Raw genomic sequence first — 70320 nt, forward strand, 5'->3', positions numbered from 1 at the left:
GCAGCGTCTCGTTTGGTCCGAGACATTTGACGTCCCTCGACCTTTTCTTTCAGCCTCGTTGACGTCGGACTAGTTTTTGCCGTCAAATAAAACGGAAAGAAAAGCCGAGCGAAGCGGTTCAGGAAAACGTCTTGTTTGGAGCAGGACCAAATCAAAAGTCCAAATTTTGGACGGAGGAGCTGATGTTTTTTTATGGACCAAACGTTGACCTTTAGCCTTTCATGAAAGGTTTTTGCGGCAACCTGCTTATTTTTATGTGGAGAAGGTTCGTGTTTGATCAGTTTTAATGCCACTGTAGGAATGCCTTACAAAATAATGCATCGCTTGAATTAAATTATTATTATTTTTTCCTGGCATTACTCTTTTTGACAAAAGTAATAGTATTATAATTATGAGTCAAAAGTATCATTTTGTAAATAATAATTTTTTAAATATTTATTCATAAAATATAATTTTCACATAGTAATAAATAAATTTAATGTAATATTTATATAAAAAAAGGGGAAAAAATAAGATTGCAGTTTTATGATATCTATCGGCGCAATTCCAGGTCACGTTATTATTATTTTTTTTCAATTTTTGCATCACTTTCTATTGAGGCAGAAATTTTTCCAGGTATTTAAAATAATGAAAAAATAAAAAATAAGACGACTCTAGAAAATGTTTGCCTCGCAGATGTTCGTAAATAACGATAAGACTGAGAAAACAAAACGCCAAACTGGAGAGCAAAGAGCCGCTGCACCCGTCCGTGCGCGCCGCCATCTTGGCTCTGGATCACCCAGCTGTTCCCCAAAAACCACAGTAGTCGGAATTTCTAGTCATATTTTATTGGTTTCCACCGCACATGTCAATAAAGATTTGTTACATGAATATCTATTGCACCAGATATATATAAACTTTTGAAAAAAAAACAATGGCATCATTAATATCGAATGAATCATTTGATTACCGTATTAAGTGATGGACATCAAAAACAAGACACAATGTTGGTGGGCAAACATCGTGTACATCACTCAAGACCTCAGAGCGACACAACAGCGAGCGACCGGTCCCGAAAGTCCACGTGACAAAGATGGCGGCGGTCGATACCATTTCTCGTTAAAGCGGACGTCAAATATCGGGATTTTTAATATGGCCGATTTAATGCAGGAGGGTCAAAATGGCGTCTTCAATGGCAGTCGATGAGTTAATAAGGAACCCCAAAAGCAACAGGAAGTCACGTTAAAATGGCCCAAAAGCAACAGGAATTTACCAGAAATACTCAAAAATCATCAGGAAGCGACAAACGAACAAGAAAGTCCCTCAAAAACAATCGGAAATGATCGAAAAATGTACAGGAAGTGACACGTAAGTACCCTAAAATGAGAAGGAAGTGATGCAAGATGAACTCATTGCCTCCCATTGACAATGATAGATGTCCAATTGACTCAATTGGATTGGACGTCTAGCGCGGTCAATGGCAGCAAGTAACTTTGACACCCCTGATTTTATGCGTCCGTCGAGCGGATGTTTATCTCGAAACGCGACCGCTCGTTGCGATAGGCTGAGTAACTATAAAGGAGCTCGTATAAAAAAGCTTGATTATCGTATATGAAGTTAGTCGACAGGCAGAAAGACCATAAAGGCGTTGACGAGGTGGGGGCGGGGCATTAGATATGACGTCAGAGGTGGGAGGAGTCACGGAAAAAATGTCTTCAGTGCGTTTAAAAAAATTCAAGTCAAACCTTGACTAGATTTCGTAGCTTAACCTGGTTGACGGCGTCTCCCACCTCCAAGCGCCGTCGCAATACTCATGCAGTAAAAAGCGGAAAAGATCAAATTGGCTCAACGCAGCTTTTGTTTTTAGACCTTTTTTTTTTTTCGCGCTGCCCGTAAAATGAAATGAACGTCGAGCGCGGCGAGCCGGCTCTTAATTTTGTCGCCGCTCGGCAGAACATTCTAACCTGACGGCGAGCATCACAGCTTTGAGAATCGCTATTAAAAACAAACGCTTACACATCACGTTCCAACAAACCCAAACATAAAACCGTGGAGACAAATGTTGAGGTGAAGAGGCAGCGATGGCGGAAATCAGCACTGGCAGCGACAACGTACGCAACATCACAAATCGAAATACCATATTAAAATAAATGAAGCCTTTTTCTTAGATTCTCTCGGTAAAAATGTTTGCCCTTATGACGAGGTCTGCGAAAAACGACCGCCGCGACATCTTGCTCACAGGTTTACCGTCTTTTGCATTGAAGTAAGACTGAAAAAGTCGTCTTCTTACATTCGGGGTCTAGACATTATGGCCATTCGCAATGCTAGAGGGCGCCAGATATCTTTAAAGCTGATGCTGAACGCTTTGATGGTTAGTGCAGTTTTTTCTTGATTTGAATAAGGCAAAATAACATGTTTTTTTCTCAACATCGTTATCGTCATTTGTTTCTGATGTACTGGCATTATTTTCTGTATAAAAATTGAATTTGGTGTTCAAAAAGTCATTTTTCAAACTTGAAAAAGAGGCGGTCGTCTTATATTCGGGCTAATACGCTACTCTCCTTTGGATGTTATGCTAGCATGACAGCAGAATTTTGACTTGGTTTCAGGTAGAAAATTGAAAGCGGAGTTTGAAAATTTTATGGCCCTTGCGGGGCGCTATTGACGGCGGTTTTAAATTATTTTCAATGATATAAATAAAATAAATAAAAAGGGACATTTATAAAGAAATGTTTAAATCCAGATTTTTAAAAAATATTTAAATCCAGATTTTTAAAAAATGTTTAAATCCAGATTTTTTTTTAAAAATGTTTAAATCCAGATTTTAAAAAAAAAATGTTTAAATCCAGATTTTAAAAAAAAAATAATTTAAATCCAGATAAAAAAAAAACAATTAAATCCAGATTAAAAAAAAAATTAAATCCAGATTTTTAAAAAATGTTTAAATCCAGATTTTTAACGCCGACTTTCCAAAATATCGGCGTTCGATGAATTTGACCTTTTTAAGCGCCAACGTGAGGCGGCAAAGCTGTGAACGAGACATCGCGGCGTCGCGTTAAAAAGATGCGAGAAAAAACGCCCTGGCTCGAGGGGGTGGGGGGTGCCGAGTCAGACACAGTGACGGTCGGTCGGTCGGTTGGCAAGGCGACTTCCTGCCGGAAGGTCGATCGACCACTTCCTCCCGGCCGTCCGGCCGGCGGGCGATTTTTGCCCAAGTCCCAGTCAGCACGCGCTATTCTGCATCAACTGCAAAATTGTGCTTAGGAGTTGATGTCCCAAAAGTATTAAGGCCTTGAAAATCTGCTTTTTTTTTCTTCAAAACTACCAACAATATAAGAATTGATGAAAGATGTCTGATGTAAAACTTTCACATATCCACAAAGAAGCGCAGTCTAAGTCAAAATATCCAAAGAAATTGTCCAAAAATACCGGCCTGGTTTTTTGATGTTTGTTTTCAACTGATTGGATATGTTGTTAGCTTTGATGCTACGTTGAGAGCCGCCGCGTTCGGTTGCGCCACGACCAAATGCTGCTGTTTGGCGTTCGCGTGGACAGGAAGTGAAGTCCGCGCAACCCTGACAACTTCCTGTTCACGTAACGTTAAAAAAAAATTCAATTTTCGGACATTTTTTTTCAATCAAGGTCTCTCAACGTGTAAAACTAAAAAAACGTCACCCAACGTAATAATAAGAAGCAAGGCAACTTTAATCTTGCAAATTATGATTATGTTCTCCTCATTAAGACTAATAAATGTAGTTTTATGTTTTTACAAAAGTCTTGAGAACTAAACGACTCCTAATTCACCTCATTTAAAAATAAGCAAGAAAACAACAACAAACTTTAAACGACGCTTTTCCCCTCGTAATATGATAATATTATTATTACAAATATTACGCTAAAGGTAGTTTTGATACAGACCTTACGTCGCCAAAGTCAAAGTAAACTGCAGCAAAAGTACTATCATCTAAGATTAGATTAGACTAAACTTTATTCTTGTAATCTTGATTTAATTCTGTAATATTACAATGTATGACTGTCTAAATATTAATCTCGTATTTTTCTGACTTTATTTTTTCGTCTAATATGACGCCTAAAGTAGTTTCGATGGTAGTAGTAGTTTTGAATCTCATCACTTTTGTATGCATGTCTTGATTTTGGTAATATTCCCAATTGAACCATCTCATAGGTTGACTATTCTCCCAGTCCAATTTTTGCTTGGACAACTCAAAAATTAATCGCACGAAAATTGGATTGCCCGCTTTCTCGTCGCCCCAAATCAAAATCTGTCACGCTAAAATCAACTCAGCGGCTAGTTCGTTATATCGCAACAACGCGTTTTGACTGCCGCTCTTATTTGTGTCGATTTTGTACGGGAAGTCGTGGCGCACCCTAAAAAACGCGGCTGGTCCGAACGCAGCATTACGCCGCGAGAGGATTGGTTCACTGGGAATCGGTGATTGGAATGTACGGTCCAGCCCTGATTTTCACCCACGTTGGGGACCAAAAACGACGGAAAAAAACAGCGCCAATTTTTATTGTTTCAAAATGAACCTGACTGAGAACTAGAAAATTCAATTTCTGGAGAAATTGGCATGGTATTAGGTCACTTCCTGTTGATTTTGGGGCATTTCGGGGTCTGTTCCTGTTGTTATCCAGTGACTTCCCGTTGATTTAGGTTCTTTCCGGGGTCATTTCATGGTGATTTGCGGGGATTTCCGGGTCACTTCCTGTTGATCTGGGTTCCTATCAGGGTCACTTCCTATTGGTTGTGGGGCATTTTTATATCAGCTCACTTCCTGTTGATATCGGAGGATAAGTGGGGGCATTTCGCGGTCACTTCATGTCGATTAGGTGGGAATTTGGGCTCATTTCCTGTTGATATCCAGTTACTTCCTATTTATTTGGGGGCATTTTTGGGGTCACTTCCTTTAAAAACAATCTCTTTCTCATAGAATAATCTATTTAATTGCTAGCTTTCGTTTTAGCAAAAATAATACTAAGGTATTTTTCTTGTATCCTGTGCAAGATTTAAAGTTGAATTGGTAAAATTGATTCTCATCATCCTATCAAATATAAATAAATCCACATATGTCATATACATTTAAAAATTGACCCAAATCATCATTTGAGCGTGAATCCAAAACATTTAATTAAAAAGAAAGATTTAAATCTATTTTGTAATTAAACTCATTGTTGGCGCTGTTTTTTTCCGGCACTTTTCCGGGTTCCCGTCCCAACCTTTTTGACCGCTTTCAATCGGCTTCCACAATAAAAGCGCCCGTTTAAAGCCAGGCAATGAATGAACGATGATAGCTTATCGTTTTTGTTGATTTAATTTGAGACGCTACCTCACACGGTGAACCAAACCTCCCGCGGACTTCCCGTGAAGCGGGAGCCGTTAAGGATACGCGGTTAACGCCGACCGCGCTAACGGCTAACGGAGCCAGAACGCGGCGGCGGCGGTGGTGGCGACGGCCAACAGCAGCGAGGGCCCGGCGCCGAGGACCGGCCGCCGGGCGCCGTTGGCCAGCTTGAAGGAGACCACCTCCACCTTGAAGCCGTCCTCGGTGGCCATGCAGCGGAAGACGCCCTCCTTGAGGGGCGTGTCCAACGCCGGCCCCAGCACGCAGAAGTCGCCGGAGAAGAGGCACGGGTAATTCTTGATGCAGTTGTCCTTCTCCCAGCGGTAGCTGGCGTGGAAGGAGCGCACTCGGCAGGGCAGGAAGACCGAGGTGTTGAACGGCACCACCACTTCCTTGGGGGAGGTCCGGCGCAGCTTGAGGGCTGCCACAGATCCACAACAGACCAATCACACTCGTCCCTGGGCACAGTCTAGCGTCAATTAGCCTAGCTTGCATGTTTTTGGGACGCGGGAGGAAAGCGGAGTACCTGGAGAAAACCCACGCAAGAACATGCAAATGCCACACAGTGAAAGCCCCCCCGCTGGGATGGAACCCACAACCCCAAACCTGCGAGCCCGACGCACTAACCACTCACCCACAGTGCCAAATTGATTTCAAGAAACCTTGTGACTACAGTAATCCCGGACAATGGACCGAAGACAAAGGACTTGGACTAAAACTTTAATGAACCTGTTTTTTGGGGTTTATATCAGGCAGAGAAGAATTATTTTCACTGAGTACAGTGGTACTCGGACGATTCGCCGAAAGACGTTTGGCCGACGGACAGTTCGCCGAAACGGGATTCGCGCGTTCGCCCCGCCCCCGGATCGTGTGTGCACGTTTTCCAACCTCGGCCCGCGGGCCATATACGGCCCGTTACAGATAACATTCATTTAGGAATAACAAGGGCATGTACTGCCCCCGCTGGACATATTTCTAAATACAAGTACGTACTACAATGTGCTGCCAATTTTTTATATTTTATCCTTGCGTTTAAAGTAGTAGCCATTTGGACATGCAATGTAATTTATAAAAACTGGGGATTGATGTCTGACACTGAGAAAAAACAACACTAGAAGACTTATGTGAAATTCTAAGTGCCTTGGACAGACTGGAGGGTAGGCTTAGAGAACAATACCTGAAAATGCCATGGAACACACTTTTACTTTTAGTTTAATTTAAAAAAAAAAATCCCATTATTTTAGGAAATATATATATTCGAAATGATTTGCTGAGAACCTTAATTCAAAGATTAATCTCAACGTTTTCTATGCTGGTGTTTTCTGGAGTAGGATTTCTGGATTTACAATTTCATTACAGTAGTATTTTCTCAATTTCTTCTGTCACGTACTGTTCTGCGTGATCTCCAAATGGCTACTACCTTAAACGCAAGGATAAAATAAAAAATAGAAAAAATTGGCAGCACATTGTAGTACGTACTTGTATTTAGAAATATCTCCAGCGGGGGGCAGTACATGCCCTTGTTATTCCTAAATGAATGTTATCTGTAACGGGCTGTATATGGCCCGCGGGCCGAGGTTGAAAAACATGTACACACACGATCCGGGGGCGGGGCGAGCGCGTGAATCCCGTTTCGGCGAAACGTCCGTTCGGCGAACTGTCCGTCGGCCAAATGTCCGTCGGTGAAACGTCTTTCGCCGAATCGTCCGGTCATGGAGTGCAGTATTTACATTTTTATATTTATATACACATTATACTATATATATAAATACATTAATTTGATATGCCTATAGCTGTAATATTGAATAAATATACACTTTTTGATCATTGTACTTGTATTTCTGTATAGGCGCGAAAACATGTATTGTGGTAGTAATAACCCTACTTTGCAGTTTTTGGTTTATGGTGGCCTTGTCTGGTCTACATTAACCGCAATATTCGCAATATTTGAAGGATTGCTGTCACGGCTACGTTTTCCGCTGCTTTAAGTGAAGGCATTCTTCCTCCTTTTTATGACTTATCGCCTTTAAACAGAGGCCATATTTTCCCTTGAGCTCCAACAATGCTTGACAATGGCTCATTAATTACTTTTCCTGGCTTCACAGACAGAATGCAGTGGGCGAGTTGCAACAAAAAAAAGAAGCAATAAAGCCTTTAAAGCACCGTCATTGTTTAAAGTACATCCACTTTAGCCATTATGTCAACGTGCAACGGGAAGACTGAATGCCGTCAATTAACTCGTATTTGTTTTATTTATTGCTAAATCAACGATATAATAATAATGACGATTTTTTTTTAAATCTGCAATATCAGTCCCCCCCAAAAAGACAATTAATTTAATCTTGAATTAGTTTTACGTTGCTCGATTAATCGTGGCTGCCTGCCTGAATAAAAAAAAACTCTGATTTTTCCAGATTGCGTCATTCCAATTCTCCACTTCAAAGTCGTCTTCCCGGCAACAAAAAAAAGCAAAATAAAATCCCGCCCTCTGCATTTTCCGCCCGAGCTCCATTAAGTGATCGTCATCTCCCGACCGGCACCGGCGCTTTAATTAAGATGCATAGATGAGATATAGGGCTCACCGGCAGCCTCCCCGCAAACGGACGAATTGGATTGGTCCAAATTCTGGATCAGCGTCCTGTTCAACCAAAAGACACAGAGGACAAACTTAGATTGCTCTTTAAACGCTCTCGAAGAGCAATTAGTCACCCAAAATGTGCCAATGAAACAAAAAATATTGCCTTAATGGTGTCCCATATTGCGGTAAAAATGCTCCTCAAGTACGTTGAGTATGTGCATATATATACAGTAAGTACTCCGTACTTGTACTATTCGTAGTAGTAGTAGTAGTAGTAGTAGTACACTCATTTGATAATGACACTTGTTCAGTTTTAATACCGTTTCACATTCTTGATGGCCTAAACATATTATTCATTTTTTGCATAGGGATGATCCTCAAAGGTCGTGGGGGCGCTGGAGCAAACTATTGGCGACCAGACAGGGGCCAGGGAATTGCAGGGTACAATGAGACAGACAACCAATCACTTTTAGATAGGGGGAATTTAGCCTACAGTTAGCCTAGCTTGCATGTTTTTGGGATATTGAAGGAAAATGGAGTACCCGGATAAAACCCACGCATGAAGCTGCTTTTTAGTAACCCTAAAGACATTAGTTTTTCTTTTCTTTTTTACAATGATTCGGTTCCTTCTAGGGAAGTTGGTTAGCATGTCGCCCTCACTGTTCTGGGGTCGATGATTCAATCCCAGGTGGGGCCTCACTGTGTGGACTTTGCATGTTCTCCCCTGGCTTGTTTGGGTATTCTCCGGGTTCCCCAGTTTCTTCCCACATCCTCCAAAGCTGCATGCTAGGCTAATTGTATGTTAAATTCTCCCTTGCTATTAGGGATTGTTTTTTGTCTCATTTTGCCCTGTGATTGGCTGGCCAATCCCCCGTAGTTTGCTGGGATAGGCTCCAGCACCCCCTGCGACCCTTGCCCAGTACAGAAAATTAATGAGTTCTTGAATGACTGATCCTTTATACATTTCCTAGATATCATATCGGCATATTTTCAAAAATACCACATGCGAAAAGTACCGTAGTGATACAAATATAAGGAGCTGTTTTTTTTTGCATTGAAATAAGACTGAAAAAGTGTCGATTGTCTTAAAATCGGGGTCGAGACTTTGCTGTTTAAATTTTTTTTTTTTTTCAAACTTGAAAAAGAGGGGTTCGTCTTATATTCGGGCCAATGTGGTATTTGATGGGCATATTTTTCATTGAGTTCTCTTGAAAAGCACCTTGGCTTCTTTAATTGTTCACAAAATACGCAAGATAGGCCGTCTGACTTGACCTGTATTTTGTGGACTTTTCAGAAATGAAGGGCGACTTACCCGGTGGTGACGTTATATCCCGGCGGGATGGCCATGCACCTCCTCCTGGCCTTGTCCCAAGCGCAGTACGGATCCCGCGAGAGGACGCAGTCGCGACACGTGTCGCCGTAGCGACCGCAGTCGGCCAGCGGCAGCCGCTGGACCTCCGTCGCCGTGGCGACATACAGGTGACCCTACGCCGTAAAGAAAGTGCCTTTATTTTTCAGATTTTGGGGGATTATTTTGTGTGTCTTGAATACGAAACGGCTTTAAAATGGGTGCTTTTGTGAGAGTTAACCCTTAACGGGGGCAAGTGACTGACTATTTTGGTCATTTAAAAATATATATTTAAAAAGCGTAACCCCATGGGCGGCGGCCGACATGGCCCAAATTGGGTCATCTGCAAATGTAGTTATAAATATAGTTTGTGTGTATAAGAAAATCAATTTGGAGATTGTTTTTAATTGGAAAAAATATATATAAATGGACAAAATGTTAATCAAACACATTGGATTAAAAAAAAAAAGGATAAGTTAGGCAAAATTAAGTCAAAAAGCCTTTTTTGTCATTGTACACCTGCGTATAACGGATTTTGTGGTGCTACTCCACCAGTGCGTGTTTCCCTATAAAAACATAAATAAAAACAATAATAATTTAAGAGTCACGTCTGGGCAAGATAATAGAAAAAAAACTAAACTTTTTTCCTTCCATAAAAAGGCTTATAGACTAGCTAGTAGCATCCAATTAGCTTAACCAGTGCCCTATAAAGGTTAATAGACTAGCTAGTAGCATCCAATTGGCTAAACCAGTCCTACAAAGGGTAATAGACTAGTAGCATCTAATTAGCTAAATCAGTGCCCTATAAAGGTTAATAGACTAGCTAATAGCATCCAATTAGCTTAACCAGTGCCCTATAAAGGTTAATAAACTAGCTAGTACCATCCAATTGGCTAAACCAGTGTCCTACAAAGGGTAATAGACTAGCTAGTAGCATCTAATTAGCTAAATCAGTGCCCTATAAAGGTTAATAGACTAGCTTATAGCATCCAATTAGCTTAACCAATGCCATATAAAGGTTAATAGACTAGCTAGTAGCATCCAATTGGCTAAACCAGTGTCCTACAAAGGGTAATAGACTAGCTGTTAGCATCCAATTAGCTAAATCAGTGCCCTGTAAAGTTTAATAGACTAGCTAATAGCATCCAATTAGCTTAACCAGTGCCCTATAAAGGTTAATAGACTAGCTATTAGCATCCAATTAGCTAAATCAGTGCCCTATAAAGGTTAATAGACTAGCTAATCTCATCCAATAAGCTAAACCACAGCCCTACAACGGGTAATAGACTGGCTAGTAGCTTAAAAGTAAAAAATAAGTGAATAAAATGTGTTTTGGGGTACCTTTTGGGGGTTGATAGCCATGTTAAGGACGGGCCCCTCGTTGCGGAACATGGAGTACTGGGAGATGATGAAGACCCCTTCGCTGCTGTGCAGAACTTTTAGGACTTTTCCTTGTTCTGTCAGGACAAAGCAGACAAGAAAGAAAAACGCAAATTCTTTTAAATGATGTATTTTACATAAATAAGCGATAAATTGCGCTATTTTAGTTGTCATTTGCTTACGACAAGGTTTGCTTCAATAGTGTCAAGACAGTCTTTTTATCTCTCGATTCTCGCATTGTATTTCTGGATAGCGAGAATAAAAAGGAGTTGATTTGCATAGCAGGCGGCCGGCCAAATAATCCCCAAAGGAATTATTGCCTTGGCATTCTTCGTGCTTTTGCTGCCCACAACTTCTACATTTCCAACAACGGCACGCCGTCTTTTGTTTTGCAACGCCACTGCGGGCTGGAAAAATGGGTGACGGTGCAGAACCTCGGTCGGCTGCTGAGTGGGCAGCTTGCTTTTTCTCTGGGTCGTTACTTGAAAGCGTACCCTCTTGGAGAAAAGAGCTTGCTCGCTCAAAGTTTGCGGAAGAAGAAAAAAATATTGGAAGAATTGGACTCGAGAGAAGAGGAGTTGGCCGAGATTCAGGGGGTGCTGGAGCCAATCCCAGCCGAGGAGGACACCCTAAACTGAAGGCCAGCCAATCGCAGGGTACAAGGAGACAAACGACTCATACCTTGAGCTAATTTAGAGTGTTAGCCAGTTAGCCTAGCATGCATGTTTTGGCGATGTGGGAGGAAACCGGAGTACCCGGATAAAACCCAAGCGAGCCCGGGGAGAATATGCAAACTCCTAAGTCCGGACCGACCTGTGATCGAACCCTCGACCCCAGAATGTGAGGCCGAGGCGCTAACCACCGCCTGAGATCTTGACTAGAATCTCACAATTCTGATTCTGATCTCAGGCTCAAACCCTCGATCTCGTAGTTGTGAGGCGGATGTACTGTCCACTTCTCCAACGTATCGCCGGAGACAAGCGACCAAACGCCAATTTAGAGTGTTAGCCAGTTAGCCTAGCATGCATGTTTTGTCGATGTGGGAGGAAACCGGAGTACCCGGATAAAACCCAAGCGAGCCCGGGGAGAATATGCAAACTCCACTAAGTCCGGACCGACCCGTGATCGAACCCTCGACCCCAGAATGCGAGGCCGACGCGCTAACCACAGTCTGAGATCTTGACTAGAATCTCAGATTTCTGATTCTGATCTCAGGCTCGAACCCTCGATCTCGGAATTCCGAGGCGGACCTGCTGTCCACTTCTCCAATGTATCGCCAGAATACACTGACTTTAATGTCGTAATTCTACAAAAGAGGATTAGGGCCACTGAAAAGAACAATGGCAAAAAAATGCATATTTTCTTTGATTTATGTTTTGAGTTGGAGTTGCCCGATTTGCAGAATTTGCCGATAGCCGGGAAATGTATGAAGTTGGGGGGAAAAAAGTACCATAAGAAAATGTCCTTCCTTTCATGTGACATCTGTGATCACGAGAGAGAAAGCCAAAGAGAAGGCGAAAGAGAGTCGTGCGCGCAAATGACTTGCGAGGGTTGCCATGGCAATCTCCCTCCGGCGCTAGGCAATTTTTCGGAGGCGGCTCGGCGTGCATATTTGATCACAAAATGTCGACGTGTGGACGGACTGGTAATGATGTCACATGAAACATCAATTATTCACCAAAAGAACGAAAGAGTTCTTCTGTGCTGGTGGAAACGCCAACGTTAATGGGATTTTTCTGGGTGAGGAATTGTCAATCGTTTTCAATTTTTTTCTTGGAAATGACAAACTCACCCGTTCCCAGGTAGAGAACGCTGTAGTGCTCGTCGTTGACGGCCAGGACGATGTCCGCCACCGTGCGAGTGATCTGGTCGTCCGTGGGCAGGTCCAAGGGGGCCACGCCCACCGGCCGGATCACGTCCTCGATTTCCGGGTGGTATCGGATCACGCCCAGGTTTTTGATGTCGTTGTGACCCGCCGCCGAGGAATTCTTTCGGACGCACTGCGGGGCGAAAGGGACGATTGGGAAGCCGTTAGCCGAAAGGCATCAGGTTGGAACTGGAACCGAAACTGGTTTGGAATCCTTTCGGCCTCCCCGTCAGCTAAAGTGGCTTAACCGGACTTAAGGATGTCCAGGGGCTAATTTAGCAAAGATGTCGTTTGTCAATGTCCATACCCGGATTTTTTAGGCCAAGAAAATGTCGACCGGTATAAAAACAAGTGATGAGTATAATTTAATGTGAGGCACATCGGATTTTAAGATGCAGTGGTGGTGGTTGTGGGTGGTAGTAGTAGTAGAAAGAGTAGGAGTAATAGTAGTTGAAAGAGTAGGAGTAGTAGTAGTTGAAAGAGTAGGAGTAGTAGTAGAAAGAGTCGGAGTAGTAGTCGTGGTAGTAGTAACAGTAGTAGTAGTAGTAGAAACAGTAGGAGTAGTAGAAACAGTAGAAGTAGTAGTCGTGGTAGTAGTAGAAGTAATAATTGTTGTAGTAGTAACAGTAGTAGTAGTAGTAGTAGTAGTAGTAGTAGAAACGGTAGGCGTAGTAGTCGTGGTAGTAGAAGTAATAATAGTTGTAGTAGTAACAATAGTAGTAGTAGTAGAAACAGTAGGCGTAGTAGTCGTGGTAGTAGTAGTAGTAACAGTTGTGGTAGTAACAGTTGTGGTAGTAGCAGTTGTGGTAGTAACAGTTGTGGTAGTAACAGTTGTGGTAGTAGCAGTTGTGGTAGTAACAGTTGTGGTAGTAACAGTTGTGGTAGTAACAGTTGTGGTAGTAACAGTTGTGGTAGTAACAGTTGTGGTAGTAACAGTAGTAGTAGGAGTAGTAGTGGTGGTGGGTTGCGTTATACATCCACTAGATGGAGCTGTAGTAGTAGTAAGTGATGATGTTATACATACAACTAATTGGAGTAGTAGTAAAGGGAATTTCACATCGATCCATATACAAGGTGCACCGGATTATAAGGCGCACAGAAAATTGAAGTCTTTTAGTTGCGCTTTCTAGTGGATAAAATAGGGACAATTGTTCCATTCAAAGCTACCCGGCCAGCCGGACACCCGTCCTTACCGTTCCCGGTCGATTTCCCACAAAGGAGCTGCTGTAGCCTTTGAGCTTGGACGTGGAGAAGGCCTGGTCGATATCCTCGATGGAGTAGGCGCAGATGACGGTCCTCCCCCTGGAAAAAGGTCCGGCGGACCCGTGAAAAAGCCACCCGGGACGCCGGACCGCATCACGTCGGCTCTTGGGCTCACCAGGCGTTGGAAAAAAGGCCGTACAAGACGCCGGCCCGCTTGTCTTGCGCCGTCAGAACCACCGCCTGCTTCATGTTGTTGTACTGCTGCTGCGTATTTCCCGAGCCGCACATCACCCGGGCCTTCATGAAGGTGGTCCACGAGTCGGCCAACAGGGCCTTGATCCCTCCCTCGTCCACCTGGGGGCGACAACGAAAAGTCGAGGGTGCGCGGCGGGTGAGCGATGGGCGTGGCCGTCCGTGGCTACCGTGCAGATGCGACCGATCCGGGCCCGGTACGGCTCCTCGTCCACGCGGGCCGTCTTGTTGATCTCGCTGAAGAAGAAGTAGATCTCCTCCTTGTACTTGAGGGAAGACGGGATGATGGCGGCTCCGGCGAACTGAGGGTCTGAGTTGCCACATCTTAGTTAGCATACCAGGCTAATCCGTCCATCCCCAACCAATGTTCCCTCTAAGCTGCGCGCTACTCTCGTCTTCTCTGCGCACAGCAAATCATATGGAGCGCACAAAATAAAATCCCTTTTTTTTTTTTTTTTGCTGTGAGGCCGACACGCGAACCACTCATCCGCCGGGCCGCCCATTCATAGATATTAATCATTACATTTTATTATTACTAAATCATTTATGTGTAGTAGACATACACCTGCTACTGGTGTGTGCCCATAGCGAGATAGATTTTTACATGTCTATTGTCATCGCACCGTTGTTGCAAAAACAACTGTTAGGTTTATCATTATTATAAATGTGTATCAATATTAATCATTATATATGTGCGTGCAACGAAGAACGCTTTGCTTTAATTTTAGAGTTATTGACATTAATACAAAGGGCATTTTAATACATCTCTTGCAAAAGTAATGACTGGTTTGCATCAAGAGAACTGTGGATTGTTTTGGGAAGCATCGGCTTCTCAAGATGCTTCACAACAAGCGCTCTTGGGAACTGTGGATTACTTTGGGAAGCATCCGCTTATCAGAATGGTTCACATCAAAAATGTTTAGACTTCTGTTGGGCATGGTGTTAAAATCTGATGAATAAATTAGCGAGAGAGACATCGAGTTGTTTGAATGATCTTGACCGGAGACGCGGGTGGATCGATTCTCTTCTTGCAGGAAATAAAGGATATCAGTTCAGATGCCTCTTTTATTGAAAGGTCAATTTGGGAATACCTTTGGTGAACCTATCAACATTTTTTTTGTAATTTGTTTTCTTAAATAAAAAGTGCCACTAAAGAGATCCAAGTTTTTTTTTTTTAATTAGATGAGATTTTCAAAATCTCCGATTGTACGTCCTCATGCAGAAATTATTGATGTTCTACTAAACAGATCAAAAGTCTGGTTATTGTCAGTGTTTCAACTAAATCTATAGGTATATATATGTATGAGCCTTTTCAAGTACAACATTAATAAATAAATAATGTTCCAATCCAATCGTATAAATCTAACCACAAGATTTCCCTATCCTCACTTGCATTACCTGATGGGAGTAATGCATGCATGAAAAATGAAAATAATACCCCATTAACACGTAGATTCATGAAAATATTCATAATATTATGCTAACTTGAAGTACAGCACTGCTAAAAGTCACTTAGCTTACAGCGCTACTTGAAACACGTAACATTTTTTGCAGCGTAGTTTAATGTTAATTCAAAAATAAAGTGAGTAGAGGCAAAAATGTCCTATAAATTTCCACTTGAGTCATTTTCTATCTAGCACAGCACTTTGATATCCACGTATGTTTGTCTTGAGCGCTAACTCGAAACCAAATTGTCTTTGCGGGTGACTCCGCCTACTTACTAAGCAGCCAAATGTTCTCCGTCTTCAGGAGCTTTTGGGAGCCGAACGTCCGACGGATGGAGCCGGCGTGACCGCTCACCGCCGACATGGCCGAGTACAAACTCCCGTCTGGAGAGAAAAACACAGCATTGGGTAAGAAGAGCTCCAAAATTGGAGCCCGACCAATCATTTGTCTACGATTTAGCTAGAGAACATTACGCGCAGTACCGAGGCAAAGACCCCTGAGGGGGGGTTTAAACTCAATAATGGTGAGGAAGAGGAGAAGCAGGGGCAGGACGAAGGCACCAGACTTAACATATCAGCCTCCTTTTCTCTGGCGTTGCCATGGCGATGGTCATTAATCTCCAAGTCATCAACTCGGGCACAATTACGAGATGAGGATGTCATGAATCACATTAAAAAAGGGGAAAAAAAGGAAAATAAGGAAAGCTGACGTGATGAAAAGAGTCGATTGCGACGTCGTTATTGAAACGTATGAAAAATAGAAGACATTTCTATTAAGTAAAAATATGGTACGTGATTTTTAAGGGTTTTTTCTAAGATTTTGCCTTCAAAGTAACACATTTGTACTCCTTTTTAAAATGGATGAATATGGAGGTGGAAATTGTGAATCGGAGGGAGGCTTATATGCGAGAAATTGTAAAAAGCAACGGTTTAAGGCCGTTTTAAGGGTGCGGCTAATACGCCAGAAAAAGGGTAAGTAAACACTCAAACCGTTTAGCAAAAGTGCCTCTCAGTTATTCCGTCCTCTTAATCAGCCAATCGTTACGCCAGGTCCCGAAACTCGGCATCACTCTCGCCTCAGTCCATCCTTCGGCAATTTATCGAGCGTCTCACGGGGCCGACTAACTTAAGCTCGCCTTAAATCCGAGCGAGAAAAAGTCTCTCTGAGGTTGAACAAACGCTGTGAACGGTTGCCTCTGATTGGCCGCCAACGAGTCGAGACCGTTTCAAAATGGGGAATGCGTGGAAAATAAAGATGGTTTACCTGTGGGCAAACTGATGGACTTCTGCGAGGGGTACGGCGGGGAGATGTCGGAGGCCGAACCGATCTGCCCCACGCCTTGGATGTCGCTCAGGACCGTGTCGTTTACCTGCGGGGAGAAATTGGACAGCAAACTAGAAATCGGCGTTCCGGGTTATGCTACGAGTCTAATGCGAAGATCCAGTATCTCGGCCCAAGGTTTTTCGGTGTCTGGGTCCAGTGTAAAATGTGTAAGAGTACAGAACGCTAACTGTATTTTTTCGCCTCTGCGTATAAGCCGTTTACGCTTAAAATGGCCTTAAAATGGTTGAATTTGACAATTTCCCTCGTATAAGCCGCCCCCTGATTCCCAATTTTCACCTCCATATTCATGGTTTTAACAGTGTTACTTTGAAAAATCTGAAGTGGAAAAAGGGCGTTTCAAAGAAACACCCGAGTTGGAAAACATTAGCGACAATGGCGTCCGGCGGCTGGCTCTTACCAACATCCAACAACGAGGACTGCCGGCGTTGGTGCCGCACACGACGAAGGTGTCGTTGACCTTTTCGATGACGGTGATGAAGTTGTCGCACTCCAGCTGCGAGACAAAGAGGCCCAGAAAATAAAGGACAAAACCGTGCTTGTCGATAAGCCCGTCTTTGGGTCCAAAATCTGACCGCTAGCTTTGCTTCGTCGTCGTTTTTCGTCTAAACGGACTTTGCACAGGCACTGATTGTGATGATGATGATGATGATGATGATGATGATGAGGATGAAGATGCAATTTTATGGCCAGAAGACGCTCGTACCTCGAGAGGCGCCACCTTGGCCTTGCAGGTGTCGATGGCGGTCTGATCCGACGGTGCCGGAATCTGCGAGAAGAGCAAAGAGTTAGCAAAATGCTAATAGGCGTTAGGCGTTAGCCGTTAGCGCCGGAAATCCCATTTTTTTTATAACAATCCCATTTGATCGAATGTGAGGTGTGCGACCTGGCAACCAAGTGGTCGGCGTGTCGGCCTCGCAGTTCTGGGGTCGAGGGTTCGAGCCCGGGTGAGTCCTCATCACTGTAGTGTGGAGATTGCATGTTGTCCCTGTCTTAGCTTGTTTGGGTTTTTCTACGGGTACTCTGGTTTCCTCTGCATCCCAAAAACTGCATGCTAGGCTAATTGTAGGCTAAATTGTCATTAGTTAAAAGGGATTGTTTTTTGTCTCCTCGTGCACCGCAATTGGCTCGCCACCAATTCAGGGCGCCCCTAGTTAGCTGGGTTAGGCTCCGGCACCCCCACCCCGAGCGAGCATTGTGTCCGAAATGCGGGTTTCCTACCTGTACGTCGCGTACGCCTCGGTTGTTGAAGGTGAGCACGTAGATGACGGCCCGCCCGCCCACGTAGAGCGTGTCGCCGCCTTCCTGCTGGTACATGCTGATGTAGTTCTCGGGTTTGTCAAAGTGGAAGCGAGACGGTTCTGGGGAGGTCGGCACAACAGACAGTGTCCGGGTGGGATGGTTTTTTTGTTTTGTTTTGAGGGTGTTCAAAATAGTACAAGGCATGGAATTTGATTGAATCGTGCATTTGGCCCTCCATTTAAGACAATAAAATGTATTTTAGTGCCATTGATGTCCAATCCTGTTGGACGGGGAGGGGCGAATGCTATATCAAAGAATGTACTGTATTTTCACAACTATAAGGCGCACTTAAAAGTCTTAAATTTTCTCCAAAATAGACAGGGCGCCTTATAATCCAGTGTGTTTTATATATGGAAGAAAAAAAAGTCATTCATTGAGGGTGCGCCTTATAATGCGGTGCGCCTTATAGTCGTGAAAATACGGTAATCACAATTGGTTCAATCCTTTATAGAGAAACTGCATTTTTGGTGGATTTTGAAAATAACTGATGCTATCAATTATTATTCTCACCCTAAAATGAACGGGAAGTGATGCAAGAATTCACTATTAAAAAAGACCCAAAAATGTAAGACGACCCCCACTTTTTTCAGTGCAAAAAAAAACATTGTCTTATATTCGGGCCAATACGCTAATCTTACATATTTTCACATATACATCCATGAATCCGTGTGGTCCATTTTCTGAATCAAACTCAAACGTGGCTGACAGCCAATGAGGTGACACCTCAAAGGGAAAAAAAATGCTAATCTCCCCATCTTTTTCGACCGGATTTCTGTCATATTTTTATCCTCTTTTTATTCCTTAGCGTGCAACGTCTGGTGACCTCCGCCTCAACCGTTGTGGGGGGGCGGAGACCCCCCTCCACCTTCCGAGAACCCCCTCCCGCCCGAAGACTTCCTTCCTTTCACCTTGTCTGCTGAAAAGCGAGCGGCGTCGCGCAAGTGAGTGTGCTCTGCATGACAATGACGCCATACGTCATCTTTAGCGCTTCGGCGCCCCCCCCCCCCTTTTTCTTCTTCTTTTAATCCCACACACGTCTGATTCCGCCCCCCCTTGATTCCGAGGACGTAAAACGCCAGCGGAATGGCGTCAAAAGGGACAAAAGGGGCATTTTCCAGAGCGTCCTCGCGTTATTTGGACGGCCGCAGCCTCGCTGGTCCCCGCATTGCAGCGGCGCAAAGACGCGGGCAGCTGCGCGCCGCCATATTTCACGTCACGGGAAGCCAAACGGAATTGAGATGAAATCGGGAGAATTGGAAGAATGAGCCTTAATTTAAATTTTAAATGTTTTTATCGACGCTTAACGAAGCCGTGTTGCCATAAAAATGAACCGTTTTTATTTGGGGCGCTCGTTAACGCCAGTATATTAACGCAAAAAGACACATACAACCATCCTACTTTAAGATAACATCAAAAATATATTGTTTTTTATTTATATAACCATGGCAGCAGCTGAATTTTCTCAATATATATTATAAATATATATTTATATGATATTTTTAATTTTTATTATATATAATTGATCCCGTATCCCCTTGAAATCGGGTGTAAATCGGGCATAAAAAAGATCAAATATATATATATTTTCAAATAATAATATACTAAATTCCGAAATTAACGCTGGCTGCCAATGGCGGCGCCAGACGTCCAATTTTCACTCCTCCCAGGCCCCAAAAAAAAGGATTGGACGTCAACTGCCGTCAATGGCGGGGAACAAAGAGCCAACGATTGAGTTAATTGTAAGACCCTGACAACAACGGGGGGAAGGGACGTTTTAACGTCTTCGAGTTTAGCTGGCGGCAAAAGTGGCCCCAATATGATTCATTGTTGAAAATGAAAATTGAACAGCGGGCTTACCGTGCACCACAAATTTCAGCCTGGCCGGCTTGGCCGTCACGGCGGCGGCGAAGAGCCCCACGAGGAGGAGGAGGAGCGCCTTGGTCGTCATTGCTCGGGGATGAAAAGTCGTCCCGTAGAAAAAGGAACAATTGCGTATTTGACGATCCTCGCCGTTTAAGCGGCTTTCTTCCTGGGTGCCGCTCGCTCAGTCGCTCGGTCGCTCGCTGGCTGACTTGGATGAGCGGCGCCGGGAAGAAGATGGAGAAGAAGAAGCTCCTCCTCGCGGCAGCCACGCAACAATTGGCTCCCACACACACACACACACACACACAAACACACAAACACACATGCGCACACGCACATACACGCCACCTGTTGTGAGTTTTTATAGAGTCCAATCAGAATCAGAGACCATTCGTGTTTGCAGAAAAATCAAACAGTTCTCGGAAAAAAAATTGGGACGCAATTAGGACGGCGGTACGGTGGAGGAGTGGTTGGCGAGTGCGCATTGCAGTGCTGGGTTCGAGGGTTCGATCCCAGGTGGGTCTTTAGTGTAGTGTGGAGTTTGTATGTTTTATTCAGGCGTGTATGGGCTTTCTCTGGGTGCTTTGGTTTCCTCAAACGTTCCAAAAATATGGATGCTAGGCTAATTGTGCATTGATTGGTTGTCCTTTGGCTTCTTGTGCCCTGCGATTGGCCGGTTCCTGATTTAGGGTGTCCCCCACCTGGTACGCATAGTCAGTTGGGATAGGCTCCAGCACCCTTTGCGACCACTTATGGGGATAAGCGGGATGGATATTGAATGAATTAAAATCATTCGAAATGGTAAAATATACCAAAAAATGAGTGCGTAAAATTATGTTTTTTAAAAATATATATAGTTTTTGAAAATTCAGTTTTTTTTTTACACTTGCAAAAATATTTTTGGGTGTGAATATTTTTTTATGCTTGCAAAATTGTTTTGTGATTTTTTTTATGAGTGGGATTTAATTGGAGCAAATCTGATTTACTACGCTAGTACAAAAATATATAAACATTTTTTACAACTGCTAAATTATTTTGTGGGTATAAAAAAAACACTTTTTGGGGCAAAAAAAATGCCCTAAAAATTGTGTTCACACTCAAAAATATATTTGATGCACTTGCTCATTGAACGTGAGCTTTTTGGCCACCAGAGGGTAGCATCGTCCAGATTTTGTAACCGTCCACCTTCTGCCTCCTCTGATTGGCTGCTCATTTGAAGCAACACTGTGCAATTAACAACAACTCTACCAATTGAATACACTGACTTTACAGCTAATGCTAATTTTTCTGCCATTAATCTCGCACCCTCTGCCAGCCCTCCAAGCCAAATTGTCTCGGACATAGTTTACGTGGCACTCCGTCCTCTTATTTTGTCGGAAAAAAAGAAAACAAATCCTCCTCCTGACCGGCGAATAACCCGACGGGGACGCCGCCGAGCCGTAACGTGACGGGGGCGGCCGAAGGGCGCTCTAATCCGACCTCGTCCAATGAAAACGAGAGGCCGTCTTAAAAATAGGCGATGCGCGGGTTGCCAGGTTGGCAGGATGTCGCCGATTTGAGACGTTTGCGAGATAATCCTAAAGGATTGAAATCTGGAAATGGTCATGTGATGCTTTTCATTTTTTTTGGCCCCTTTTCAGAGACGGCTAATTTTATACAATATACAAACACAAGAATATCTTATTATTTATGTTTATCGAATGTGTTTAAAATCAAACAGAGGTCTAGTAATCAGTATAGTATCATTTTAGAAGAAAAAAATACACTTTTTACCCAATAGAACAGTACAAATGTGCAAAAAAACCAACATTAAATTTCAAACCATGAACATAATTTGCCCGGTGGACGAGTGTTAAGCGATTCGGCCTCACAGTTCTGAGGTTCTTGGTTCGAATCCAGCTCGCTCCTCCCGTGTGAAGTTTGCATGTTCTCCCTGAGCTTGCGTGGGTTTTCTCCGGGTACTCCGGTTCCCCCCCACATCCCAAAAACGTGCATGCTAGGCTAGCTGGCTAACACTCTAAATTGTGTTAGCGTGAATGGGTGTTCCACATCCCAAAAACAGGCATGCTAGGCTAATTTAATGCTAAATTGACTTTACCTATTTGTGTGATTGGTTGTTTGTCTCCTTGTGCCTTTTGATTGGCTGGCCACCGATTCAGGGTGTTACCCACCCGTTGTTAGCTGGGATGGGCTCCAGCACGCCCCGCGACCCTCGTGAGGATAAGCAGTCAGTCCGGAAAATGAACAAATGAATAGCGTGACATTTGTGGCCTCGTCATCCAAATCATCATCATAAAAAAAATGGATACGTGGCTCCTTTAAGACTTGAAAGTCTATTTATGAGAAGATGTTTTCCAGAAAAGGAGCGTTCCTTCCTAACAGGCCACTTTTTGTTGTTATTGCGAAATTGCCGACGAAGCGCTTTGCTTACGTAAGCCTTTGTTTTTCTTTTTATAACGTCTGACTCCATAAAGATTTGCTTTTAAGATGATTAGGTATGATCCCGCCTTCTGTTTATCTCTCGTAGGATAACAACGACAAAAAAGCCAAGGCAGGGGATTTGCAGATTTTAAAATCATCTTTTGAAATGGAAAAAAATTGGGATGAAAAATAAAAGGGAGTTTTTAGACTTCATGTGGAATTACAATAAATATTTTGTATTTTGCATTATGCCAGGATATATTTTCATACACTAGAGTTCATGCTCTCTTACGGTGGGTCAAAAAGAGACAAAATTAAATAAAAAATCAATATTTACAAATATAAAACAATTCTATAATTAAATAAATATCATATGATAAATGGAAATAAAACTGGCTATAAATAAAAAAAATACGGGATAAGAGTCAGAATTTGATATAAAAAATAATCAATAAAATTCTAATCTAATCTAATAATAACAAAAAATAATATATCAATAAATACATACAATATAAGAGTAAAAATAAATAGTAATATAAATTCCCAAAATAAGAAATGGCACAATTTAACAACTTTATGCACAAACACAAATAAAACCATGCATAAAAGTCACATTAAATCGCAATTAAAGACAAAAACAAAAATAAATTTTGTATATTGACTTAAATATCAATCTTTGAATAAAAGCGCTTTGCTCTCCATTTTTTAATTTATTTCATTGTCATCTTGAAAAACATTGAGAAGGAAATATTATGTCAATAAATGATATATATTTAAATAAGGGGCATTCCTATGTGTGTATGTAAATACTATTCCTGGGTCGATGCTAATGGCTAACGCCGCTATGCTACCGCTATTTGCTTATGGAGTTGGAAAACATTAACTTCAAATGCTAACAGCTAAAGTTTTTTGGGGGGAAGTTCTTCAAAATGGAAAAAAAGTTAAAATAGAAGAGAAAAAACACAACTTTCATTGTTAAAGCATTTATTTGTTGTCACACATCAAAAGTCATTGTGAGACTAATTACAAAACATTAGCTTACTAGCATAATTGCCCAAGTCATTTTTGACCATTTGATGCAAGAAAACACAATTCAAAGCAATAAAAACACATTTTTGCTAGCGCATTTATATTCACATTTGACCACTACATAAAAAATAATTATGCTACTAAGCAAACAAAAAAAACTCGGCATCCACTTTCAAACGTTCTTGACCTAAATATTTACAACGGCGTCTCCTCGCAATAAAAGAAAGTGAGGCACATGTTCCGTGTGACGCGGGTACAAAATAAAAAAGAAAACATGATTTCTTGCTTATAAAAACAAAAGACGTGTCATCGCAAAATAAGAAAAAACATCCTGGGTTAGCGTCCAATGCTAAAGGGCACATTCCTATATACACAAAGCGTCTGAGTTGCTAGCTAAAGCTAATTCTCGCTAGCTATTTAGCATATTAGCGTAGACTAGTCTTCACAGTGAGCGAGTCTACTACTCTTGTTGGCAATGAAAAGATTACAAAATGCTAACAACAACTTGCTAATCGCTAGCGTCGCATCTATCCAAGATGGCCGACGCAAAGAGAGCAATGCTTGACATCCCATCGTGTGGCGGTCTATCCTTCTCTGCCGTGAGTTTATCATGAGGAGGCGTCCAATCCGTTTGAAGTGGGAGGGTGGCAGCGGATTAATCGATGTCGTGGTAGCTAGCGAATTCATTTATTTTCCCTAAAAATTAGATTTAATTGCCATAAATGTTTCTCACCAACCAAACTAATATCAAAATAAAACATGTTATTTTATACAAAGTTTATTTTGAAGTTGAATTAATTCTGTATTTTACTGAATAAGATAAAAAATGTATAAAACACAAAAAAGTTCCGTTTTAATCCCATTTTGCTTTTGGCCAGGAAGTCAAGAGTCACTTACAGGAAGTGATGTCATCTTAATTTCTGTGGCGGTTAGCGTTTTAGCTTGGTTTTGTTTTTTCTTCAATTAATTTATCGGCAAAATGTTGTATCGCTAATTTCCCCGACACGAACCATGCTAATATATATATTTTTTTCTGTCCAAACCAGATATGCTGAGCGGATTGAATTAAAGCACAAAAACGGTAAGTAGCCTATTTTTTTTATAAATCCAAACATTTAATAGCGCCAGTAAAAAAATCCTGTTTTTAATATTTTAACACGATAAATAAGCAGTTCAATCGCTCTGCTTGCTTGTAGACTTGACAAGCGGAAATGTAAGATATCTAGTACTTAAATGTAAGATATCTATCATTAAGTATGCTCATGTTCATTTTTTTCCCCCAAATGCTTTGCTCTTTTTTCCACTCGTACTCACTTGCGCCGTTTTATGGCAATTTTGAATGTGTATATTCAAATCTGGCGCACGTCGGTTCACCGTTCTAGGGTCGTGGGTTCGATCCCAAGTCGGTGTGGCGTTTGCGTGTTCTCTCCGGGCTCAGGTGGCTTTTCTCTAGGTACTCCGCTTTCCTCCCACATCCCAAAAACATGTATGCTAGGCTAATTGTACGCTAAATTGTCTTTCGGTATTTGCGTGATTGGTTGTTTGTCTCATCGTTTCCTGCGATAGGCTGGCCACCGATTCAGGGTGTCCCTCGTTGACTGCCCATAGTTGGCTGGGGTAGGCTCCAACACCCCCGCAAACTCTCGGTTCAGAAAATGAATGTTAAAATCTCTGACCCGCTTTCCGTATTCTGACTCGTCGCACGGTAACGTCAGCGAGTCTTGATTACCCGGAATCCTTGCCTTATGGCAAGGGTGTCAACTCGATTTCATGTGGGCAGGACCATTTTAGATATAATATTTAGATATTTTTTGTATAAATGGATTAAATGAACTGGATTAAAGGCCCTGAATATTCAGTTTTTTTAGAGATCTAAAACAATGTTTATTTTAGCTTTTTTAAATATATTTTTAGATTTTACAAAATGATTTTTGAACTAAAAACAAAGAAAATATGGATTAAAAAAATAGCAATTATCGATTTAAAAGGGGGAAAATCAAGAAATGCAATATACATCTATACTCTTCATTTGAATTTGATCCTAAAACAGAAAGTCGCCACTCATCATTGACTTTCGGGCCACACAGAATGATGCGGCGGGCCAGATTTGGCCCCCGGGCCGCTACTTTGACACCTGTGCCTTATGGCATTGGTTTCACCCAATTGCAGAGGCAAACCGAAAATGACAAGATTGAAGCATTTCATGAGTGTAGACTTTGAGAGTTCCTTGGATCTTCATGGTTTGAGAAGAATGGAAAGAAGAAGTCCAAGAAAACGAGCGTTTCCATGGTAGCATTACACTCGGTTTTAGATCAGTTTCATGGTGAACCTGCCGCCGTCCCCGCCGTCCCCCCCGCCACCCGTAGAGGATCGGGGGACAAAGTCGATGGTGGCCGTGTGTTTGATCTGGCCCTTGCTTTGACTCCAGAAGAACATGAAGACGAAGCAAATGGCCACGGAGCTGAGGAAGGACAGGAAACCCATGGTGGTGGCGATGATCAGCGTCTTGGCGTCAAACGGGTACGGCTTGGCCACCTGGGCCGAAGAGTTGGTGGCCCGGGGGACCGGGGGCTCGGCCCAGTCCTCCTCGGCCAATAGGGGGATGGTCCGGTTCCGCGAGCCCGCCCTCACGTGGAGGCCCACCGAAATGCTGTCGTTCCCGGCGGCGTTGCCCGCCCGACACTGGTAGGTGCCGCTGTCGCGCACCTGCGCGAAGCGCACCTCCAGCGTACCGTTGGGCAGGACCCGGACCCTCCCCGCTGGGGTCAGAACGATCTCGTGGGAGGAGATCCAGGTGACGGAAGGGGCGGGGTCCCCGTCGGCCCGGCAGGAGAAGAGGACCGTGGTTCCGTCCTCCACCCGGGCCTCCTGCGGTCTTCGGTCCAGGATCCGGGCGGGCCGGCAGACGAAGATCCCGGGCAGTTCTTTCTCGGAAAAGTCTCGGAACTGGCGCCGCCTGGCCGCCTCGGGGGAGGCGCAGGTGGGCTGGCGGCCGTCGAAGTCGAGGCGGAGACGGCGACGGACCACCCAGAGAAGACGGCAGTCGCAGGAAAGGGGGTTCCCGTCCAGCCTCAGGACCTGGAGGCTCCCCGCCGAGTGCAAGGCGCTCTCCTCCAACGTGGCGAGCCGATTGGACGTCAGGTTGAGCGTGCGGAGCGAGGACAAACCCTGGAAGGCGCCGGGCTCGATCCGGAGCAGGTTCCCCCCGGCCAGGTGCAACTCCTGGAGCCGGACCAGGTCCCGCAGAAGGTGGCCCCGGATGACGGCGATGGGGTTGTGGGACAGGTCCAGGAAGCGCAGGTAGACCAAGTGGCGCAGGGCCGGGTACGGCACGGCGCTCAGGTTGCAGCCGCTGACCACCAGGGCGCTCAGGTTGAGTCCCGTCAGGCTGTCGCCGCCCACCGTGTCCAGCGAGGCCCAGTCGGCCAGGACCAGGGTGCGCAGCCGCCGCAGACGGCGGAAGGCGTTGTCGGGCAGCGCCGAAATGCTCAGACGCAGCAGGCGCAGGTACGTCAGGCTCTGGAGATGCGACAGCGCCTCACTGGGGACGGAGGTCAAATTGCTGCGGTCCACGCGCAGCTCGCGTAGGGCCTGCAGGCCGTAGAAAGCCCGCCGCGAGACGAAGACCAGGTCGTTCTGCTCGGCGTCCAGCGTCTGCAGCTTGGCCGTCTCCCGGAAGGTGTAGTCCAGGAAGACCAGGAGCTCGTTCTGGCTCAGGTCCAGGTAGCGCAGCTCGGACAGGCCCGAGAAGACCCCCACGGGGAGGATTTTCAGACGGTTGCCCTTGATCCGCAGCGTCCGGAGATTCTGCAGTCCTTGGAACGCTTCCACCTCCATCATGGAGATCAGATTCTGGCTCAGGTCCAGCTCTTGGAGATCGGAGAGGCCGTAGAACTGCCGGCGGCCCACCGTCCGGATCTTGTTGTGGGATAGATCCACCCGCCTGGCGTCGGCGGAAAAACCCTCCGGGACCGAGTTCAAGTGTTTGTCCGAGCAGACCGCCTCCTTGGTCTCCGGCCGGCACGAGCAGCGGGGTGGGCAACCCGCCGCCGAGACGGCCAGTCCCGTGGGGATCAGGATGGCCCACGTGGTCCACGTCGCCCACCGTAGCACGGACTCGGCGAACATCTTGGCCCCTTTCTGAAAAAGACATCGCCATCAATCGGAGAACGACGTTTACTCGACGGACTCGACGGCCTACCGCGTGAGCGCGCCGGCGCGGGGGTTCATAACCAGCCGGCGTGGAGTCGGTCTCGGCTCTGGTGGTCTCCCGTGAGTCCGGTCCGGGTTCGATCCCTCTTAGCGTGACCTTCGGGAAAAACGGAAAAGCGTAAACATCCGGGAATCGTTTTCATGACTCTGATTGGCTAGCTAGCTGACGCATTCCTACCGTTTTCATACCGCTAAAGTCACTGGGGGTGACGGAGCCTATCCCAGCCGACGACAGGCACCCTGAATCGGTCGCCAACCCATCGCAAGGTCAACCGATCTGAACCGTTAGGGTGACTTTACTGTGTTCAACCAGCTAGCCTACCTAGCGTGCATGTTTTGGGATGTGGCGGTAATACCCGGAGAAAACCCACGCAAGTCCGTTGGAGAACACGCAAAGCTCAGATGAGAAGGCGACCTGTCATTCCACGCTAAAGTGCTAGCAGCATTGTTAAATTCGTTTTTTAGCACGTCGTTAATCCACGTGTTCTATTTGATTTTATGATGTCAATAAATGCATTATAATATTACATCCACTTTAAAAATATATTCAGGCTTGTTCTATTCTGAGGTGAACTTTAGATGCCCGCCATGACACGTTTTGCTTTAACTCTTTGCCTGCCATCTTGAAAAAAAATAGTCATTTAAAAAATTTTGTTAAATGAATTTAAAAAATGTACTTGTTCCCTGCTATTGTAGACAAAAAAATTAAAATGTATTAACATTTTATTTGGGCAAAAAGTTTTCTTTTTCAAAGCCTTTGCTCTCATTTTAAATAAAATAAGTCAATATGCCATTAGATATATTATTAAAAAATGAAAAACACTGTTTACAAAAAAAACAAGTTTTCTTTAACCTGAATAAAGAATTTAAAATATTCAACTCTGGAAATCCTGCCTTAACAGCGCCCCCTATCGGCTGAACATCAGGACACCAACCGGGACAGACATTCCCAGAATGCCGCGGTCTGAAGTGCTGATCCGCCTGATCCGAGCTGGTGAAAGACAGCAATTGGCAGGTGCGTGACGTCCCGAGTGCGACCAATCAGAGATTTGCTTTTGGACCCCTCGCTAGCCCCGCCCCCTGTTGAAAAATCTCAATCCCGCATTTCATAACACGAGGTGTAAAACCCTTCTCGCATGTTGGTTAGAATCCATCCTGAACTCGCGCTTAGGGGACACTCATGAGCTACCATTGACGCTAATAGACGTCCAATTCATTTTGACTGGGACGGTTGAATGAACATTCGTTAATAGCAGTGAATGTGGTCATCCTAAATATTCTCTTTAACTTAGTAGTAATGCTATTTATTTATTTTGTGATTTCATTTTTAAAAAAACATTGGCTGCCACTGGCGGCGCTCGATAACCAATCAATTTTGACGTATTTATAACTAAAAAAAATTTAAAAAACAATATTAAAATTGTAATAAAAAAATAAAATAATTATTACCGCCAATATTTGAATTTTCAAACTATAAAGGGTTCAAAGTTTTTGGACAAAAAATAATTTAGGTTCATTTTAAAAATCATTCCACAATACCGTATTTTCAGACGACAAATCACACTTTTTTCATATTTTTTTTGACCTTGCTTTTCACTCCGACCGCCTATTGATTTTTTTAAGGGTATTTTTACCTGAAAAAAAATGTTATTGTAAGAGACTTAGCCAACTTTCTATTTCTACTTCAACGTAGATTTGCTCAAAAATCCCCAAGAATGTGACTCCAGTTTTTCCACTTCACTTTAGTTAGTGCGACTTATAGTCCAAAAACTACGGTACATACACAAATCCCCCCGTTTTTGTGGACGCTACCTCATTTGTTCTCTTGTTTCCGTCTCACTCCTCCTCGCCATCGACGCCTCGCTCCAAAACAACAACAACAACAACAACAACAACAAACATTCGTCGTCGTCGGCGATCCGCGACCCTCCTCCTTGCCGAATCGCCGCGTCCCGCTTCCCTCGCCGAAATATTTTTAGCGAGAGCCTCAAATCCCCAATTAAAGTGTCCCAAAGCCCGGGTGGGTCTGTTTTTATGAGCCGCCACGGCGCCCCCCGACGCCCGTGGCGTGCATTGAGTGTTGAGCACGGGCTGAAGTGAGCAGCTGCTTTATGAGCGACACACACAAAAAAAAAATGTTTTCCCCGCGGGCAGACTTTTAGCAGCCGGCCGAACACTTCATGTTACAAAACAACAACAAAGACGGCCTGTCAAAATCTTAAGACTTTGCAAAGGCAGGCCGGCAGGCAGCCAGCGAGCTTTTTTTAAAGATACCGCTAGTAAACAAACACTCGTGTGGAAATGGAAATTGACATTTTGTATGGCGATTCAAGTTTGATCCCGATTAATCCCCATACTAGCCTTTAAATCAATGGTGTCAAAGTGGCGGCCCGGGGGCCAAATCTGGCCCGCCGCGTCATTTTGTGCGGCCCGAAAAAGTCAATTATAAGTGCAGACTTTCTCTTTTAGGATCAAATTTATGTGAAGATTAGAGATGTATAGGGAATATTTCCTGATTTTTTTCTAATTTTTCAATCAATCATTGCAATTTTATTAGTTCAAAAAGCCTTTTGTAAAATCAAAAAAATAAATAGATAAAAATATTTTCTCTGTTCCACTTTAATATTGAACATAATATAATTTGTTTCCTTTTCAAGTGAAAAACACATCATTAAAAGACATTTTCCCTTACTAAGAAAAAAAGCTCAAATAAACATTGTTTGAAGATCTATAAAAAAATTGAATAGTTAGGGCTTTTGATTCACTGCTTTTAATCCAATTTTTTTAAAATTTCTAAATATTATATCTAAAATAATCTGATGAAATCGAGTTGGCGTTAGGCCCGTGAACCAACCCGAGTTTGACACCCTTGCTTTAAGTAGATTGCCATTTTTTAATATCGCTTTCAAAACATTCATTTTCTGAACCAGGTTTGCGGGGGTGCTGGAGCATATCCCAGCTAACTACGAGCCCCAGGCGGGTGAAACCCTCAATCGGTTATCAGCCAATCGTGGGGCCCGAGCAGACAAACCACCAATCATAGCTAGTAGCAATTTAGAGTGTTCAACCAGCTACCTTAGCATGCATGTTTTGGGGATGTGGGAGGAAACTGGAGTACCCGGAAAAAACCCACGTAATCCCGGGTAGAACATGCAAACTCCACAGAGGAGGACCCATCTGGGTTCGAACCCAGAACTGCGAGGCCGACGCGCCCTGGACCTTGGACAAAATACCCCCCAAAAACCCACGTAAAATCCTTCCCGAGCAACCAAAGAAGACGGCAAAAGCGAGTACTGGACTTGACGACGTAACATGCAATTGCTCTTTAAAGTGCGACCTTAGCAAGGTTAAGAGCTGTCAATTAGCGTCCAAAAGCCCCGCCCCCTCGCAAGGGGCGCTCGCCGTCGACCTAATTTACGAGGTGGCGCCGTGCCCAGACTAATTCCCTCGCCTCATTTATGGCGGCTATTAATAAAAGTGCCGACGTGGCATTTTGCGCCCGACACTGAGTGGCGTTCAAATTAAGCCCCGCCTTCAGAAACTTCCCTTCGAGAACACGCTCTTGTTCAATTGCTAGCAACAGTGTGGAGTTTGCGTGGCTTTTCTCCGGGTACTCCGCTTTCCTCCCACATCCCCAAAAACACGCATGCTAGGCTAATTGGATGCTAAATTGTCCCTAGCTATAAGTGATTGGTTGTTTGTCTCCTTGTGCCCTGCGATTGGCCGGTGACCAATTAAGCTGTCTGGTGGCCATACATTGCTGGGATAGGCTCCAGCACCCCTGGCGACCCTTGTGAGGATAAGCGCTTCATAACATGAATGAATTCTGAAAATTTTGGTCCATTGGTGTAAATATCAATATGTACTATAATATAGTTTTTTTAGCATTATTTTGTCGTTTTAACCGTTTCACTGCCATTGACTGCTATAGACGTCCAATCTAGTTGGATTGGAGAGCTGGCCGCCATCAATCGATGGATTCAGGGATTATTATGTTCAAAATAAGCAACGGGAGAGTTGATTCCATTTTAATTTAGTGATATTAAATATAAAATAAGGCAATAATGCTTTGAATTTGGCTGCTAAGTTTGCTATTTAATTTTTCTTCCATTTCTAGTTCATCTTCATTTCTAGTTCTTTTTAAAAAAAAAATGTTTCTTGAGTTTGACTGTTTTGACGGCGTCAATCAATCCCAAGCGTCTCGCCGTCGCCGCGGCAACGCACGATCGGGCAGGCCAATCCCTTTTAAAAATCAGATTACCGTAACGTGCTTTTATAATCTATTGTTTAATCATTTCAGCGTATTGCTTTTTAGAGGGGCCTTCATAATCCTCTTAGTTTGGCGTTATTTTTTGCGCCTCCCACGCCAAAACGTCCTCTTTTCGGCGCCCCAGTCCGATGACGTCGTGGCATTGTGGGAAGAAAATAAATAAATAATCATTCAATAAGTCATAAATAAACAAGTAGTCAACCACATAAGTGCAGAAATAACAACAAGAAAAACACAGCTTAATCAGTACCGTATTGTCCCGAATATAAGACAACTGACACTTTTTCAGTCTTATTTCAATGCAAAAAAAACATCCTCTTGTGTTCAAACCAATACGGTAATCAACAACAATATGTTTTTGTGTTTTTGTTTTATTTTGGCAAATCACTTGTTCGCCACCCTTGATTTATAATATTATTTGTATTACCAAATATAGGTATTAAGTCAAAACATGACAATATTTTTGGTTCGGAAACGGATATCTTGGCAGCTAACATTTTGGCGTGCTCAATTGTTTTCGACAGCTAGCGGCGGTGATGTCGTCGTGTTTTGGGGCGGCGGCGGCCAAGCTTTCAATTTAATCAGAGAGGTTTTTTTTTACGAGCGGGAAAGTGTCGGCGATCCGTTGGCGAGCGTTGACACGGCTCCCCTTAGCGCTAACGCCGTTCTTCCATTCCGTCACGGACAAACGGCGATAACTTTGACTTCTTGCCAAGCTCGCGTGCGTCACGGGGGCGGGGCGACGTGGGAGAAGGTCCGGCGTTGAATCGCTCGCTAACGATTGGCTGCCATCGACGGCGAGAGACGTCAATGGGAATGACGTGTACTCGTCTATTAGCATCTAGCGCTGTCAATGCCAGGGAATGAATTAAAATAGTATATTTTCCTGTTACTTTGAGTTACTTCCTGTTGATTTTGGGTCACTTCCTGTTGATTTTGGGTCACTTCCTGTTAATTTTGGGTCATTTAGGGAATGCCTGGATTGGACAGCCAATGGACATCCAATCCATTGCAAATAATTGACACGGAATGATCACGTTTCTGTCCAAATGACGGCCATAAATGTCCAATCCATCCCCAAATAATAAATTAAAATAGCGTTGGAAGAGAGGGGAAAAAAACTAAATATATATCATAAATAAGAAGAAATTGTTCATATTTTTTTTATTTTTGAAATCTATCTATTTTTTGTACATTTGTTTTCTTTCTTTATATTTATTTACCTTGTAGCTTTTAATCTGGCGACTTTCCCATGGTTTGCTGTACTTTAAATGAAATCTATATGTCGTAGTAAGATTATTATAGAGAGGGGAAAAAAACTAAATACATATATCATAAATAAGAAGAAATTGTTCATACATTTGTATTTTTCAAATCTATTTTTAGTACATATATTTGTTCTCTCTATATATTTATTTACCTTGTAGCTTGTAATCTGTTTTATTTGCCGTACTTTCCCATGCTTTGCTGTACTTTAAATGAAATCTATATGTCGTAGTAAGACTGTTATATAATAATTGCCACTGAATGATCACGTTTCTGTCCAAATGACGGCCATAAATGTCCAATCCATCCCCAAATAATAAATTAAAATAGCGTTGGAAGAGAGGGAAAAAAACATATATATATATATATATATATATATATATATATATATATATATATATATATATATATATATATATATATATAAAAAGAAATTGATCATATATTTGTATTTTTGAAATCTATTTTTTTGTACATACATTTGTTTTCTTTCTCTATTTATTTACCTTGTAGCTTTTAATCTGTTTTATTTGCCGACTTTCTCATGGTTTTCTGTACTTTAAGTGAAATCTTCTATACGTCGTAGTAAGACTATTTTGACATATTTTTCCACCAATATTTCTCAAAGTTGAAGTCAAGGTTAAACAAGGTTAAACTTTGACGTTTCGCGTTGAAACGTGAGCGCGCCGTCGTTTCATTGTTCGCTCAACCTCGTGAACTATTTGGATTAAACGCAAAGTAGATCAAGCGCTGTCCCACTTTGGACGCAATCAAGAGTAACACAGCCTCGCCGTCCCCCGCCGTCTCCCCCCGTCCGTCCCCCCGCCGTCCCGCCGCAAAGCTGATTTCGTCGAAACGGCGGCGAAGGAGGGCGCCGTAGCCAAAGCCGTCCCCTGCCAGGTGCGCTCAAACAAAAGCGAGAAAAGTCGGCAGCGAGTAAACATACCGCTTTGGACGGCTTTTCATCCCGCCGTAATTCCTCGGGTGTCTCTCGCCTCGCCGTCCGTCGTCCGTCGTCTTCGCCACCCGCCGTCGGGAGAGCTCTCCTCCGCGAGAATCCGTCTGGACTTGTAGGAGCGAGCGAGAAAGTTGGCGAGCGCCGCCGATGGCGCGTCTTGAGCTCGGCCCCGCCCCCTCCGCGATCCGCCCATAATAGTGGATGGGATGGCGCACAAAAGCGCGGGTTTGCACGCCACAGCGGTCGCCGCCGCCGCCGCCACTCCACTAGAAAGCTCTTTTCAGGCTTAGACAAGTGTTGTGTACTTCAAATCAGGGCACTGGCTTTTCATTTTGAAAAGCTATTTTTTTGGCCCTTGGGGTTTCCCGCACTTTTCCCACACAATTTTTGTTATTTAAAACCATTTCGCAGATATGAACAATAAATAAAAAATCGTGCTCATTGAGGTTTTAACCATCCATTTACTCATTTTCTGAACCGCATATCCTTACCAGGCCCGCGGGGGGTGCCGGAGCCTATCCCAGCTAACTACCAACCGGGCGAGGACACCCTGAATCGGTGGCCAGCCAATCACAGAGCACCGACAGACAAAGGACAAGCCTCCACGCTCATACTCATACTTAGGGACAATTTAGCATCCAATTAGCCTAGCATGCATGTTTTTGGGCTGTGGGAGAAAACCCATGCAAGCCCAGGGAGTACATTCCACACAGTGAGGACCGACCTGGGAATCAACCCACGATCCCAGAACTGCGAAGCGGACCTGCTAACCACTTAACCACCGCGCCACCGCGAGCTTTTATCACTTGGAATCAAATCAGCTCCAATTATTCTAATTTCTATCAGATCGGGACTCAGAATTGAAAGATCCCAAAAATCGGGTGTCTCGGACAAAAATCGGCAATTGGGACGTCCCTTCTTGATCATTTCACAAATAATTCATCATAGAAAATGTACTTAGAATTGGAAATAACCGTTTGGTTGGATTCGGGGCGATTCCAAAGACTGTGGCGGGCGGCTTTTCCGTTTTTCCCCGCACAAATCCAGCGGGGCTCAATTACGCTCCCCCGCATTAAGCGCGAACGGCGAAATGGTGAACTTTGACCTTTCTGTCAGGGTCTTCAAACAAACACCACAACTCGATAGGGAGCCAATTAGTGGAAAAGCGCAACGTGTCAGCATCTTCTTTTAGCCTCGGGAACCGTGGAAGTGTTGTTCTGTCAACAATTACACGTTTTAGAGAAAAAAGTGTTTTTTTTATTCCTTACAGAGCCCCACACTGACATAAATCGAAAAAAAAAACATGTTAAAAAATGTTGTGTTAGCAACCCATCACGTAGTGACAGTTTAGCATACAATTAGCTTAGCATGCTTGTTTTTTTGGATTTTGCAGGAAACTGGAGCACCTGGAGAAAACCTACACAAGCCTTGGGAGAACATGCAAACTCCACAGTGAGGACTCACCTTGGAATCGAACCCACGACGCCAAAACGGTGAGACAGACGCACTAACCACTCAACCACCGCGCCAGATTCACCTCATTTTGGCTTGGATTTGCAAAACATCCATCAAAAGTTGATAGTGTAGGAACAATAATACCCACATGAAATAGGGAAATAAGGCAAGTCACAATTGGATATGATTTTTTGGGGCACTAGAGGGCAGTATCTATTTTTGGGAGTTGAATAACAGTACTTTTAACAGTCCAAATAACATGAAATACACAGCATTATAAAAAAAACACTGTCCCAAGATGGCGTTTATTAACCTATTGCGGCAACTTGCAACCTATTAACCGCGATAAACGAGGTACCTATGTCCGATTATTATTATATTACTGTACTTCCCGCGCACCAAAATGTCCACAAACGTCAAATTCACAGAATAGCTGTTTTGCTTAGCTCGGTGGAAAAGTGTCGGTTGTGCCGTTAAGGTTAGCGACGTCGCGAGGCGAGGCGGCGGGGGGGGGGGGGGGGGGTTGCGCTTGAGGAAGTGCGGCCTGACGGTAACATCTGGCTGTCCTGCTGCCATTCACAGGCTCCGCCTACCTAAAGAAAGATGAATTATACGTGGAGATTAAATCCACCTCCCCACCCAATCAAGCACGCACGGTTAAGTCAAAGGACGAGCGCCGCCGACACACATTGGCCAATTCCCCGAGTCTCCGACGACCACACGCTCGACCGCCTCGGACCGGCTTCCGCGGGAAGGGATCAGCAGATGGCGTACTCCTGGCCTTTGATTCATATTTTTAGATGGGCGATACGTGCGTGGCTTTTGCGCACGTGGGGGTCTCCGTGCGCTCATTAGAGGAGAGGGGCCGCCAGCTGCCGGCGGCCTCGGCCTGGATTCGCTACCTAAAAGGTCCGAGTGCGTACGTGAAGGCGGGACGGGATTAGCATCGGGGGTTAGCGCCGTAACGTTTGGGAGTTTCCATACTTATTCTCAGACTGTGCTCGGTGTGGATTGGATGATACTGTAGCTCACATGTGTCAAAGTAGCGGCCCAGGGGCCAAATCTGGCCAGCCTCATCTTTTTGTGTGGCCCGGGAAAGTCAATGATGAGTGCCGACTTTCTGTTTTAGGATCAAATTCAAAATAGTACAAGGCATGGAATTTGATTGAATCGTGCATTTGGGACTCCATTTAAGACAATAAAACATATTTTAGTGTTATTGACGTCCAATCCTGTTGGACAGGGAGAGGCGAATGATATATCATAGAATGTAATCACAATTGGTTCAAATCCTTTGTAGAGAAAATGTACATTTGTGTATTTTGAAAATAACTGACGCTATCACCCTAAAACACGTGTCAAAGTGGCGGCCCCGGGGCCAAATCTGGCCCGCTGCATCATTTTGTGTGGCCCGGGAAAGTCAATCATGAGTGCCTTGTGACTTTCTGTTTTAGGATCAAATTCAAATGAAGAGTATAGATGTATATTCAATTTCCTGATTTTTCCCCCTTTCAAATTAATAATTGTAATTTTTTTAATCCATTTTTTCTGTGTTTTTAATTCAAAAATCATTTTGTAAAATCTAAAAATATATAAAAAAGCTTAAATAAACATTGTTTTAGATCTATAAAAAACTGAATATTCAGGGCTTTTAATCAATTTATTAAAAAAACAACTAAATATTATATCTAAAATGGTCGGTCCCACGTGAAATCAAGTTGACGTTAAAGCGGCCCGCGAACCAACCCGAGTCTGACACCCTTGCTGTAGCTAGAGTAAGATCGCTAGCTAGCTAGCTAGGTTGGGTAAGTGAGATAGGTAGGTAGGTAGGGTAGGTAAAATTCGCTAGGTAGGTAGATTAGGTAGATTTGGACCTTTCCCAAACTTCGTTCCCCAGTGGCAGTTGACCAATCATACGTCCTCTCGGATTCACCATTGTCCAAATCAATGGTGTCCAACTCGGGGTCTGTTTACAGCTCTCCCAGTTGAATTTAATTGGACATCTAGCATTGACAATAGCAGACAAGCATTTGGATAAAATTGATTTTAAAATTTTAGCATTCAGTTCTCATTTTTTGTATATCTTCCAGCATCGGTTCAGCAGGTCTCACAAGTCAGGATGGCCGAGCGGTCTAAGGCGCTGCGTTCAGGTCGCAGTCTCCCCTGGAGGCGTGGGTTCGAATCCCACTTCTGACAAATAATTTTCTATGCCTTGCAAGATAAGTGATCGCTTTCAAAATTATTGCTAAATAGAAGCATATCGTCCCTTCAGTCAGCTCTGCCGGTCTCAAGTATCCAACATCTAAAAATGTTCAGAAAAATTTGCCATCCCAGGTCAGCGGGGCAGAAAAAGGCCAGCGGCCGGCCGACCGGCCGTAATCCCGGCGAGCCTTAAACCCTCTTTAGTGTCTCCGCCGTGGTTAATCTGGCGACCGGGGAAGAAGAAAAAAAAAGCGGCGTCCGTAAAGCTTCTCGCAAACCCCGCGATCTTACGTAAGGTCCCCGGCGACCGCTCCCACGGCCGGGAACGGCAGGCGGGGATGATTTTTCAGGGATGGCGCGGGTGGAAAAAGGCTAGCTGGGGAACAGGAAGTGAGGAAGATGAGGAAATTGCACCTGATCTTTCATCTGGGCAAGACAGTCACGGGGTCGAGACAGGAAGTCATATTTAGGACAGGATAAAAAAAAAAAAGGGGCTTTTCTCTGGCTAATTCTCTTTCCTCCCACATCGCAAAAACACGCATGCTAGGCTAGCTGGCTAACAGTCTAAATTGCCCCTAGCTACGAGTAATTTGTTGTCGGTCTCCTCGTGCCCTGCGATTGGCTGCCCCCCCCCCATTCAGGGTGCCCCTAGTTATCTGGGGTAGGCTCCAGCACCCCCCGCGAACCTCGTGCGGATAAGCGGCACAGAAAATGAATGAATTCAAATGTAGAATTCCTTTGAAGCCTGGAAATGTGCCCCAAAATGGCCGACTCTTGACCCTCCAGCCTTCATTTGTCATTTTTTAATTGCACCAAACTGCAAAATATGAATTTCGCTGGATTAAAAGTAACATTAAACGTAAATAAAACAATGATAGCGAACAAAACATGTGAGTCACGTGCTAATCACGTTGGTCATGTAACCAACGGAAAGACATTAATAGAAGGGAGACAAAATGGACGCTTGCCACTTCCTCTTGGCGTTAGTCATTTGGATATGAAACACATGAACACGTCTAAATATGTTTACTAAAAATGTCCCGCTTCCGTCATGTGTGCGTGACACGTCGTCAACACGCAAAACGGACATTTGATTAGGTACACGTGCTAATGAAGAACTGTATTAGAATGAAATTCAAATGAAGATGATTGACATGTAAAGAAATTATTGACTGTTTTTTGTCTTTTTTTGAAAGAGTCAATTAAAACATGTCAGTTCATTTTTATGAATTCAAACTGAACTATAGGATGAAATATATTCCTAACAAATTTAAAGGGGAAGCGCTAATTAATTTTACTCCAACTAATTCCTTATTCGATTCCTCCATTAAATACTTTTTTTAATCCCCAAAAATCTAATACGCAACTTTTTTGGGTCAAAAAGGAATTTTAATCTTTAAAAAATAGTCTTTTTGACTTTATCCTAAAAAAAAATCATATTTTCCCATTTGGTTTCAATCCAATATCCTGTTTTTGGTGTTTTTTTCAGAGGGTTGAAACAAATTAATTTGAAACAAAGAGTAAAGCATCCATAAAAAACTAATAATAATAATAATAATAAAACTCTTGCAATAATAATTTGCCAATTTTCTTTACATCTTGACATTTCTAACATTGTTTTTTTTTGTTGAATGTCAAAAAACACTTTTTGTGATTGAAATTAGAACTTCATTGATGTTATGTATATTATTATGTACGTGTGTAGTAGTTAGTAAAAGAGTAAAATGATTATATTTATTAAAAATGCCTTAATTTTTCATTCCTTCCTGCTTTTGTTTTTCCAGCCGTGTCAGCAGACTTCCTCCAGATCCAAGTGACATCACGCCGGTTCTCCAAGTGAAACCAGATGTTTTTGTTCCTCAGCAGGCCCCTCCCCCATCCCAGACCTTCCACAATATTTTTGAACTTCCCTAAAATTCCAGCTTATATCAACCAGACGCTGACCTACTTGCGTCAAAACGGCACTTGAACGCAACGCTCAACTTTTATTCAGGTAAGTTTGGCTTTCAAGTTCTTTTTCTGAGTCGCAAGTTTTGTTTTTTTTGCTCACTAGGGGTGTGACAATATACCAAAATGGTGATTTGTTTCCCAAAAAGTTACCGATATGCTCTCGTCAAGGATCCAAATGTCATTTTTAATGTGTAACTGCTTAAAAGACAAACTGTTGGTCACATTTTTCACTAGAAGACCAAAATTGTAACCCAAAAATGACCCGAAAGGGACCAAAAATGAACTGGAAATGACAAAATAACCATTAATGTTCAGTCAGATTGAAGTCAGAGGGGAAAAAAAACACAAAACATTACCTAGTTTGCAAAAAAATATTTGTCTGTCAGAAGTGGGATTCGAACCCACGCCTCCAGGGGAGACTGCGACCTGAACGCAGCGCCTTAGACCGCTCGGCCATCCTGACTTGGGGTCCATTGAGGTGTCAAATTGAGCTAAACCCCCAACAAACCCATAAAACATCACTAAGTTGGAAAAAAATAATAATGTCAGAAGTGGGATTCGAACCCACGCCTCCAGGGGAGACTGCGACCTGAACGCAGCGCCTTAGACCGCTCGGCCATCCTGACATGGAGGCTACTCAGGCACCAAGTTTAGCTATACCCAAACAAAAACACCCACTGTACACCAACAAATATCTCATCTCATGCAATATTTATAAAGTAGTGCTTAATGGAAAGAAAAGGAGCGATGCATCATGGGAAAAAAGTCCTGACACCAACTGTTTAGGTTGATAAATGCATCACTGTGTTTCATTACATTAAATAAATAACACTGAGGCTTTTCAATTCAGTAAATCCTTCAGTTTCGGAACCAATTATCCTCACAAAGGTCACAGGGGGTGCCGGAGCCTATCCCAGCTCACTACAGGTACCAGGCCGTGTCTGAATTGCCAATTGCAGGGCACATGGAGACAAACATTTACGCTCACACTCATAACTAGGGGCAAGTTAGCATATAATTAGCTTAGCATGCGTGGTTTTGGGAGTTGGGAGGAAAGCAGAGTACCTAGAGAAAACCCACGCAAGCCCGGAGAGAATCTTGTATCGTAAATCGTTTTGCTAACTAGCATGACGTCAATGGCGGATGCTACATTGTTTTAATGTGGGGGGTTTTCTTCTTTTTTTTCAGGATGTGGCTGAGTTTCATTAGCGTGTCCCTGCTAGCCACCTTGGCCCTGGCCCGACTGGATCAGGTGACCTTGGACAGCCAATGGGAGCAGTGGAAGATCACACACAATCGGGAATACAACGGAATGGTCTGTGTTTTCAAATGTATCACATTGGTACCTCGAGATATGAGCTTAATGCGTTCCGGAACTGAGCTTGTATGTCGATGAACGTTTCCCATAGAAATGAACTAAAAACAAAATAATTTGTTCCAACCCTCTGAAAAAACACCCAAAACAGGATATGGTATTGCAAAAACATTTGTATTTGTTCTAATTCGCCATCTATTAACAAAGTAACAAATAACTAGTGGTTTAATAGTACTAAAATGTGTTTAATAGTACTAAAATGAGACTTTTTGCATGGCAACGCGCTCGTAACATAACATAAATTTAAATGAACTTGGATTACGATGCAGACACACTCAAAAATAAGTTGAATCTAACCTTACACTAAACTTAATTCTAATTTTGTTTTAAATTTTGATACCTTTCTTTTCCCGGGTTGGCTCTATTGGCCCCGCCTCCACCCTGACTTTCCGCTGCAACCTATCGAGGCTTGTTTGCTTTTGTCTTCCCTTCAAAATATTCCCCAAATGATGCCCACAAAAGTCCTCAGAATAGAATAACGCACCAGCAAAGACGGAAGATGTCCCGAGGCCGTCAAACGATCCGCTTTTAATCGGCCTGATTAAAGAAAAGCAGGCTGCCGCATCCACCGGCCCTTTGTGACTAATTAAAACGTCGATCTGACCCATTTGCACAAAGGAATGTCTTTCAATGTGTCGGTTAGACTTTTTCTGCTCTGCTAAAAATACCCCTGACTTTTTTTTTTCAATCAAACTGTTATGACAGCTTCACATCACTATATACGTCATTTAATAATTTAAAACAGATACGAGGTACTTCCTTCTGGTCAAAATGGCTGACTTTCCGTGCAATAGTTCATTCATGACGTCCGTCCTCTTGTTTGCGGGCCAGGACGAAGAGGGCATCCGGCGGGCCATCTGGGAGAAGAACGCGTTGATGATCGAGGCCCACAACCAGGAAGCGGCGTTGGGCATGCACTCGTACGAGCTGGGCATGAACCACCTGGGCGACATGGTGAGTGGAAACGCGTGGAAACGTTAGAGGGCGGCAAGATGAGACTTTTTTTGGCTTGCACGCAGACGTCGGAGGAAGTGATGGAGAAGATGACGGGCTTGGAGATGCCCATGACGCGGGAATGCGGCTTCACCGTGAGTCCGGAAGACAAGGCCACCCCGCTGCCCAAATCGGTGGACTACCGCAAGATGGGCATGGTGACGTCGGTCAAAGATCAGGTGAGTTTCATAGCAAATGGTAGTAGCTCAATTAGGATAGGATAGGGTGGCGTAGCATAACATAGGCTAGTTTAACATAGCATAGCATATGAATAGAATATAATACATTAGTTCTGTATTGTGTTCTTAAACACTAAAGAATTATTATTATAAAAAAATCCTAACAATCCAATAAAAAATGACTATTTTGGTCATTTTTAATTTTTTTAGATATTTTTAAATTTTATGTTATTAATTTGGTCATGGATTTTATATTTTTATTTTTTTGAAGGACAATTTGAATTTTTATTCTGTAAGAAAAAAAATCAAGAAATTATGTTAAAAAAAATTGGAGTAAAGAAGTATGAAAAATACCCTTTAGACTGTTTGTTATTAAAATGTTTAAATAATGATTCATGCAAATCCATTTGTGATGAACAAGCATAGAGTCAAATAGCTTTTCAGACAAAATATTTCAGGTTAGGAAACGCTGCCACCTGGTGGAAAAACACGAGAATTCACTTTCACCAAATGAATTCTTGATTAATTTCATTTCACTTTTTTTCATTTATTTTTTATCAAAAATGTGTCATTGTGTAACTTTTTAAAAATTGATTTTTAATATTTCTTTCCGAGTTGACAGGAATTGGTATAACGTTTGTTCTTAAAAAAAGAATTATTATTATTATTTAAAACAATATAAGGGTTTTTCCATTTCAATTTACAGTTTTTCTACAAGGCATTCAAAAAGGTACAAAAACAAGAATACAAAAAAAATGCATTTTTCAATATCGTTAAACACTCCCCCTAGCGGACAAAAAGAAAAACGCATGCTCTTAAGCTTCACTCATTTGAGAGTGGCCGTAAAGTAAGTTAAAAAATGGAATCATTTAAAATGTCCATAAGTGAAGTACTGGTGTTTTTCGCCGCTCAGGGTACGTGCGGCTCGTGCTGGGCCTTCAGCTCAGCGGGGGCGCTAGAGGGTCAGCTGGCTAAGACCACGGGGGTGCTGCGGGACCTCAGTCCTCAGAACCTGGTGGACTGCGTGACGGAGAACAGCGGCTGCGGCGGCGGATACATGACCAACGCCTTCAAATACGTGCGGGATAACGGCGGCATCGATTCGGACGAGGCCTATCCCTACGTGGCGGAGGTAAAAAAAATAATAATAATAATTGTCAGGCTTTCGATCGATTAAATCGAGGAATTTCATGAGGACAAAACTGCTTCAAATTCAATTTTGCTGCTTTGACTAATGCTTTTAAATAGCGTGGCGTTGTAATGACTTGTTCTGAAAGTGCTGTGTTGTTTGGGAGGATACACTCCCATCTAGTGGCAACATTTAATAAGACAAGAGCTATTGTGTGCATTGGGAATGAGCAGAGCAATCTTACGTTCGGAAATGTAAGGCATAAATCATATAAAACAACGATTATATCATTTATATTGATGTCTAACGAGTTGCTAAGTTTTATGGACAAAGGAGCGTGCGTTTATGTTGATGTGAAAGGCTGTGGTCGTCGAGTGAATGCTCATGTTTAACTCTGCTAGCAAGGCATCATAGATTGAGCCTCAATGCTAAATTGTGTTCTACTAGTGTTATTTTGATAAACTATGTCTTGTTCCACAATTCTAAAATCCAAAACAGAGTTCTACACGTGTTGGATATTATTGTAGGGTTTGTACTATGGTTGTTGTGTAAATATCAGCCTAATTAGAGAATAGCACGAAGCTAGCGCTAGTCACAAAATGCTAATCGCTAGCTAGCCGATACAATTGACTTACTGCTTACTGTAGGTATATTGACAATGCTAAATGTGTGGCTAGTTAATGTCATGACAAGTTGTATCATTTATATTTTTGTAAAAAAAAGGGATTTCAATTTTTGTCAGTGATAATAGGTCAATAATAGTATCAAAATGTGAATAGTTAGTGTTAAGTGTTCAATGAAGAATTAATTATACTAATATTTTACAATCAATGTCTTAGTTAAATGGTGGCTTATTATTCTTTTCTTTGCTGTCCCCACCGCAGGCTCAGATGTGTCGTTACAACTCTTCGGGCACGGCCGCCGAGTGCCGCAGCTACAAGGAAATTCCGGAAGGCGACGAGCACGCGCTGGCCGTGGCGCTCTTCAAGGTGGGCCCCGTCTCCGTGGGCATCGACGCCTCCCAGGGGACCTTCCAGTTCTACCAGAGAGGTCAGCCCCAGCTAATTATAATACCGTCGCATTGTACTATAAAATGTCAAGCTTGAGACCTGAGGACCAGGTCTGGCCCGCCACGTCGTTTATTTTGGCCCACAAATGTCAATCATAGCCATCGACTGTTTCTCACCAAATCAATATTTTAAAAGACAGGATTTTTTTTTACATGAAACATTTCGTAAACATAAAAATGATAAGGTTTTTTTCCTTTTTTTGACTTTATTTTTAAAAATAATATTTTTTAAATGTTCCATTTAAAAAATCTATATATTATAGTTAATATACAATTATATAAACTAAAACAACATGATTTACAGTTTGTTTTTTTAAACATTTCAACATAAAAATGTTGTAATTTTTGTCAAGCGTTTTTTGTTTTATTTTTTTAACAGTATATATTAATCAACATTTTTCCCTTTATGAAACAAATACCATGAATACTTTAAAAAAAATAATAATGAATGCAGCTGCCTCTATCTTACCAAAATAAAATTTAGCTAACATTTCTAGTCTCTAGTTTTTTTTAAATTAAAACATTTCAACATAAAAAATGAAATGTAATTTGTATCAGGGTTTTTTGTGTTTTATTTTTTTTTAAACAGTATATATTAATGACAATTTTTCCCTCTTATGAAACAAATACAGTGAATATTTTTTTAAAAAAATGAATGCCCACTTCCTCTTTATCGCCAAAACAAAATTTAGCTAACATTTCTCTGCAATATTTTTCTTTTTTGACTAGTTTTTTTCCAAACAAACACATTTTCTAACGCTCTAACATGAATATTTACAGTTTTAGCGCTTTTTTTTGTTTAAAAAAAAACATTATTTTTTACCTTTTTAAATGCAATAACAATAAAAGAATACATATCTCATTGTAGTTAACCATTGAAACGTTATTGTCCAATCACATCACCAGGCATCTACTACGACTCCAACTGCAACAAAGACGACATCAACCACGCCCTGCTAGCGGTCGGCTACGGCGTGAACGCACGGGGCAAGAAGTTCTGGCTCATCAAGAACAGGTAGGGACGCCATCTCTGCCCCGTGATGTCATCAAAATGCGACCATTTTTCAAACCTTGGCCTTTCTTACAGCTGGAGCGAGAGTTGGGGCAACAAGGGCTTCATCAAGATGGCGCGTAACCGCGGCAACCTGTGCGGCATCGCCAACCTGGCTAGCTACCCGGTGGTGTGAGCCGTTTCCGCGGCGACCGATTTCCCGTTTTTATCGTCACTGTGATCGCTAGCTGCCGTTAGCTAAAATGTTTTGGTCTCGAACGCGCGCTCGTCGTGGCGTCGCTGGACGACGCCGTTTTATGCAAGTCTTAAGCCGTCGGGGGCAAAGGTTAACTTAACCGTCGACGGCAATAGACGTCCAATCCAATTTGACATTTTGACGTTGGTTTGTTAGCCGCTCCCCCTCAAAATGGATTGGACGTCTCTCGCTGTCAATGGCAGTAAATAAGTTAATAAACGAGTGTCTGTGTTATGTAACGCTCAGCACTTTAATTCTGATCAGTCTTGTGTCAAAATAACATTTTGTATAGCGTGAAATAAAATAAAATTGTAAAAGCCTTTTATGATTTGGGTGTAATTCACACGAAAGCCACTGGAGGGCACTGTTTTCACTCTATTGGACAGCTACTAGACCGTGAAACGGTTTTGCATAGTTTCGATGGCATTGTATCGTGGTTTGGATTTTATTAATTATGATTCCGATCAAAAATATATATAGTCGATGTAGGATGTAGTGTTCAGTTGGAGAAACAGGAAATTGAGCCACACTTTCAACACCGTCTTCAAGAATCAGGAAACGACAGCCGCCCTCTCAGATGCTCCACGCAGGCAAGTTTTACCAACTTTTAATTAAACATCCTTTATCATTTTTTTATGATGTTAAAATAAACTAAAACGGAAGACAGTTTTGAATTTGCGTGGGAATTTGCCAGGAGTATTTTTCATGTCCTCAAGTCTGCAGGAAATGAACCAAGTTTACTTTCATTCTATGAAAGATTATTATTAAATAATAGACATAAAAAGATGAATGCATGAAACATTTAATAAGTGAATCGACACATTTCCTGGGTACATTTGAAAAATATTTTAATAGTAAAATACTGCTGTAATTATGATGATAGCCTGATTAACTCTTCTGCCATTGACCTCACTAGACGTCCAATCCCTTTGAAGTGGATGTTTAATAGTAAAAAAAAAATGGATTGGACGCCTATCGCCGTCAATGGCTTTCAACCCAAAATGCATCACTTGTTGAACCAGACCTTCCAAAAATCTCATTTTGCAGGGTCGGTTTTAGCCAGCTTGTTGCTGGCCTCGGATCTGGACCAGCATTGGGCCATGTGGAAGAAGACCCACAAAAAGTGGTATGGCAGTCAGGTTAGTTGCCCGTTTTTTTTCCTTTTTTGTGGTCCACGAGTGACGCGTGATGACATTTGCGTGCAGGAAGAAGACCTTCAGCGCCGAGGATTGTGGGAAAAGAACCTGATGTTCATCACATTGCACAATTTAGAAGCTTCCATGGGCCTCCACGGCTACCGCCTCAGCATGAACGTTCTGGGAGATCTGGTGAGACGCGATCCGGTCAAACCGGGTTGTTTACGGGTCTTTCAGACAAACTGAGCCCGGGGGAGGGAATCTTGAGACTGGTCGCCATATGGCGCCGAAATGAAGATGTTGATTGTGTAAAAAGTGACACCTCTAAAGTTGGAGATGTTGGGTGTTCACGCAGGGTTCCTGTGGTTCTTGCTGGGCCTTCAGCGCGGTGGGGGCCCTGGAGGGCCAGCTGGCCCGGACCAGGGGCCGCCTGCTGGATCTCAGCCCGCAGAATCTCCTGGACTGCTCCGGCAAGTACGGCAACCGCGGGTGCTACGGCGGCTTTCTCGACGGAGCCTTCCGCTACGTCATCGACAACGGCGGCATCGAGTCGGAAAAATCATACCCGTATACGGGACGCGTGAGTACCCGTCTACGGTCGATTGGTCGCCGGTCTTTTGGTCGTCTGTCTTTTGGTCGCCGGTCTTTTGGTCGCCGGTCTTTTCGTCGCCGTCTTTTGGTCGCCGGTCTTTTGGTCACCGCGACAACGGGCGACCAATAGACCGACGACCAAAAGACCAACGACCAAAAGACCGGCGACCAAAAGACCGTGTACCGGGAGTACCGGAGCGGGCCCCGCGACAATTGGACGATCGCTAAAATGTTGCAAGTGATTGCCATTTTGTTTTGGATGATTTTTTTGGCAGGCCGGGCCTTGCCGCTACCGCTCGGCCAACCGCGCCGCTAACTGCTCGAGCTACCGCGCGGTGGCCAGGGGCGACGAGGACGCCCTGAAGCGAGCGGTCGCCTTGGCGGGACCCGTCTCGGTCTGCGTCGACGCCTCCAGGCCAACCTTCGCCTTCTACAGCAGCGGTGAGTTAGCACGCCTGCGAATTTTTGGATGTCTTGCTCAAGAAACTACTAGCTAGTGATTGTTTTGTCCAGGGGTGTACAACGACCCATCGTGCTCTCAGAGGGTGAACCACGCCGTGTTAGCGGTGGGCTACGGGACCCTCGACGGGAAGCAGTACTGGCTGGTCAAGAACAGGTTCTCCTCAGGAAAAAACGTTTGGCTAATCTTCTGGCTAAATGCTAACGGGCTCTCTCCGTTCCAGCTGGGGTCTTTCGTACGGGGAACAAGGCTACGTCCGGATGGCGCGCAACAAAAACAACCAGTGTGGCATCGCCAGTTTGGCCTGCTATCCTGTCATGTAGGGCCCCCGAGACCCCCCATAATGTCGAAAAACGCCTTCAGCATTGTAGTTAAAAGAAAATAAAAAAACCTTTGACTATTAAGGATTTCCTCATAATGTTGAAAAGAGCATTTATTGTTCCACATTTTTAAGAAAATCGGGTTAGCGCCTCGGCCTTGCAGTTCGATCCCAGATGGGTCCTCAATGTCTGGAGTTTGCCTGTTCTCGCTGGGTTTGTGTGGGTTTTCTCCGGGTACTCCGGTTTCCTCCCACATCCCCAAAATGTACATGCTAAGCTAGCTGAATGAACACTAAAATTGCCATTAAGCTATAAATGATTTTTTGTCTCCTCCTGCCCTGCGATTGGCTAGTTCCCCAAGTCAACTGGGATTGGCTCCAGCACCCCCTTCAACCCTGGTGAGGATAAGCGGTTCAGAAAATGAAAATAAGTTTTCAGGGTTTGAGTTGAGGACAAATTGTATTGTATTCATCAGGCCCCAGGTTATTGTGGATGTAATTTTATGGTTGACCACTAGATGGAAGCACATGATTTAACTTGACATTCTACATTGGACTAAAGAAGAATGTCTGCTGAGTTAGCGTCATGTGTGTTTACTTGAACGTTATTTGCAGGTGTGCTGATTGGCACATTAGCATGTAGCTAGTGGTTCGGTGGAGCTGTTGCCAAGCCTTTATCATGGCGAAATAAGACAAAGTAAATAAGTAAATAAATGCGCTTCTTTTACGATGGAATGTTTATCGGAGTAGGTGCAAATCGAAGAACAAGCGATTAATTTGGGTGAGAACTGGCTAAAACTTTGCAAATGTGTGCCTGTGTGTGTCTATGTCTAAATCTAATATGTGATATCGTTTATGTTCAAGATACACAACAGACTAAAAATGGAAAATAGACCTTGGCTACAATCTTACATAGTTACATATTTACATATGTTATATATTTGTGTATATATGCCTATATATTTGTATGTGTGTATAAATATTTTTTTCGTTCATATTTTTTTCAAATATATAAATATGTTCATTAATATGTGATCTCCTTTTATGAAATAAATCAAATCAAAACATGCAGCCACGTTAAAGTTGTGAGTTTTCGGATGGAAAAATATTTAATATACGTAGATGGAAACTTGACTTTTTCAAGTGACACATTCAGCAGAAAAGTTATTTGAACGAGAATGAGAAGTGAAAAGGACCAATGTGGAAAAATAAGGTCAAATTGAAGTTAGATTTGTGCATATTCTAGTGTCATTGATTAAGATTTTTTATTCATGGATATTAATCATTACATTTTATTTTGACTAGATCATTTATGGGTAGTAGACATGCACCTGCATTTATGATGTTGCTCACACTGGTCCTCTGTATTCCCAGATATTAGAAAAATTAGAGGGAACATTGTTTTCGACTGAAAATATACATATATTTTCAAATGATGCGTTCACATTTTTAATACGGGCTGGTTGTTTATATGAATCTTATTTTTTGGACTAGCTCAAAGGAGATTTTGCTCAAGATTGGTCAACGTCAAATCATTTTCAATACTGCTTTTTACCTTGAAAGGAAGGAGTTTACGTCTTTGTAATGATTAGCCCTTCATTTTATAAGAGCATGTACATTTATTTTGGAAAAAAAATCTGGGTTTAACACATTAAACCACACGTGTCAAAGTGGTGGCCCGGGGGCCAAATCCGGCCCGCCGCATCATTTTGTGTGGCCCGGGAAAGTAAATCATGAGTGCCAACTTTCTGTTTTAGGATTAAATTAAAATGAAGAGTATAGATGTATATTAAATTTCCTGATTTCCCCCCTTTTAAATCAATAATTGTCATTTTTTAATCCATTTTTTCTGTGTTTTTAGTTCAAAAATCATGTTGTAAAATCTAAAAATATATTTAAAAAGCTAAAATAAATATTGTTTTAGATCTATAAAAAACTGAATATTCAGGGCTTTTAATCCAGTTCTTTTAATCCATTTATAAAAAAAAAAATCTAAATATTATATCTAAAATGGCCTAAAAATCTAAAAAAAAATCTGACACCCTTGCATCAAAGGATCAAATCAGCATTTTTAACCCATTATTTTTGTTTCATCTCATCTAAATAATCATTTTTTAAAGATCAATTTCTTCTAAAGAAAAGTTGAGAACCACTTGGATGGGTTACAAATGACTGTTTTTATTTTTCTACTTTTTTAGTGCAACATCACAACAAACAAGTTTCACATGAGGTATTCAAAGGGATTTTCTTGAGTCGCCAATAAAAAAGAAAAGCAAAAAAAAAAAGAACCCCAAAATTCCCCACGCGTCCGTCCCAAAGACCGGGGGCCGGGAAAACCGCGGGAACGGCGCTCAGTCCTAATATGGGCGTCGCCCACCTTCGCGGTCTCTCGACCCCGTCAAGCTTTTCATTTTTTTCATTTTTGCCTTCTTACAAACGTGGAAAAATAGCTTGCCTCTCCTACTTGGACTCCGGCGGGCAAAAAAAATGGCGCCATCTAGGGCTTTGGGGGGGAAAAGGAGGAACAGGCAACGTTGATTACGGCAAGAACCTCCTTGCTCCGATTGTCACCTCCTTCTTTCTTTTTGGTTTTTTGGCGAGGAATTCGTGAACACGTGGAAACACGGATGGATGGATGGATGGGTGGGTGGACGGGTGGACGGGACGGAAGCTTTGGCTGGACGTGGCCCCGCGGATTGATTCCAGCTTTTGGTTTTTTTTGGTTTTTAGCTTTTTTTTTCTTCTTCTAGGGCTGGGCAATGATGGGAAATGCGAATGGCGATCAATCGCGATTAATCGCAAAAATGCAAAAGTTGGGCGCGAAAGTGTGTCAAATGTTTGGACCGCAGTCATAATCGTCGTACCCAAATCCGTCCTGACTTCCTGGCCGATTAGTTGTTATTATGGGATGTCCGATCACATCATTTTGCATGTCCAATCGCCCGATTGTGAGATTTTGCCGATCTGATAAGGTCATAAATTAATGTTCAAAATCGCAATTATAAAAAATGATTTCAACAAAGCAACCCCAATTTTTTTTTCAGAATAAAATTAGTAAACTAATTTTTTTTATTGTATTTTTCTTGAATAAATTAAAGTACAGCGAATAAAGTGGATAAATTCAGCAATTTTTGGACAATTTGTTTCAGTCTTGCAAATAGAAATATATTAAAAAATAATAATAATACATGCTCTATAAATCTCATTTTTAACAATGTTTATGGATTATTTTTTGTTACTAATTATCTCAACTCAGTAATTGCCGTAGAAAGAGATCCAATTTTACTGCCATCGACGGTAAGAGGCGTCCAATCCAAATTAAACTTAAAAACGCAAAAAAAAAATTTTTTTAAAGCCCAATATTTTTTTTTTGCCTGATTCGGATCCTCCAAAAATGACGTGATCAGATAATGGACATCCCGACTTGGTACACGACATTCCATATCTAGAATTATACTTGTAAATCCAGCCTAATAAAAAGGCTTAACTTCATTTTTTGGTCGCTCAGATTTTATTTTTTTTTTTATTTTATTTTCCATACTTCGTTTGTATGTTCACTTGCCCAGCCTTATTTTTTTGATAATTATTAATTTATTTATTTTTTTAGATTTTTGGGACATGATGAAAAAGAGAAAATGGATGAAGACAAACAGACAAACGGACAAACGGACAGACAGACAGACACCCTGAAGGTAGGAAATCTTTGGTTACGGATATCTTCTCACACATTTGAGGTAGATGGTCGCGTCTTCATGTACACAAAAGGAAATGGGGGACATGTTTGGGGGCGGGGTTACAAGGGGGGGGGGCGGGGACACTCAAATCGAGTCAGCGTCTCAGTTCCACATTTCGACAATAACACTGGCTTATCAATATGATAAGAGTGAAAAATGGAAATTCATGACATTATCCAGTGTGATTGAACAGTTCTGGGGCCGTGGGTTCGATCTCAGGTCGGTCCTGACTGTAGTGTGGTTTGCGTGGGTTTTCCCCGGGTACTCCGCTTTCCTCCCACATCCCCAAAACATGCATGCTAAGCTAATTGTAGGCTAAATTGTCCCTAGGTATGAGTTTTTTTTTGGTTGATTGGTTGTCCTTTGTCTCCTCGTGCCCTGCGATTGGCTGGCCACCCGTTCAGGGTGTGCCGTAGTTAGCTGGGATTGGCTCTAGCACCCCCCGCGACCCTTGCGAGGATAAGCGGCTCAGGGAATGAACCGGTGCTTTAACATACTTGGAGTGCTCCATACATCAGCAGCAATCTTCAATCTTTGGTTATTTTGCTTCTTACTATTATTATTTTTATTTTATTTTTATCTTTATTTAGCTTTTTTTCCACCAGCTTTAACCCTGAAAGCGTTTTTTTTTTACTTGCGTCCTCCGGCCACCGGGTGGCGACGAGAAAAATTCTCATCAAGTCGCTCAGAAAGGCTCTAGGCCCCGCCCCCTTTTGATCAAGACCCCCGCCTTCATCTTGTTGTTGTTGTTGTTGTTAGCTATCTTAGCTACTCGAGATGTGGATGACCCTCGAAATTGCCCCGCCCCCTTCTCATCTTTCAAGGCCCGGCGGTCCGCAGGGACGCAATCTTTGGTATTTTCAGCTAAGCTAAAACCGGAGAACCTCTTGAGCATTTCGGATTTCTCCTTGACTAGTCAACTAGTTGACTAGTAAACTAGTTGTTTGTGTATGTACGTTATCGTATTTGCATGGGAGGGACTTTTGGGTGACTTCCTGTGCTAATTTGAGTGGTTTGGGGACATTCTCGGGTCACTTCCTGTACGTTTTGGGTCACTTGCTGTCATTTTTGGGAAGTTTTGTTCGTTTTGATCAAGTTAATGACCACTAATGAAGAAGCTAACGATGACTGTTGGGGGAGTAAATATTGGTTTGTTTATGCTGGTTATTTTTGTTTATTATTGACGGAAAAGTGGCATTTGAATATGAAATTTGATTGCAATGGTGTTGATAGTCAGTTATTGATTTGGTTTTTGAATTTGATTTCGGACTATTCTTGATGTTTTTGCATTTATTTTAATTCACGGCAGAACCATGAAAACACTTTTTATGAATGAAATCAGGGCGGCCATGTTGGTAGTGGCAACATTACTGCAAAAGTCAATGAATTGAAGCTAAAATGACGTCCAAACTAGCTTATCTCTTTGGTTGAAATTGATTTTTTTAAGTTAGAGAGAACCACTACCAATTAGCGACTCGGCGTCGAACCCTCGGCGTACCGCGACCCAACACCTTCTTGTATTTGCGTCCGTTAAATCGTGACGAACCCGAGTTTGAAATGCTCAGAAACCAGGAAGTGATGACCTCAAACTTAAATATTCCAGGTCAATTTTCCCATTTTTTGGAAGGAACTGAGACGACATTAGCTTTCGGACAAAGACAGGAGTGTGGCGAATGAGGGGTTGGTGGGGGTTCACAAGCATGCAGGACCCCCGGGGGACACGAGCATGTGACCTTGAAGACCCCCGCTCGCCGCCGTTATCGTCACCGTCAATATCAATATTAATTACTCATATCACGACATTCAAAGACGCTTCGGCCCACGAGAGCCGAGCCGCGAGGATAGCGCACGTGACGTCACGGGGGGAGGGGCGGGGTCGAGGGGGAGGGGTTTCCGGGGCAGGGGGGCGGGGTCAGGCCGTACATTCAAGGGAGGCAAAAGTTCATCTTTGGTATTACGATGGGATTTCTACAGCTAAAAGTGCCCATCGGATAAAAACACAGACATCGTAAATAAACACGTACGTGTACATGGTACAGTCCAGGTCAATAAATAGGTCAATAAATAAAATAGGGGGCGGGGACTATAAATAGAGCGGATGGCGTCGGTCGGCGACACCATCGGCGTGTGCTTGACGTCTGTACAAAAAAAATTCGGGAAAGAATAACGTTCCTTCGGCGTAAAAATCAAAACGAGACCGTCGGCGTCATCGACGACGATAGACGTCGAATTCTCCCAAAAAACGGCCGTCGAAACTGGCGAAATGGCGCCGAGAGAGTGATTGACGGCTGCGAGTGGGAGGAGCTACCGGGGCTCGCCGTCGCCACGGAAACGCAGGCCGGGAACGAACTCGTCGTCTTCCTCGCTCGCCGTGATTCTCGAGGGAAGGCGCGAGTTGGGAAAGAAAATGGGGGGAGCGAACGGCGGCTCCTGATTGGCCGGGGCGTGAAGGCGCACCAAAAGTATGCTTGGTCCCGATGGGTGGAGCCATCTAATCTACTAGAAGCCGACAAGATGGCGGCACGGAAAGGGAGAGACGGCGGTACCTTGATTCACGGGAAAATTGCTAAATTTTCGAGCTACTGTATTTTCTCACAACTATAAGGCGCACCGCATTATAAGGCGCACCCTCACTGAATGACACTTTAATGTTTTTTCCATATATAAAGCACACTAAGGCGCCCTGTCTACTTTGGAGAAAATTTAAGACTTAAGTGCGCCTTATAGTCGTGAAAATACGGTAATTACGACAAATCGGACGCAAGTAGAATCCATTTTTTTCCGATGAGTTGAGTTGTGTGTGTGTGTGTGTTTTCGCATAAAATTGTGATGATTTGGTTTAATAGTTAAAGTTATTTGATTATATACGCCACAGGATATGATGATCACATGATCGAGTATATTTTAACGACATTTTTTGAAATCGATTTGGTGAAAAACTAGCTTGGGAAAGCAGCTTCTGATAGCCTTGTGCTATTACCTTAGTATTAAAAAAAAAGTACCAGGATGAACAAAATGGCCGCCGTCTATTTCGATTATCCAACAGAAAATTGATTTTTTTAGGTCTGTACCTTTAAGGGCCGTGGCTTAATCAGTCACATCGGAAAGTGGACTCACCCCTAGCTTTCCGCATATCGACGAAACGGCCGGGCTAGCTAGCAAGATGCTATCGCTAACTCTCTGGAATCGGTCGTCAAGTCCGCAAGTCAAGGTACCGCCGTGGAAACGGGGCCGCCTGTACGAAGGCGGCGCCCTGGCAAAACGGCGTGGCTAGCGAGATGCTATCGCTAACTCTCTGGAAGTGGTGGTAAAAACTCCCAAATCAAGGTACCGCCGTGGAAACGGGACCGCCTTTAAAGCCCTCGCTTTGGTTTAAGAGCTGGCGGCCGCTACGGCGGGGGGCGTGGCCCGCCGTCACGCCGTGACGCAGGACACGGCCGAGGACGAGGCGCTGGACCCCGAGGAGCCGGTGGAGGACGGGCGTCCCTCGTCCATCCACTTGTTGACGTTGCGGCGCCGCGCGTTCATGAAGAAGTTGCTGACGGTGGAGAGCTCCAAGCCCAGTTGCTGGGAGATGGTCACCTGCAGGTCCTTGGTGGGCCGGTGGTTCTCCCGGAAGATGGCCAGCAGGGTGCGCCGTTGCAGGTCGGTGAAGACCAGACGGGTGCGTTTGGGCCCCTGGTTGCGCTCCAGCTTGCTCTGCTCTTGCTCTTTCCTCTTGCAAGCTGCAAGAATTAAAAAAAAGAAACAAAATGGCCGAGGCCACGTCACGGCGAGACGGATTAGAAAACAAAAAGTGCGGGACAAATGGATTAAGTGCGCGTAAAGTGGATTTGTCCAGAGGGAAAACGCTGAGCTGGGCAAAGCACGCGTCTCCAAAGAGACGGCTCAGCAACTTGGTCGGCCCGGAAGCTTCTGAAATGGCGTTTCCCGAATATTCCGTGTGGCTTTAACTCGCCGGCGCCGGCCGTCGACGTCCGATGCCGTGGCGTCTGCTCTGAGCGGAAGTGAGTTTACCCATTGGTAGACATCCATTCCATTCAAAGCCGGTGTGAGAACTTTGGTTCTCCGCCACTCGGGTCGGACGTTGATCGCCGTCAATGGCGGACTGCGTACCCGGATAAAACCCATGCAGGACCGGGGAGAACATGGAAACTCCACGCAGTAGTAGTAGTCATAGTATTTGTTTAGTGGTATATTGGTAGTAGTATTTGCATAGTGGTGTAGTAGTAGTAGTTGTTGTTGTTGTAGTAGTAGTATTTACATATTGGTATATTAGTAGTAGTATTAGTAGTATTTACATATTGGTATATTAGTAGTATTTACATAGTGGTATATTAGTAGTAGTAGTATTTACATAGTGGTATATTAGTAGTAGTAGTATTTACATAGTGGTATAGTAGTAGTAGTAGTATTTACATAGTGGTATATTAGTAGTAGTAGTATTTACATAGTGGTATATTAGTAGTATTATTATTTACATAGTGGTATATTAGTTGTACTATTTGTATTGCAGTGTTGTGGTAGTAGTATTTACATAGTGGTGTAGTAGTAGTTGTTGTTGTTATTGTTGTTGTAGTAGTAGTAGTATTTGTATTTTGGTATATTAGTAGTAGTGGTATATTGGTAGTAGTATTTGTATAGTGGTGTAGTAGTGGTAGTAGTTGTTGTTGTAGTAGTAGTAGTATTTACATATTGGTATATTAGTAGTAGTATTTGTATTCTGGTATATTAGTAGTAGTGGTATATTGGTAGTAGTATTTGCATAGTGGTGTAGTAGTAGTAGTAGAAGTCGTATTTACATAGTGGTATGTTAGTAGAAGTATTTACATAGTGGTGTATTTGTATTGTGGTATATCTGTAGTAGTACTAGTAGTATTTGTATAGTATTATATTAGTAGTAGTAATAGTGCATGCACATTAGCTCCAATAATGCGGTCGGCTCGCCTTCACTGGAGCAACGCTTGTTCTCTTGCGCCGATGAACGAGCGGAACAATTCTATTTTTATTGCAACATTTTGGAAGACGATCAGTAGTGGATCAGCCCAAAAGAAAAAGCACGCCGTGACCTTCAGACGCGCAACACCAAACCACCCGTGGCTACGTTAAAAAGAGAAAAAACGGGCCGGCTTCGCTTCCACTCCGGCATTTTGGAACAAAAAACAAAACAAATTTACGACACGGACGATGAACAAAGTGGCCGTTTGCCCGTTAGCTCATTCCATATGCTAGCGACGTGTTGTAATGAAACAATCGCCGAGACCATTTACGACCTATTATGCAAGGGCGTGGAGGTCCGGCGGGGGGCGGCGGGGGTACCTAAGGGCCCGTTTCCGGCCACCGTGGCGGCCATTAAGTAAATGCTCGCTAGCGTTATAATGGCGCGTAAGAGCCTCGCCATAAATCCAGCCCTGTCATAAATAACCCGCACAACGAACGCCGCCCCCCACCAATGCGGGTGTCTTATGACGGCGGTAACGGGCGCTAATCGTGATCTGGTCTTGCCGGAATGTGATGGAGAGCCCTTTAGCATCCCCGCTAACAGCATCCGCCGATCCCTTCCCCCCACCTCGGGGTGGCTCGGTCCTCCTGCCGACCCCCCCCCCCTTTCGCGGTTGCTACCCCCCCCGAATCCCCCCTCGCTGCTTTGTGGGCCAGCGGCTGATAGAAATTATCGATTAAACGCGAGGCGGCGAGATTGGTCCGGGTTGGTTAACTCTTGCGGCACTGCGCAAAACAACAATTGCCGTTTTTTCCCTTCTAAATCAAAATATGGAAAATAGATGATGCTAGTTTGAAGATTAGCAAAGTGCCATGTGTTGGTGCCCCCTGGTGGAATGAAGCAAAGTTAAAAAGTCTATTTTTACTCGGATAATCTGTTTTGGGACCCAGGGGCGCCCTCTTGTGGTACGCAGTATAATTACACATGGAGATTGGTATGTTTATTCGTGAGCTTTTATTTGCGTTCAATGTTTATTTACTTTTATTTTATTCATTTTTCTTTTAACTAGTATTGCACCGATACCAATACTATTATCGGTATTGATATGACACCAAAATAATAATTCTACCTACCCAAGATGGCCGCCGGGGTAGGAAACAGACGCTAAAAAAGATCGCTTGTCGTTATTTGTTCGTAGGGATGAGCGAAATGTGATATATGTTGTCGCCCTCTTGTGGTTCTTGGCAGAAGTGCACTCCAATTGTGATTTACGTTGAAAATCGAGAGCTACTTTTTGTGGCCGTCGTCAATCTGTCCAATGAGTACGTGAGCGCCCCCTTGTGGTATGTGAGTGAATCACAAATAGTTTGGTTGTATTTAACATTTAAACTCCATTTTTGTGCTTTGTCTTTCTTTTATATAAACATGTAAAAAACACTGGGAAGAAAACATAAATCAGTTTTTGTTTGAATATCTTGAATTTTGAAAATTATGATTTTTTTCACTTCCAATTTATGGCATTTAAACGTCACTTTGGGTAAATTTTGAAAAATTTTCTATTCATTTTAAGGGATTTTCTTCTTTATTTGTCACTTCCTGTTGCTTTTGGTGCATTTTAAGTTTGCGTATTAAAGCCGCCATTTTGAACGAATGTGATGACGGATATGAAAAATTAAGCAAAGTGTGCACAATTCCCACAATGTAAACATAAAAGGGCTATTTTCCCTTGCCTATCACAAATGAGACGTCTGAATTTTAAACCCGGTGTGCGCCTGGTTTGACGAAACGGCGCTCGGGCGGGAGAATCGAGCGAGGCGCCATCCTGCGCATGCTAATTGCGGTCTGAAAATGGCGGCCGGGGCGAGCGAATGAGCGAACGAGCGAGCCGCTCTTTCCCATGGAAATCAATAGGCGCTTGTAATTAAACAAAAGCCAGATCAGGGCAAGGGAAAAACAATGTAGGCAGCCAAATGAGGGGTGTTGATGATGTTTTTGCACCTGATCTAAACCCAATGAAGTACTGTCATGTAAAATGCCATAACACTGCCAGATGCATATTAATAAGGAATATTCTATGACTTTGATTTCATGTTTTAGCTTTGCAAATGTTGATCTTGCACTTTGTAATTGTGCTAAAAGTAGTTAGCTTACGTGATGCTAACCACTTTAATCATTTTTTTTATCTCCATTTTTATGGTATATAAATCTTTTTAGGACTTCTTATTTATGTGTGCACTTTATGGTGAACCTTTAAATGTTGTCTCCGTACATATTGTACAGATATTACATCTAAAATAATGTTAGCTAGTTTGATGTTATTAGCAAGTTGCAATGCAACAATTAGCGATGTCCCCATGCTAATATTTTTGTTTTGTTTTTTACATTCGTGCCGACATTTTGAGACCAGTTAAAGTAATGTTCAAAATAAAGTAGCCGCTAAATAACAATTTCTATTTTTGTGTAAAAGTAGTCCCCCTAAAAATGCTATTTTTACAAAGATTAGACCAGGGGAAGGGAACCTATGGCTTATGTGGTTTTTATAATGGCTGCCTATGGCTCTGGAGCCATATATGGCTCTTTGAGAGGGTGTATAAGGGTCTCCGCTAACCTTTTTAGCCTCACAGTGGGAGACCTGGGTTCAAATCCAGGTCGGTCCACCTGTGTGGAGTTTGCATGTTCTCCCTTGGTGTGCGTTGGTTTTCTACGGGTACTCCGGTTTCCTCCCACATTCCAAAAACATGCACGCTAGGCTGATTGGACACTCTAAATTGCCCCTAGCTACGAGCGATTGGTTTGTTTCCTCGTGCCCTGTGATTGGCTGGCCACAAATTCAGCCCAACCTTTGCCCTAAGTCAGTTGGGATAGGCTCCAGCACCCCCTACAACCCTAGTGAGGGTAAAGCGGTTCAGAAGATTAGATGAGCATTAGCGTAACAACATTGTCCAAAAAATTCTGAGACTTTTTGTACTGTAAAAGTGTTGAAATGACTAAAAATAGGCCCATATTTTTACGTACTATTTTGATTTGGCTCTCAAGGAATAACTTTTTTTTTTAAAACAAACTGAATTTTCGATGGCTCTCTCGGTCAAAAAGGTTCCCGAACCTTGGCCTAGTGCTTTGATTGACAGCGTTACCGTGACTACTAGGACGGATCCCATCTTGGGACCCAATCGGACCGTGTGCGGTCGATTGGTCGCCCCGACCGTGACAACGGGCGACCAAAAGACCGGCAACCAAAAGACCGGCGCCAAAACAAGGTAAAACAACACGGTCTTCGCATCAATACAAGCCAACAATGGCCATGAGCAGTTTCACTGAGCCGACGTCTCTATTCAAGAGTTTGTATGTACATGCGCTGTCCCTTTAAGAAGCGACATCCGTCAGGGTCTTAACAAGTTCTCCAACAAAAAACAATCAAATTCTGGGAAATTTGGAGCTTTTCTTTAGCCTAATAATGACTAGGGCATTAAGTAGGACTAAATAGTCATTCGCAGTTTGTGTTTAGGGAATTTGAGCAAACATTTCAATGGTAATTATCAATAACCTTCCGGGCGACCAAAAGACCGGCGACCAATCGACCGTGTACCCCCAATCGGAGACTCTCCCAAAATAGGATGCCGAGGCGAACCCAAGAAAAGAAGTAGCCATTTTTGTCTCTCACCCTCGAGTCGCAGCGACGCCATCCTCTGGAACTCGGGTTCCTGCAACCAGCGGGACATCCTCTTGAAGGTCTCGCGCCCCGACTTGAGCTTGGCCCAGGGTTTGGGGTTCCTCAGGAGGTCGGACAGGGTCCCCTGCGAGCGGCACAGGATGCGCTCGGCGAAGATGGCCTGCGGGATGCTGTAGCGCTTCAGTTCCGTGATGATCCTCTGGGCCACGTCGCGGGTGTTGATCTCCTCGCCGCCCCCGGGCGACGCCCCCCCCAGGGCGCCGTCCACGGGCGACGAGTGCGGCGGCTCCGCCGTTCTCACCGCTTGCTGGCCCGGGTGGTGAGGGTGAGGGTGCGAGTGCGGGTGGTGGTGGTGGTGGTGGAGATGCGGGTGCGGGTGGTGCGCGGGGTAGTGCTGGCTGTAAAAATGAGCGGGGTGCCCGTCCATTTTGCCCAGCGGGTGCCCCCCCAACGGCCCCTCCCCGGGGGGCCCCAATCCCGGGGGCGACATCTCCCGCGCAAAATCCGACGTCCTGCAGAAGAGGCTCCCGCCGTGGACGTCGTAGCCGGGGTGGAGCCCGGCGGGCCCCCCGGCGGGGCCCCCGTAGCCGTGCGGCCCCCCCGAGGAGGGCGGCGTCAAACCCTGGCTCAGCTCTTTGGCGTAAGGGTTGTACAAGTTGGCGGGCAGGCCCCCCCGATCCTCGCGCATCAGCGTGAAACTCCCGATCACGTTGCCGACGGGCAGGCAGGGGTGGGGGTGCTGGTGATGGTGCTGGAACTTGTCGTCGAAGGGCTGCAGGGGGGTCAGCGTGGCGTAGGTGCCGCCCGAGCCCGACGGCGAGTCGCCGCCGTAGCCCAGCGCCGACATGGAGTGCTCGAAGGACGACGCCCGCGCCTCGCCGTCCGCCGGGGGGCGGGGGAAGGCGGACGGGTGGAGGTCGGCGTGCCCGTGCAGGGACATCTCGGACAGGGTCCCGTCCATGCCGGGAGGGCGGGCCGGAGGTCCTTCGGAATTATTATCCGGCGGTTAGCGGTTAGCGGCGGCTACTCGGGGGGTTCGGGCCGGCTCCGGTTGTGCCCGGCGACGCCCCCGGGAGTTCAAAAAGTCCTCGATTGGCCCTGCAAGACAGCCACGGAGCGTTAGAGGACCCCAAAAGGGGGGAAGGCGTCCTAATATTTTTGGACGGCTATGCCCGTTAGAAAAATGGAGGGCGACGTGAATGAGGCCAACAACCTTCGCAAGGATTGAAAATTGGGAATTTGAAAGTGAAATGTATTTTTGTCGTCATTTTTCTTGCTGTTTACTTCAACACTTGTGAATAAACGCCTACATCAGAAGGTTTCATTTGTTTGCTATGTGTGATTTTGAGGAAATTGTGAAAAATGTCAGATGGTTTGTTGACATTTTGCGAATCAAACCCTCACCTCAGATAGTTTCACCTCAATGTTGGCATTTTAATGAAATCCATTTTAGCAAACAAAGCATCATTTTAACAGTCATGAATTCAGATTATAACTGAAATATACAATTCATTGAAAAAATAATTCTAAATAATAAAAATTAAAAAATGAACAAAACAAACTGTACATTTTAAAAGAATAGAGACAGCCAATCAGGTAAGTCTGAACCATATTTTACTCTGGAAAATGTATTTATTTTGGGGTATGTTTTGGTCTTTTGACCTCACGTAGGTTTTGTATTTGTCTCCCATTGACAGCAATCGACGTCCAATACGTTTTAACGACGACGGCCTGGCAATGAATGAGTTAATCGATGTTAATTTATTGCTTTATTCAAAATAATGACAGGTTGTATGCTTCTTTAAATTCACACTAAACGTATGTACTATTGAAATAAATAGTGATTTTTTTTTAAAGAATGGAAGGGTGCTTAAGCACTTCTAAATGAGACCTGATGGCGCCTCAGTATTTGACATAGAAACTTAACAATAACGTCCACTTTAAGATTCTTAAAATGATATCTATCATCTGTTTTTTAGACAACACGCTGTCAACACAAATAAATCACTACAGCCTAATCAGATTTAGAAGTGAGGCCACTTTTTGCGTAAAAACGGCACCGTAATCCCCCCTAAAAAATTCCCATTCCCATGAAAACCCAAACGCCAATTTGACTCATCTCTCTCTAAAAAACCGAATCTAAAGTGTAAACCCGAACCCCGAATCACTTTTTCCTCCCCCAACGACGGCGTCCGAACGTCAATCCCGCATTTCCCCTCACAATCCCCCCCAAAAATAAAAAAAATCCCCGATTTTATAACAAAAACGCCCCCCTCCTCCCTCCTCCCTCCTCCAACTCTTTCGCTTCAATTCGAATCCCCGTTTTTTGTTGATTACCTGAATCTCTGGTGCTCGCGTTCCGCCTCCGCCTGCGAACATCTCCCGAAATGAAGCCCCGATTCCCCCAAAAATCTCCGTCCGAGGTCGCCTTTATTCCGGTTTTGGTTGTCGTTCTTCGGCGTTCGTCTCGTTCTCGCGGCTCTGCGGCTCTTTTGCTTTCATCATCTTCCTCTTCCTCCTCCTCCTACTCCTCTTCTTCCTCTTCTTCTTCTTCTTCTTCAGCCACTTGATCGATGTGAGCGGCAACTCTTTCTCTTCCTCGCTGCCTCCCCCCTCTCCCCCTCTCCTCCCCCTCTCTCGCTCCCTCCCCCTCCCACCGGTGCGTCACCGCGGCGGCCTTCAAATCTGACAGATGCGCGATGAAATTCCTCCCCCGATTAACCCTTTCTCTCCTGGGGGTGCTGGAGTCCTTGCTTCCGTCATCATCTGAAAATCTGTTGCCAGTTCCTCTAAAAAAATTAAAAAATATATTTAAAAAAAAAATACATTTTTTTTCCACTGGGTAAGCCGTTGGACGGCGATAGACGTCCAATTTTATCATGTCGATTGGACGTTTTAGACGTCTGTGGCGTTAAAAGGCGATTAGGCAGTGATCCGTTAAACAAAGAAGTTAATTTAAAGCATTATAAAGATATTTAAATTGAATTTTCCATGTTGTATATTATTCTGGGAAAATGTATTTTTGGAGGGTACGTATTTAAAAAAAAAAATTAAGGAAACGTCATTTAAACACGTATACTCTATTTTTCTGGATGATGAAATGTACATGGTTATCCAATTTAAAACTGAACAAATGGTAAATAATAATAATTACGTCGTTTTAAAATGGATGAATAATAATTGCATACGATTTATAATCTAATGATTTTTTTTTAGGAATTTACAAATAAACACGTTTATTTATGGCACATTTGAGAATAATCATTTTTGCAGTATTTGATCGTATTTGCAGCAGACATTTTGTATCGTAAAATGACATTAATATAATAAAATTGTGATTGCTTTCTAATCAAATGAAATTACAATTACGTGCAACCTCAAATATGTCATTTCAATACAAATAGGGTGATGTTTTCCATAAGAGTATTTTAAAACTAAAATGATGGTTTGTATTATGTATTTTGACGATTCCTTATAATGATAACATATGCACATTGTTTCATAATTCAAGTTTGATAGTAAGATGACACAATTTCATTACCAATAATTCCTTTTATTGTATAAGAAGCCATTTTAGTATTTTGTTGATACTGCGCAAGGCTGTGTTTTTAATATAAAACGTAATTACGGTGTCAAGTGTTCGAAAAAGGCGCTGATTGTGTAATCTTGACAATTATGGATTTTTTATTAGCCTATTCTATACGTATACTTCAAATGTATTTCCCTTTATTATCGTCCTGGTAAAGAAGAACACACACACGCACACACACACACACACACACACACACACACACACACACACAAATGCACGCACACATCCAATCGAAACTGCGCGTGCACAGCAGATGCTGGCCAATCGATCCGCGTGCACGAGAAGGCGTCCACGCGCGTGCACAAGAGGTTAAAGTTCACCTCCTACTCTTCTATTTTTCAATTTTATCATCGAGTTTACCATTAGACCAATTCCAATAATTTCACAATAAAAGGTGAAGTCAATCACTAAGCAAAATATAAATTAATGACTTTTAATACAATGGATTGGACGACTTTTGCCGTCATTGGTAGACATTTTTAAAATAATTCTGCTGTTAAATTATATAAAAAAAAGTTTACCACTAGAAGACGTACAGAAAATCAACAAATTCTCGCTTTAATTAAATTATTTTTGAGTTCTTTGTGTGTATTATAATCTCCTTAAAAAAGCATTTCTTACACACACAAAATGAAAAGACACGTTTTGTGAGTATTAAGTTTATTGTTGTAACACCTGAAAATATTTCATACGTTTTACAAGTGTGTATTTTTAATAAGAGCACATTTAATGCCACTTTGGACGAAATTTATCCATAAAATCTGCTTGCAATATTTCATATTCATGAATTTTCCACATTTGACAAGAATACAATTGAAATTGACGTTCACTTTGTATTAAAATAGCAAAAAATGCATGTTACTTAAATATAAATACATAAAAACACACACAACCATCTTTATTTTATTTTTCTTAACATTCAACTAAAATTAAAAATATTTTCCAGCCCAGAATTGAAATGATTCATAAAAATTAACACAAAGCTCCCGTTTATGCTTCATTTTTTTAAACATTCGATTGAATTAAAACAAATAAACTGTATTCATTCTGATAATATGACGTCATTCTATTCTTGTCGATTGTATATGACGTCATTCCGTTCTTATACATTTCTTATTCGTTCGTTATATGAACATTTCATTACCGTAATTCTTTATTTCCCTTCGTTTGGAAGGCGTTTTTTTTTCGTCTTGTTTTTATTTTGAAAATGTCTTCCGCTTCACTGAACAATCAATGAAATTGCGCGCCTGCGCTAATCAATATCTGAATTAATTTAGCGGGATTACACGTGAGGGAGGAAAAAAAATCATCAACCGGGCTTCTAATAAAACGGTAATTTTATTAAGGAGTAAATTATGGTGACTTCACAACTATTGATCACGCCAGGAGGGAAGTTATCGTCATTTACATTTTTTTAATCTAAAAAAATATTGCAGATCGTGTTTACATTTTAACACGTCCGAAAAAAACAGCACAATTAATAAAAAAAAATGATTTGTACATCTGTTCGATTTTTTTTTTTATAACTCGGCAAAAAATCGGCCAAACGATCACATTGATCGATTAAAATTAAAAACATTTCTACTTTAATTTTTACGTTTCATTTCGCATCCAATACATGCTTTTATTCTGATAGAAAAAACAATATACGTACGTCTAAAATATTGACTTTATTTGTTATTATTAACCAAAGATGCACAATTTAATAAATTGAACAAAAACTCATTTAACCCTTTCATCCACCTACATTTTTAAATCCATTTTTGTAAAATGCATAAACACAATAATAGCCTTGTTAAAATGCCTATAAGTATTATTTCTACTGCATTGTTAGTGTACCTAATGAAGTGGCCCGTGTGTGTCTGTGTGTGGAAAGGAATTATTTAAATAAGTATTGATTAATGCATGTCAAAAAGTTTCTAATAGCCTTACAACCTTTTTAATATAATATGCAAATACATCATTAGCTCAATATGCAAATATAATTTAAGCCGTATGTGTGTGTGTGTGTGTGTGTTTATTAATTTTGTCTTTTCCAGCTAAAGCTGTTTAAATACGGACATTAAACAAAGAGTTAAATAGGTTAAGCAGTAGAAATATTGATCAGCAAAATCAATTTGAATATAGTTGACTTCCTCATTTGCATTTTTTCATTGGCTCACTTTTCCACGGCACAATTAAACAGCACACAACATAACATAAAAATACCAAAATATTCGGATTTTTACATGAATCTTATCACGTTTGTACACAAAAGAATATAAAAAGATGATAAATGATCACCTTTTTACCATGTAAAATGCATTAATTATCATTATCACATCAAAACGCCATCACTCACGTAACAATTGGATTATAATGAATATAAAAAAACTTTATGATTATCATTTAAAATAAAAAAAATATCCTCTACAGTGTGATAATTATATAAATAACAACGTATAGCTAAAACATGATTATCATGCAAAATGTTGTTTAAAGTAACATTCAAAAACGCGCTAATATCATGTAAAAATGGGATATCATGTAAAAACATAACTCATAATAAAGTGATTATCTTTTAATTATATGTATAATGGATGCTTATGATGTAAAAACATACAATATATAAAAAAATATCATTATGTTGTAAAACAAAAAGGCTAATTATATGTAAAACCGAATGCTAACTATGTAAAAACATGATGTTATCATATAAAGATGTGATAATGATCACCTTTAAATACTTTAATAATGAAAATAAAGGCATTCAATTAATATAGATATGATAACATTCATAACAGATTGGATGTTAGCTAAATTCTGATAAATTAATAGCGAAAATATGACATCAAGGTTAGCCTACGTTAGGCACACACTGTCGCAAGCTAACCACAGATTAGCGTTTGCTAACATATTATACTATATACAATATTCTCTACATCACCAACGCATTAAAACAGACAGAAAATGAATATTACATTAAAAAATAACATAAAAAACAGTTCAAGGCTAATTCACTCCGACACGTATAGCATGCTAACATATGTTTAGCTGAAGAACCTGTAAAATAATTCAACCAGAAAGTCAATGAAATCTGTTATGTAATGTACAGCTAGGCAATTTTAAGATGGAATTTTCTTTTTTTAGATTAATTTGGGCGATTAGCTCTTGTAATATTTAATCAAACATCACAGGATGCTAACGGAAAATGGCTAATCTAGCACATGTTCAGTTTTCAAGTGTTTTATTCCACAGTTGAAGTCCACAAATGACACGTATTTTGCCCTAAAACACATTTTATTGGTCATACGCCTGCTAGCTTAATGCTACTAAACCCTCGTATACCCATTGTAATAAATATCTAAACTAAAACATTTTTTAAAATAACATCGTTAAAAGAATGGAAATATTTCTTCCTAATTATTCATTAAAAAACAGCTCTAAAACACGACATGAAATACAATAGCCGCTAGCTTCTTGCTAATATCCAAAATTAGTCATTTTATAAAATAATGCTAGTTTAGCAACCTAACCTAGCAAGATTTAAAAAAAAAGAAAAACATAATTCAGACAATATGAAAACATTTTTTATGATTATGATCACTCCACCCTAAACAAGAAAATTAAAAAAATATATATTTTTATAATGAAACTATGCAGACCATGGCGGCACTCAAACATGCTAACCCATGAGCTAACCTCTTAGCATTTACCACATATTCCAACATTAAACTCAGCGTCAAATCATCAATTCAATACAATTTTTAGAAAAAAAGAACATTAACATTAACCGCCATTAACAGCGCTCGGCGTCCAACCCCATTCACCCGCCCCTCCCAGTCCAAACAGATTGGACACCTCACATCTAGCTTCCCACCTCGACCGAATTTGACACCCGTTGCCTGCAAACAATGAAATATCGCGTTTTAAAAGATATAGCGCATTCGCCCCGGTCGGCCCTCCCCTTCCTGCCGTCCTTCCTCCTCCCCTTCCCCACCTTTTTGGTCTTTTTCTTGGTCCCCGCGGCCGCTGGCGATTATTCCGTATTCTTTTTTTGGCTTCCCCCCCCTTCCAGCCGGGCGTCTGAAATCCTCTCCGAGGCGAGAGCCAAATGAGCGAGGGTGTCGGACGCCGTCTTCCTTCCTTCCTTCCGTCCTTTCTCTCTCTTACCGTCCCTCCCTCGCTCTCTTTAATCAGCATGTTAATAAGAATGGTAACTAATCAATACATTCAACGGGCCGCCGAATTGATACCATCTCGGCACCCCCGCTCCGGGCCAAAGAGCGGTGGTCCCCGCGGGGGAAATACGATCGTTCACCGAGAAAAGTTGGGGAAATGAAAGGCGGGTTTAGTAGTTTTTCTTGGGGTAAAAAAGTTTTTAATATCAAAATTTAAAAATACATTAATGATAAAAAACAACTTCGGTCAGTGGCGGGATAGACTCCGGCACCCCCACGAGCCTGGTGAGGATAAAGCGGTTCAGAAAGTTGTTTTTCTTGGGGTAAAGTTTTTTAGATCCAATTTAAAATAAATAAAAATAAAAATAAATGATAAAAAAAACAACTCTGGTCAGTGGCGGGATAGACTCCAGCACCCCCCGCGAACCTGGTGAGGATAAAGCAGTTCAGAAAATGAATAAACGAACGTCTACGGAAATGAAAGGCGGGTTTAGTTGTTTTTCGTGGGGTAAACGTTTTTTATATCCAATTTTAAAAATAAATAAATGATAAAAAAACTACTACGGTCAGTGGCGGGATAGACTCCAGCACCCCCTACGACACTGGTGAGGATAAAGCGGTTCAGAAAGTTGTTTTTCTTGGGGTAAAAGTTTAGATCCAATTAAAAAAAAATGATAAAAAAAAACAACTCTGGTCAGTGGCGGGATAGACTCCAGCACCCCCCGCAACCCTGGTGAAGATAAAGCGGTTCAGAAAGTGAATGACGATTTTTGAAATGCACACGCGTTGTAGAAAAGGAAGCGATTGGGCTACTTTCAAAATAAAATGTTTTGACAATGTGGAAAAATGATGTAAGAACGTGACGGTGGGGTTCGAACCGTGAATGCATTCTTGCGAGCCATAGGTTTTCCGCCGGGTCGCCAATTGTAAGGGCAAAATAGCAGCTTTGACAGAAAGGCGGCTAGCGCTACTCAAGCTAATAACTGCCCATAGATATATTTATGAATAGATGTATTAATTCCTCCCTCTTGGCGGGAGGTGGTGCGGAATGAAGGCGGAGTGGTGGTCCATTTTTGGGGGGGGGGGGGGGGCGTGACCCGGTGGCCGGGTCTCCGCCTTCCCCGGCCGCGCCTTCTGGCGAGTTTTCCGTGCGGATGGTTTTGCATTCATCTCCCTCTCGCTATTGGAGGATCATTTTTCAGCGCCGATCGATATGTAGAAGAGTGCGGCGCCCGCCGGCCGGATCGTATATCACCGCCGCCGACCCACCGAATATGTGCTGCGGATTAGGGACACTTTATGTTTACCCAATTATTCTTTTGTTCTGCCCGTTTGACGGCGTTCTGGCGGGAAACGAAAAAGGCTATTTATTCATTTTTTTGTTTTTTACTCTTATTTGACTAGTTTGCATTTTTTTTACCAGGATTTGGAATTTTGTTGATTGGCTGGCGATCAGTTACGGTTAGCCCGGAGAGGCTCCGGCACCCTCGCGACCCTTTATAAGCACGGGTGTCAAAGTGGCGGCTCGGGGGCCAAATCTGGCCCGCTTGCGTCATTTTGTGCGGCCCGAGAAAGTCAATCGTGAGTGTCGACTTTGTGTTTTAGGATCATGACGGTTATAGATGGATATTATATTTACTGCTTTTTTAAAATCAATAATTGCATTTTTTTCTTTCTTTTTAGTTCAAAAAGCAGGGCTAATTGTTAGCTAAATTGTCCCTAGCAATTCAGTGTCCCCTTCCTCGTGCTGGTATAGGCTCCAGCACCCCATGGGTTCGATCCCAGGTGGGTGCTCACTGTGTGGGGTTTTCGTAGGTTTTCTCCGGGTATTCTGCTTTCCTCCCACATCCCCCAAACATGCATGCTAGGCTAAATTAGCATTCTAAATTGTCCCCCGGCTCATACCCAAAGTCAGCTGGGATAGGCTCCAGCACCCTATGGGTTCGATCCCAGGTGGGTGCTCACTGTGTGGAGTTTTCGTAGGTTTTCTCCAGGTAGTCCCCTTTCCTCCCACATCCCCCAACCATGCATGCTAGGCT

At 42.8% G+C, this 70320-nt stretch overlaps 5 protein-coding genes and 3 non-coding genes across 10 annotated transcripts; 3 read left to right on the top strand and 5 right to left on the bottom strand.

Annotated features, from left to right (window-relative positions):
* Positions 1-811: 811 nt before the first annotated feature.
* Positions 812-20179, bottom strand: LOC144072693 (semaphorin-7A). The gene is made up of 14 exons (XM_077597906.1): positions 19917-20179; positions 17979-18118; positions 17464-17526; positions 17158-17253; positions 16680-16785; positions 15692-15799; positions 14141-14280; positions 13894-14072; positions 13709-13817; positions 12441-12648; positions 10610-10725; positions 9233-9405; positions 7925-7980; positions 812-5763 (listed from the first exon to the last, which is right to left on the bottom strand). Exons 1-14 carry the CDS (start codon positions 20005-20007, stop codon positions 5414-5416), a joined length of 1935 nt encoding a protein of 644 aa, XP_077454032.1. The 5' UTR covers positions 20008-20179; the 3' UTR covers positions 812-5413.
* A 3131-nt stretch (positions 20180-23310) lies between these two features.
* Positions 23311-34271, bottom strand: lingo4b (leucine rich repeat and Ig domain containing 4b). Of its 2 annotated transcripts, none has more exons than XM_077597905.1 (3): positions 34067-34271; positions 27574-27681; positions 23311-27512 (listed from the first exon to the last, which is right to left on the bottom strand). In XM_077597905.1, exon 3 carries the CDS (start codon positions 27498-27500, stop codon positions 25680-25682), a length of 1821 nt encoding a protein of 606 aa, XP_077454031.1. In that variant the 5' UTR covers positions 27501-27512; positions 27574-27681; positions 34067-34271; the 3' UTR covers positions 23311-25679. The 2 variants fall into 2 exon arrangements, with proteins under 2 accessions (XP_077454031.1, XP_077454030.1); XM_077597904.1 differs by lacking the exon at positions 34067-34271 and adding an exon at positions 27763-27904.
* A 1238-nt stretch (positions 34272-35509) lies between these two features.
* ctsk (cathepsin K) lies at positions 35510-45997 on the top strand. Of its 2 annotated transcripts, XM_077599045.1 has the most exons (9): positions 35510-35571; positions 39520-39728; positions 40874-41000; positions 41892-42014; positions 42080-42232; positions 43146-43364; positions 44246-44411; positions 45337-45445; positions 45518-45997. In XM_077599045.1, exons 3-9 carry the CDS (start codon positions 40875-40877, stop codon positions 45615-45617), a joined length of 996 nt encoding a protein of 331 aa, XP_077455171.1. In that variant the 5' UTR covers positions 35510-35571; positions 39520-39728; position 40874; the 3' UTR covers positions 45618-45997. The 2 variants fall into 2 exon arrangements, with proteins under 2 accessions (XP_077455171.1, XP_077455172.1); XM_077599046.1 differs by lacking the exon at positions 35510-35571 and having other exon boundaries at positions 39107-39728.
* On the top strand, positions 37647-37729 carry trnal-cag (transfer RNA leucine (anticodon CAG)). Its single transcript has one exon. It is a non-coding gene; the product is annotated as a tRNA-Leu (tRNA).
* trnal-cag (transfer RNA leucine (anticodon CAG)) lies at positions 40066-40148 on the bottom strand. The gene has a single exon. It is a non-coding gene; the product is annotated as a tRNA-Leu (tRNA).
* Positions 40229-40311, bottom strand: trnal-cag (transfer RNA leucine (anticodon CAG)). Its single transcript has one exon. It is a non-coding gene; the product is annotated as a tRNA-Leu (tRNA).
* Positions 45998-46678: 681 nt separating the features above from the next.
* LOC144073220 (cathepsin S-like) lies at positions 46679-48244 on the top strand. The gene is given in 6 exon segments (XM_077598885.1): positions 46679-46816; positions 46883-47112; positions 47150-47393; positions 47680-47845; positions 47918-48020; positions 48088-48244. Coding segments are annotated over 6 exon segments (981 nt in total). The 3' UTR covers positions 48188-48244.
* A 3614-nt stretch (positions 48245-51858) lies between these two features.
* Positions 51859-63083, bottom strand: onecutl (one cut domain, family member, like). The gene is made up of 3 exons (XM_077599123.1): positions 62867-63083; positions 60521-61627; positions 51859-55642 (listed from the first exon to the last, which is right to left on the bottom strand). The coding sequence occupies exons 2-3, from the start codon at positions 61488-61490 to the stop codon at positions 55332-55334; spliced, it is 1281 nt and encodes a 426-aa protein (XP_077455249.1). The 5' UTR covers positions 61491-61627; positions 62867-63083; the 3' UTR covers positions 51859-55331.
* Between the last annotated feature and the right edge of the window lie 7237 nt (positions 63084-70320).

This window comes from Stigmatopora argus, chromosome 4 (genome assembly GCF_051989625.1).
Source record: "Stigmatopora argus isolate UIUO_Sarg chromosome 4, RoL_Sarg_1.0, whole genome shotgun sequence".
NCBI classification, from domain to species: Eukaryota; Metazoa; Chordata; class Actinopteri; order Syngnathiformes; family Syngnathidae; genus Stigmatopora; species Stigmatopora argus.

Excerpts from the sequence above, each read along its gene's own strand:
- ctsk (XM_077599045.1), top strand. The coding sequence starts at position 40,875 with ATGTGGCTGAGTTTCATTAGCGTGTCCCTGCTAGCCACCTTGGCCCTG. Across the intron at positions 41,001-41,891 it reads ATCGGGAATACAACGGAATG|GACGAAGAGGGCATCCGGCG; the intron begins GTCTGTGTTTTC and ends TTTGCGGGCCAG. Across the intron at positions 44,412-45,336 it reads CTTCCAGTTCTACCAGAGAG|GCATCTACTACGACTCCAAC; the intron begins GTCAGCCCCAGC and ends TCACATCACCAG.
- LOC144072693 (XM_077597906.1), bottom strand. The coding sequence starts at position 20,007 with ATGACGACCAAGGCGCTCCTCCTCCTCCTCGTGGGGCTCTTCGCCGCC. Across the intron at positions 16,786-17,157 it reads GTCCTCGTTGTTGGATGTTG|GTAAACGACACGGTCCTGAG; the intron begins GTAAGAGCCAGC and ends TTCTCCCCGCAG. Across the intron at positions 13,818-13,893 it reads GGCCTTTTTTCCAACGCCTG|GGGGAGGACCGTCATCTGCG; the intron begins GTGAGCCCAAGA and ends ACCTTTTTCCAG.
- onecutl (XM_077599123.1), bottom strand. The coding sequence starts at position 61,490 with ATGGACGGGACCCTGTCCGAGATGTCCCTGCACGGGCACGCCGACCTC. Across the intron at positions 55,643-60,520 it reads GGCGTCGCTGCGACTCGAGG|CTTGCAAGAGGAAAGAGCAA; the intron begins GTGAGAGACAAA and ends TAATTCTTGCAG.
- lingo4b (XM_077597904.1), bottom strand. Across the intron at positions 27,513-27,573 it reads CGCGCCGGCGCGCTCACGCG|AAAGGGGCCAAGATGTTCGC; the intron begins GTAGGCCGTCGA and ends TGTCTTTTTCAG.